Source organism: Ipomoea nil, unplaced genomic scaffold, assembly GCF_001879475.1.
Source record: "Ipomoea nil cultivar Tokyo-kokei standard unplaced genomic scaffold, Asagao_1.1 scaffold0415, whole genome shotgun sequence".
Classification (NCBI taxonomy): domain Eukaryota; kingdom Viridiplantae; phylum Streptophyta; class Magnoliopsida; order Solanales; family Convolvulaceae; genus Ipomoea; species Ipomoea nil.
In genome coordinates this window covers 1,947,903-2,019,991 of record NW_017616843.1, presented here as the reverse complement: position 1 = coordinate 2,019,991, position 72,089 = coordinate 1,947,903, and the positions used below count along the sequence as shown (strand labels likewise).

At 35.5% G+C, this 72,089-nt stretch overlaps 5 protein-coding genes and 1 long non-coding RNA gene across 12 annotated transcripts in view; 2 read left to right on the top strand and 4 right to left on the bottom strand.

The window, feature by feature from the left end:
* Nucleotides 1-7,925: 7,925 nt before the first annotated feature.
* On the bottom strand, nucleotides 7,926-9,061 carry LOC109172193. The gene is made up of 2 exons (XM_019321340.1): nucleotides 8,836-9,061; nucleotides 7,926-8,734 (listed from the first exon to the last, which is right to left on the bottom strand). Exons 1-2 carry the CDS (start codon nucleotides 9,059-9,061, stop codon nucleotides 7,926-7,928), a joined length of 1,035 nt encoding a protein of 344 aa, XP_019176885.1.
* A 613-nt stretch (nucleotides 9,062-9,674) lies between these two features.
* LOC109172276 (transcriptional adapter ADA2b) lies at nucleotides 9,675-16,018 on the top strand. 3 transcript variants are annotated; one of them, XM_019321443.1, is made up of 13 exons: nucleotides 9,675-10,013; nucleotides 10,440-10,495; nucleotides 10,804-10,982; nucleotides 11,270-11,335; nucleotides 11,444-11,569; nucleotides 11,644-11,704; nucleotides 12,100-12,163; nucleotides 12,251-12,309; nucleotides 12,413-12,484; nucleotides 12,587-12,809; nucleotides 12,892-13,102; nucleotides 13,523-13,768; nucleotides 15,388-16,018. In XM_019321443.1, the coding sequence occupies exons 1-13, from the start codon at nucleotides 9,964-9,966 to the stop codon at nucleotides 15,577-15,579; spliced, it is 1,605 nt and encodes a 534-aa protein (XP_019176988.1). In that variant the 5' UTR covers nucleotides 9,675-9,963; the 3' UTR covers nucleotides 15,580-16,018. The 3 variants fall into 3 exon arrangements, with proteins under 3 accessions (XP_019176988.1, XP_019176987.1, XP_019176989.1); XM_019321442.1 differs by having other exon boundaries at nucleotides 11,644-11,719; XM_019321444.1 differs by lacking the exon at nucleotides 9,675-10,013 and adding an exon at nucleotides 10,264-10,349 and having other exon boundaries at nucleotides 10,401-10,495; nucleotides 11,644-11,719.
* Nucleotides 16,019-26,003: 9,985 nt separating this feature from the next.
* On the bottom strand, nucleotides 26,004-27,607 carry LOC109172191 (zinc finger BED domain-containing protein RICESLEEPER 2-like). The gene is made up of 2 exons (XM_019321339.1): nucleotides 26,293-27,607; nucleotides 26,004-26,215 (listed from the first exon to the last, which is right to left on the bottom strand). Exons 1-2 carry the CDS (start codon nucleotides 27,605-27,607, stop codon nucleotides 26,004-26,006), a joined length of 1,527 nt encoding a protein of 508 aa, XP_019176884.1.
* Nucleotides 27,608-30,183: 2,576 nt separating this feature from the next.
* LOC109172281 lies at nucleotides 30,184-34,360 on the top strand. 5 transcript variants are annotated; one of them, XR_002052708.1, is made up of 6 exons: nucleotides 30,184-30,806; nucleotides 31,073-32,402; nucleotides 32,594-32,697; nucleotides 32,989-33,144; nucleotides 33,217-33,428; nucleotides 33,922-34,360. It is a non-coding gene; the product is annotated as an uncharacterized LOC109172281 (long non-coding RNA). The 5 variants fall into 5 exon arrangements; XR_002052709.1 differs by having other exon boundaries at nucleotides 31,073-32,697; nucleotides 32,992-33,144; XR_002052707.1 differs by having other exon boundaries at nucleotides 31,073-32,697.
* Nucleotides 34,361-43,775: 9,415 nt separating this feature from the next.
* Nucleotides 43,776-49,591, bottom strand: LOC109172190. Its single transcript, XM_019321338.1, has 6 exons — nucleotides 49,297-49,591; nucleotides 46,666-46,730; nucleotides 46,088-46,210; nucleotides 45,174-45,986; nucleotides 44,835-45,051; nucleotides 43,776-44,389 (listed from the first exon to the last, which is right to left on the bottom strand). Exons 1-6 carry the CDS (start codon nucleotides 49,589-49,591, stop codon nucleotides 44,043-44,045), a joined length of 1,860 nt encoding a protein of 619 aa, XP_019176883.1. The 3' UTR covers nucleotides 43,776-44,042.
* A 20,401-nt stretch (nucleotides 49,592-69,992) lies between these two features.
* Nucleotides 69,993-72,089, bottom strand: part of LOC109172153 — a 2,509-nt gene continuing 412 nt past the window's right edge. The window contains exons 1-5 of the mRNA XM_019321303.1: nucleotides 71,832-72,089; nucleotides 71,457-71,675; nucleotides 71,175-71,267; nucleotides 70,651-70,752; nucleotides 69,993-70,385 (exon numbers count right to left, since the gene is read on the bottom strand). The exon at nucleotides 71,832-72,089 is cut by the window's right edge and continues 412 nt beyond it. Of these exons, the coding sequence (XP_019176848.1) occupies nucleotides 70,182-70,385; nucleotides 70,651-70,752; nucleotides 71,175-71,267; nucleotides 71,457-71,675; nucleotides 71,832-72,089 (876 nt within the window). The 3' untranslated portion in view covers nucleotides 69,993-70,181. The remainder of the gene's footprint in view (nucleotides 70,386-70,650; nucleotides 70,753-71,174; nucleotides 71,268-71,456; nucleotides 71,676-71,831) is intronic.

Below are 72,089 nucleotides of genomic sequence, written 5' to 3'. Positions count from 1 at the left end.
GTCCCACCATAAGTTGACCACCACATTGCTACATCAAAATTGTATAAAAAATATTAAGTATAAAAGATCAAAAGATATAAAATTTTAAATATTAAAATTTAAAACTAGTATGTAACTCATTTACGCGGATCATATCGCTCATTATTTGTTTCACATCCTTTGACTGCAAGTGTCTTCCCAAATACACCATCTTTCCTCTTATAATTGGGAAATTAATCATTCAATACCTTGTTTTGCATTTCTATATCGCCATGATAATATGTTTCAAGAAACTCAATGCATCCAAGAGAAACATTAACATCCAAATGAAGTCGAGGATCCTTAAAATGGACTTTTTTTTTTTTTATTGTAGTTGACGTTGTAGATGGTTGAGAAGATCCAACACTTTGAGTTTGAATTGGTGGTTGAGAAATATCATCACTTTCCAATTCCATACCTAATTAATAATACTTAATAAGTTCACTTAATAGTTAATACAATAAATCAATACTACAATAACTTAATACAATATAGTATATAGTGAATAATGAATATAGTCATAGTGAGAAACTGATTAATGAATAGCAGATAAGTAGATTAGGCTGATAACTGATTAGCAGATATAGTGATATACACTGTACACATACAAACAATGCATTGATGATTTGATGCAAACAATTCAGATTTAAGTCATTTAAGTATTTATTATTTAACTAAAAAGTAAAAAGATTCAGAATTTCAGAGAACATACTACAATCTACAATTCTACATTTCTACATACACTCATACTGTCATACACTCATACTCATACATATAAATATATAATTATATAAAGTTTATAAACTATTAAACTAAAACAGTAACAACTAACAAGTAAACACATTCAGAGAAACTAAAAAATAAAAATTTAGAAATTGAAAACATGGAGTGGCGGCGTACGGCGTATCTGGAGGCGGAGGCGGGAGGCGGTGTCACCGGTGTGGCTGTGTGCGACACTGCGACGGCTTGAGGGTGTGCGGCGGAACTGAGGTCTGAGGGTTTTCCGTTTCCGCTTCAGACAAATCGCGATTTTAATTGCTTTTTTTTTTTTTTTTTTTTTTTGGGTTAATCGTTAAAACGACGTCGTTTTGGAGATTAAACCCCCCCCCCCCCCCCCTCCCGCAAAAAAAAATCGGGTTTTGTATGTTTCGGCTGGCTAGGCGGTCTAGGTGCCGCTAGACCGCTTAGCCGGCCACAGAGGAAGTCGATTTCAGCCTTCCTCGCGGCGGCGGCCGGGCGCCTAGCACCTAGGCGCGACTTTTGCAACACTGAATAATAGTCTAAGTTAACAAAGTTAGGTTGTGTCATTCTAATGGTGGGTTGAATAGTATAATTGGGTAAAATTGCTATAAAATGTAAATGTATGATATTAAATTATCAAATTTTAAAATTTTGAATATAGTTGCACAAATTGTAAATGTTTACATTTTCTTTTACCAATTTAATCTTTATATATTACTATTAACACATGTTACACCAAGTTGGCTTTTAATTATTATGTACTAAACTAGTAAATTATCCGTCTCTTTTACTCTCATCACAAGGCCATAAAATATTTCGGTATATCTCATGGTGAACAGGGTCGTTAGAAAGTCTTTGCAAATCTGAGCTAGTGTGTTGTATTCACTCTGGACGGCGATCGGCGATCAGACTTATCACCCTATCTCCATTGATTCCTACGCCAAATTAAAAGGTCTATATACAACTGGAGTGACATGGGACAAGTCTTCATCATTGTTGTGGCTTCTGTCATTGTGGTTGTCTTGTACTTCTCCTACGACGATCTTCATCATCGTTGTGCCTTCTGTCCTTGTCATTGTCTTCTACTTCTCCTATGTCGGGATTATAGAACCCGTTGTACAGGCAGAATAGTGGGAAGAATAGTATGGTAGCCAAGTCCTAGAAATAATAGTAAAGATAAAATTTAAGAAATACTTATATACACAAATATTAAAGCACATTTCTTTAAAAAATAATAAAGAGGAAATTAATGAAAGCTCAAATTCTTTATTCAAGAAAAGGAAAAATATGAGAGACCTGTGTAGAATTAAAAGGGTGGAGATAGAGGGAAATATGGGATTAGAGTATCTAAAATCCTTACAAACCATCGTATCCTAATAGAGTGTATTATATATGAAGACAATATAATTACCATATAATTTTATATAAAAAATATTTATAATGGTATACTGCAAAATATTTGAAAAAAAAAAAAAAAAAAAAAAAAAACCTAACCTAACTAAACCCCTCCCCACATGAGAACAACAATAAGACTTGTTCAGATCAACAAATCTACTACTACAAATAGTAGCACAATCTTCTTCGCAGCATAAAATTGATGCAAATGGGTTATTGTTTATAGCAAAATAAACAAAGAAAAAACGTTTACAAAGTATATATGAATATGAAAAAAAATTAAAAATCAAAGTATATAAGTAAATCATAATCGTCGAACGATTTACCAAACAAAGAAAAAATGTTTATAGCAACCAAAAGAAAATTTCCAAAAGTTAATTAAGCATGCAGTAATTATAAACATTTTGAACTTACATTCTAAAAAGGTTAATGGCAACTTCTTTAACTTCTTTAGGGTGTTAGACCAATCTTCTTAATATTGTTTAGACCAATATGACAACCATTACAGACAAAAATATAATATAGCTTTTTATCTATGTACCTATGTACCATACTAATTAAGAAATAGTCAAATTTTATCAATAATCTTCATTTGATAAATCTCTATAAAGGGTTGGTGGTTTGTTTGGAAATGTTAACACTATTATTTGAAAAATAATTTCTAGAGTTGACACTTTTTTAAAAAATATATATTTTTTATTTTTTAGTGTTTGATTGAAAGTTAGAAAAAATGTATCTTTCTATTTGGTTTATTTTTCAAAAAATAAACATAAATATATATAGGATTTGCCCTTTTTAGTAAACGTATAGGATTTATTTGATACAATATATGAGATTTGATTATATAAAATATTTTAAGAATACTCCTTAGATAAAATAACTTAAAATACATACTTGTGTATAGGCTTCTTGTTTAAATCTTCGATTTTCCTAATTATTATTGCACTAGAATAATTTAATTTTTTATATTGTAAGTGATCAATGAACGAATCAAACTATCAAAGTCAACCAAAGAGAAAATTACACTTTTAGTTCTGTAATTATTGGTGTCTTGTTAATTTTAATACATAGACTTTAAAAATTAATAATTTACTATCCTAACTATGTAATTTTTAACACATTTAATCCACCTAACCAAATCATCGTCAAATGTAGCCAGAAATATATACACTATTTTTTAATTATTATTTAATCATGGGGTAAATGGATGCTTTTCTTCTTCTTTCTCCTCCCTTCTTCTTTGTTCTTCTTTTTCCTTCTTGCAGTGACGGCCGGAAAAAAAGAAAAAAGGGGAAATTACACTAAGATTACTGTGAATTGGATTTCAGCGGTGCAATTTCCCCTTTTTCCTTTGCAAGAAGGAAGAAGAAGAACGAAGGGAATACACTCCCTCTCTCACCCTCTTTGTGGCGCAATCTTCCGATTTGAGGAACACCGTCGGCCCGCCGTGACTGCCTCCCATCATCTACGTCATCCTCGCTCTCACCCCGTCGCTTCAGAACACTGCCGGGCGCCGGCTGCTTCGAACTGCCCGCCGCCGATGCGTCGTGGATGCAAGTATACACTCCATTTTGCCACTTTGGTGAACCATTCTTTGTTCCTCCAGACCTCCACACATAATGGCACCGGCCTACTAATTCCCCTTCTGCCATGGAAAGAGAGCAGATATTTGGGATGGCAGAGAAAGAGATGGAGTACAGGGTGGAATTGTTTAACAAGCTTACGCATACATGTTTCATTGTTTAATGAGGCATGAATATATCTTCTATGTGGTTTTGATTTTGGTTCCAGAATAACACTTTCCTGGAATTTTGGCTATGTGGTTTTGATTAGGTAAATTTTGATTTTGGTGATCAGGCATTGATACGGCGGCTCGTCCAAATCTCTCCGCTTTAAATTAAATCAAGATTGAATTTTTTTTCTCATTTTTTCATAATGAATTGAAAGCTCATTTGCGTACCTATATACGCAACTAATGTTGGAAAATAGTTGCAACGTCAACGCGCAATCTAGAAGTTTTTTAAGAAGCACGGACACTATGAGTGTATGATTGAAAGAAAATCTGTGTCGTGTTACAAGAGATAATGTTGTTCACATGCTACTTCAAGTTGAACAACATAATCACAAATTTCAGATCATATTCTTACAAGAAATTAATCTCATACACAAAGAATATGTTCAGACTAACATTTATTAGGAAATATCTCTCAACAAGGTGAATTCAACAAGTATAATTTTAACACTCAAACTTGTCACATGCATAACTTTTCCTTCACTTGAGGAGATTGAGACTCATATAAAGCATTCATATGATGCATATCAATATTACTATTGCAGTACTTCAACAATTTCTGTTGCAAGGCTTTGATTGTTTAACAATATATGAAAGTCAACCTCATTTCAGGTGGCGCTCTAACTAGTCTGCATGATCAACGCCCTACTTCTTAAGCACTCCCAGGTCGAGTGGTGAAACCGAAGTTTACTTAAAAACCATCTTCCTAGACAGAGTGTTCAAGAATGATGACGTTTCCATGTTCTCATTAAATTGCAATTAAAGCCTTTGATATATATTCTTATTTTATTTTAGTAAAAATATTTGAGCAATATCTATGCACAAATCATTTCAATCAATGTCATTAGTATTCAACATACTAAAGAAATAAGTACTACTAAGTAATCAAACCTAGGCAACCCAACTAGTATTTAGTACTAAGAAAATCATACTTCATGCGAGCCCTTAGGGCTAGAGCAATTATAGTTAATCAAAATAACTACATATTTAAAGAGACTCAATACTCATCTTGCTCTGTCAGATTGACTTTTGCTAGTTTTTCCCTTGCGATGGTAGCACTGGTATGCTCGATGTCCTTGCTTTCCGCACGCAAAACATCTTCCTTTGAACTTCTTGACTTTTCCACTCCTTTTGCTGTAGACGGTTCTGACACTTTGTTTTTCAGTTTCATTGACATCGTACTTTTCTGACAGTGATTCCCAAATGACTTTTGCCGAGTCTTGTTTGACATAGATGTTGAACAAATTTTCATTCAATTGTGACAGAAGGTATCCTCTGGTTGCCGCATTGTCATTTCTAAACTGCATCAGAGTTACACCCGGTTCTTAACCCGGAATGTAATCTATTTCAGGACCTCTCTCGATTCTTCACTCGAAGTGTAATCAGGTTCATGGTTAGCTTTTGTAGTACCAAAAGGAGAGAACATTGCTGGAGTAGGTTCAGGTGCAACTGAATACAGCACGTAAACCAACTTTAATTGTTCAAAGAGGATACACATCATTTGAGCCCACCTACTGTAATTTTTACCATCAAGCGCAGTGATCTTTGATAGATCGGGTATGCCATAAGGTGCCATAACGCTAAAGGTTGACTGTTACACAATAACGCTTTTAACTGTTGAAAAATAGTCGCAACGTCAACGCGCGATCTGGAAGCCTTTTAAGAAGCACGGACACTACGGGTGTATGGTTGAAAGGAAATCTGTGCTGTGTTATAATAACACTACCTTAAAACCGTTATTTGCCCGGTAATGGTGCAGTTAGAACCCTGGCACGCTTTCGACAGGCTACACAGACCTACTACGGATAGCTTGCACTAGCAATCACGTAGGCAAACCTCACTATTGCTCAGATTTTGTAGACAAACTAGAGAGGAAGATAGAAAAGGAAAATATTTCCTGTTTTGTGCATTTGGACACAAACAACTTGCATTCTTATATACTGTAGATCTGTGAAGAATTCAAACAATAGCTTTCCATTTCATCCACACACTATCTAATTAAAGGGAAATGGAAATAAGAAAACCCATGCATCCACACATTGTGAGCAAATCATGAATGTCTATGTTGACTATCCTAATAATGAGCTGCCACTTTGAATGTATTTCCAACAACTAAGAAGTAAGAAACCTTCATAATCAAAGAGGTGAGAACTAGAACTATAACTCATAGTTGTAGAAGGCGAATAAGGCGTAGGCGGCTGGTTAGACAAGAGAAGAAGAAGAAAGCAATAGCTAAGAAAAATACTATTTTAACAATTTAACTCCTACACTAACGCCTAACTAACTGATCTTCAACAGAAGGACCAATGCTGGAACAAATTTGATAGTTTAAGAGTTTATTTTGTCCAAATTAAAAGACGATGACTGCTTTTGAAAAATCGTTATAGTCGGAGGACCATTGTTGGAATTAACTCATTTTTAAATATAGTACAATATTCAGCTTTACTATATATAGAAAGATGGAGGTCAGGCGATAGTTCTGCAATACCGTTCAAAATAGAGTGAAATTTCTTAAAATGAATCATTTATCACCATTGAACTGTATTATGTATTCATTGGCTTATATACATAGATTGTAATGTTACTATGTTAGAGCATCCACAATGGTTGGGGATAATTGGGGGATAATGTAAGAGTGATTAGGAGAGAGAATGTGGGAAGGGGTGGAAAACAAAAAAAAAAAAAAAAAAAAAAAAACTAAAATAAAAAAAGCAAAAAAAAAAAAAAACAAGAATGAAGTACGGCGCGCCTGACGCGCCCGTGTGGGCTGCTGCTGTGCGCAAAACGCGCACAGCAGCCAATGTTTTTTTTTTTTTTTTTTTCTTCTTTTCTGCCATTATCCCCATCCCCAACTTTGCAGATGAATTCTTCCCAAATTTATTCTCCCCCACATTAGCTATAAACTTGTGTTGAGTGAATTAATACATGCATTCTCCCCACATTATCTACTGATGTAGATGCTCTTAGTGCTCTAGGAAGGTATTTGTAAAATTAGTACTACTATCTTGTAAATTGTTAATTAATTAAGTTTGACTATTAAATTTTTTGTTATAATTTTTTATTTTTATTTTTTGGTTTTGTTTTGTTTTGTTTTGTTTTGTTTTGTTTTTTTTTTTTTGTTTTGTTTTGTTTTGTTTTTTTTGGTTTGTTTTGGAAAGAGGGAAATTTCATCAAGTAGAGAACGGTAAGCTATTCCATACAATCCGTTAAAGAGAGAACGGTAAGCTATTTCATACAATCCGTTAAAAAAAAAAAATGGCATGTCTAGCTAGCGTATGAGCAACCCAATTTGTGGATTGTTTAACAAAAGAGAAATCAAGATGAATATTAGACCTAATGAAGAGGGGGTGGAGTGATCAAACAGATTCCATTGTATAGAAGCTGTGAATCCATTTTTTGTTTAATTATTAATAATGTTATAATTATAGAGGATTTTTGTTTTAAATAATCAAATGAAGGTTAATTAAAAGAAAACAATGAAAAAAAAAACTTAACATAGATTTGTTTTAAAAAATGCAAGAAAATGGAATATGTTCCAACAATCTAAAAATGAATGTTTATTTCAGGTTAAATAATACTACCTAGAAATTAAATGTGATAATAATTATATTATATAGCTTTGTTTATTTCAATTTATATGATCACCTTTGGTAGTATAATATTATCATCACATAAGAAAATATGATTGGGTGATAGAAGATAATCTGAGTATTTATCATTTCTTAGATATTATGGAGTACAATATTATGTTTAAATATTTCAATACTACCATTTATACTACATTTTTTTTTTTTGAAAACCAAAAACTTCATATATTGCATTAACTTAACCCCGAAGGAATAAACGATGGGAGGGACTCCCTCCAGACTGAGCGTTCATGTACTGCTCCTACATGTTTAGCTAAAGCATGAGCAACCAAGTTGGTGCCTCTGCGTACAAACTTAATAGAATGAGCTGGGAATGAATTAAACAAACGTAATCATGAGTCTAAAACAATGCCAAGATACGAGCGGAACAAACTGACGTCTCGGAAGCTATCCACGAGAACTGCGCAGTCCGTCAAAATAACAATACTGTGATAATTGTGGTCCTGAAGCCATGAGAGAGCCTCACGTATTGCCATTGCTTCGGCTAAAAGCGGATCATATGGGCAAGAGAGGGGGCCATTTACCGCTGCTATAAAAACACCTTCCGGGTTGCGCACATAGAAGCCGAAAGTTGGTGCGTGTTGTGACCCATAAAATCCAGCGTTCGTACTACATATCACGGTATTGTGGGCGAGAGATGCAGCAGCCTCGTGTAGTATGGCAGGCGATACTTCGGACAGCGGCTGTGGCAAAGCAGTAGCAATGGGCAGTAACGGCGCAACACTGTCGTGAGCATTTGATTTAATCCATACGGCCCAGGTTCGGTGAAAAGAGGCACAAAGCTGCGACGGGTTAGGCAAAGCGAGGTCCCAAACCGCCATGTTCCGGACCCTCCATATTTCGTAGAGTATTCCACATATTTGATCTTTTTGAAAACCAGCAGATATTGCTGAGTTCCCTAGCCAAAGCTCCACCCACTGCACAAAATCATGATCACCAAAGTTAGGGATTTGGAGTTGTGAAACATTCCACACATGTCTAGCATAAACACAATTGCATAAAATGTGCATAACATCCTCTTCAAGCACACCACAAGCAGGGCACACATTTGGAATTTCCACTCTTCTTCTAACCAGGTTAGTAATTGTTGGCAAAATATTAGTGATAGCTCTCCAAAGGAAAATCTTCCATTTGGGAGAACCTGTAATTTCCAAATGTTATTCCATATTGCATCACATGGGGCATTAATCTCCCTAAGCTGCCTATAACCATTCTTGACCGTATATACTCCCCTTATATCACCCGCCCAGTACCAATCATCCTTAAAATCCACACATACCGGGGTCTGTAAAATCAAGCCAGCATCCCTGGGAATAAATAACTGCAATATTAAATCCTGATTCCAAAATCCCTGGTCATTATCTATTAAGTCTGCCACCATCAAATCAGGATGTTGCGCAGGCGAATCTGAGTGAACAGACGGGTCATGGGAGTCAGGCAACCAGGGGAGGTCCCAGACTTTTGTCATTCTTCCGTTGCCAATTCTCCACCATTTATACTACATATATCATTTTTATAGTCAATTTCAAGGTAATGTTACATTTTAACAATCTTAATCGCTTTCAAAAAAAAAAAATCTTAATCTTAATTGAATATACAAATTAATGTTACATTATAATTTAGAAAGTATAATATTATTATTTACAATAATTTTACATTCTGTGAGCTAAACACTCCTCAAAATTTTTAAGATAAGATATTTTTATGTATGTGACAATTTTTTTTTAATTAAATCTGTGAAAATTTATATTTTTATTAAAATTAGTGAGAAATTTAGCGAATTTCATTAAAAAAAAATTTTGAAGTGCCATATATTTATAAGAGAAAAAAAACACATAGAGAAAAGACCAATATTCGAATTTCGACAACGACATTGTAAGAATTATGTTAACGTGTGCAAATTCCTTGTGCACATCGATATTTAGAAGCGTTCGAGCGGATTCATCGTGATTTACATCCTCTTAAGTGTTCTATCGGATAAATTCAACCTCTTGGGAGAGGAAGAGGAAAAAGAAACAAAAAAAGAAAACCTTTTCAAAAAAATCAGGACTTCAGGAGGAAAATACTAAAAAAAAAAAAAAAAAAAAAAATCACGTTATTACCATTCTGATAATGCAATGAACATTCACAGCCCAACGCAAGAATTTAGGTTTCCAAAAACAGCAAAGTTGAACGTTGAGAATTCAATTAAGAAAACCCCCAAAACTGGAAACTAAAATTCATTGACTCTCTGCTGGGTGTCTTCAATCTTCGTCACTATTCACTAACCCAGTTTAATTTAGGGTTTTGCACCCCCGAACAACCTGAAAACAAGCATATTCATACGCATATATACGTAGCTCTTTGAGGTCTTCGAGCTTCGGAAAGTGAATGGGTCGGTCTCGCGGAAATTTTCACGCGGAAGAAGATCCCAGTCAAAGGTTTAAACTTATATACTTCAAAATCTAGTTTCCTGCTTTAGCTTCTTTTGTATTTTCTTCTGTTTCTTTGTGCTTAAATATAATTTAGCTGGGATATTGACATACTGTTATGGTTTAGCATTGAAATTTGCTTTTGGGTTGATAAATAGTTAGGAGTTTGACTTGCATTTGGACAAAGATTAAACTTTTATTAATTGTAGTGATTTTATTAGTTGTGTTCGTGAGACAAGTAGCATTCCAATGTTTAAATTGTCATTTTATTTTGACCTATCAGTTGCATTGCCATTTGTGTTCCTAGTGTGGAATCTCTTTGTTGGTAATTCACAATCGTAGTTATTTATTTTCTATTTTTTTTTTTTTCTGAAATGATAATATAAAAGTGTGTAGTTTCATGAATGTATTTTGTTTTCTGTTTTTGTTACACAGATCAAGGAGGAAAAAGAATGCCTCGAATGGAGAAAATTTAGATTACATTACAGCTGGTGAGCTCTGTTTTATGCCAACTACATTTCAGCTGAATCCACTCTTCATTCTCTTTAAATTTATTGCTCAGCTTTTCTATTTCCTTGGCCATTTTTTTCTTTTGTGCACATGAGAAGGAGATGTTAATGACCATGTTATGTAAAGGTGCTAACATCATTAGTAATGAAATCCTTCCAAAGAGTTGGGTAGACTATTAACGTGACTTTAGCTCACTGTCAGGGTCAGACTAGTTTTGTAAGGTGTGGATTGATTATGAAGTTTTTGATTTATATGGAAATTTGTTTATGATTGGGTCTTTGCCATTCAGGCCAAGGGTCAGGTGAAGGCAAACCAGCTTCGTACCACTGCAACTATTGCAACAAAGATATTACTGGGAGAATCCGTATCAAATGTGCGGTGTGTTCTGATTTTGACCTATGCATAGAGTGCTTCTCAGTCGGTGCTGAAGTGCAGCCTCACAAAAGCAATCATCCTTACAGGGTTATGGTTAGTTCCGCACTACTTGAATTTTCATGGTAGTCCTCTTATCTTGCATCGACAATATGACTACATTGGACAGTCTGTTGAATGCTTTCACTGATAGTGTAAAATTATTAACAAGTTATGCCCTTGATGAAATCATTTCATTGATAGTGTTAAATTAGTAATAAGTTATGCCTTTGATAGGCATTTCCCACATTGGTGTTAAGGACATTCCTAACTGGATTTAGGATTAGGGCATAGTTGAATCAACTCTTGGTGTGATATTAACCTTCCTTATGTCATTTGAACAGGATATCTTATCTTTTCCCCTTATATGTCCAGACTGGAATGCTGATGAAGAAATGTTACTTTTAGAGGTATTTCTTAAATTGTGATTCTTGATTATATACGCATACCATCCTTTATCCTTCTATTAACTATTTTTTTTTTCTTCTCCAATATTTTGCTTGAATTTGTTTAACTAGGGTATTGAAATGTATGGCATTGGTAAGTGGGCAGAAGTTGGCGAGCATGTTGGGACAAAGACCAAAGATGCATGCATTGAACACTATAGGAGTGCGTACTTGAACTCCCCCTACTTTCCTCTGCCGGTATGATAATTGGCATAATTTCCAAATTTTACCCTTTTGTCCCAACATTTAACCCATATCAAATGCTGTTTCAGGATATGACACACGTTGTTGGGAGAAACAGGGAAGAACTCCTTGCCATGAGTAAAGAAAATGGTGAAGATAAGAAAGGTTAGTGTTATAATTTGATGGCTATTACTTTGTGAAATTTATTTCTATTTCTAGCTCTATCATTCTCAAGGTTGCAAAAATCGCTAGGCGCCCTCTAGGCGCCTGGGGACCGCCTAGGGCGCCTAGAGCGATTAATCGGCGCCTAGAGCGCCTAGGTGGCCGACCGCCTAGCGCCTAGGCGCGATTTTTGCAACACTGATCATTCTGCAGCTACATACCTGATGATATTTTTAAGACTTGGAAGAGATTACATTGGACAAAGGCTGATAGATGTCATTTTGTTTAACAACATGATGCATTAGGGATTTAAGCTTTCTGTGTTCAAATTAATGCTTCTTTTTGTGTTGGTCCATAATATTGGTTGATTGTGATTATTACAGGATTTGTTTCACTTGGGGAACTAGCACGGAAGAATGAATTACCATACTCCCCATCAAGAGTAAAGTATGGTTTTCATATCCCATGTGCTACTTTGTCGCTTACATGGTTTCCATTTGTTTTTAACATTGATTCTCTTGCACTATTAATTAGACTTGAAGACTCAAACAGAAGTGGATCCTCAGGCCGTTTGACTTCAGCATCCAATACTGGTAAGGAAGACCTTGATCTTGGTATATGTGTTGCAGTCACTTGGTCTTTCTTAAAGATATAGATTTTACTGCGCATTCTTATAATATAAACATATACATGCAGGAACAGCTGGCATTAAAAAGCCATCAAAGAAGGTCTTAACCAAGGACCAAACTGACTCAGTAAAGTTGGAAGGTTGTACATTATACTTAAAGTTGTCATTGGTGCAGCCAGCGTGTGAAAATAAGATCTTTAAAAACTCAAGATCATGAGTAAATTTTCCTTGTTGATTGGCAGATAATGTATCAGCTCTGAATTTTGGAAGCAAAAAGCCTAAGTTATCAAAGGATGAGGGCCCATCACTAATGGAAATAAGTGGATATAATCCAAAAAGGCATGAGTTTGACCCAGAGTATGATAATGATGCTGAGCAATTATTGGCTGACATGGAATTTAAAGACGCCGACACTGAAGAGGAGCGTGAACTGAAGTTGCGAGTTCTGCGTATCTATTCAAAGAGGTATTACTTACTACATTTGTTTTAAAGTATAATTGTCCTTAATTATAGTGCTAGATTGAATACAAAATGAAAACTTTGGCAGGCTTGATGAGAGAAAACGTAGAAAAGATTTCATAACAGAAAGGAATTTGCTCTATCCAACTGAATTTGAGAAGACGCTATCTCAAGAAGAGAAGGATATATGGCGACGCTATGATGCCTTCATGCGTTTTCATTCCAGGGGAGAGCATGAAGAACTACTTAAGGCTATAATCTCTGAGCATAGAATTCTGAAAAGAATAAAAGAACTCAAGGTTGGTTGCTCTCATTTCTGAAAAAGATATTTACATGTATGATTTGCTTTTCTGGAAATAATTTGTGCTGCCCATCAGTCTTTCTTTATTGCTTTTCTCTCTGCACTTGTTATTGGCCGCAATGGGAGAGTTGAGATAATGAAATGGGTTTATACTGCTATGTGTTCAACTAGCTAACCGGTTGGATTCAACCTTACAGTTGTCGTTTGAACTCACCAGATGCCCCCTGTCCATTCATGATTCTAACAGTTATGTTGATGTTAAAACTTAAAATAGAAGTTATTTAAAATTTAAAATTTTTAATAATTCTTGCCTTTGATATTGAATTAGCATTCTTTTTTAGGCTGTGAGACTTTACAGATATTGACAATGCCTATAGCAATAGTTTTCTTAACTGTCCTTCCAAAACCATACCTGCAGGAAGCTAGAGCTGCTGGGTGTCGTTCATCAGCAGAAGCAGATAGATACTTTGAACAGAAAAGAAAGAGGGAAGTTGAAGAAAATGGTCCCAAAAAGGAAAATTACCATGTTGGTCCAAGCAGCCTGGACAGTCTGAGTTCACTTGGAACACATTCAAACAAACGAAGCTCAAGCTTGGCCAACTTGAGTTCTCTTACTGATTTGGAATTTGCAGCACATTCTGCCATAGAGCTCTTGTCTGAACCTGTAAGTATGCAACTTCTAATTTGAAATGAAAGCTAATCCTTAGGTTTTTTATGTGATATCAGTGCATGCTTGCTCTGTATTTACTTGTCTCCTGGCGATTGTTTTTGGTATTGGTCTCTTTAGTAATCGTTAAAAACTTAAAATAGGTTTTACATAACCAGCTTGGTTGGCGTGAGTGGCCGTGCACTCTCATCCCTTATGAGAGGTCGGCCTTTCAAAACCCCCTTCTGATATGGAAAAATCAATATGGCCAGCACTTTGCCCCTTAATTGGGCTGGCCCGGTGCAAACGGAAATTAGTCTGAGTATGGTAAAGGCTTAAAGGTGCCTCCTATAATTAGGGCCTACTCAGGACACCTCGTGGTCTAACCAAAAAAAGAAGGGATAAGGGTCAAATAGACCCTCCAACTTTATACGAAAGTGCAATTAGACTCTTGAACTAAAAAAACTTCCAATTGAACTCTTAAACTGATTAAAAATGTGCAATTACCATTTTTAACAAGTTACCAAAAGGTCAGATCGGACGAAGAAGTCGGATGGCTTTGCTGTCCAAATTGAGGGCTTATTCGTTCGACTTCTGCGTTACATTTGAACGGAGAAGCCAACGAGTTTCTCCATCCAGATCTGGACCGAGAAGTCCGCTGGCTTCTCAACGGAGAAGCCATGGCGGCAGGCTGGGCAAGCTGCCAGCTTGCCATGGCATTGTGTGTGTGTGTGTGTGTCTTTTTTTTTTTTTAATTTTTAAATTTTAATATACTCCCTCCGTCCCATTTTATGTGTCTGGTTCGGTTAACGAGGTTTGACTGAAGTTATTTTTAATCAAAATTTTCATAATATTAAGTTTAGTATTAGTATACAAAATTTATATATTTTGAAACTACACTAAAAGTACTACTCCTTCTGTCCCATTTTATATGTCCTACTTATTATTCATTGGTCAACCCAACTCTTTCTTTTTTGTTTATTTTCTTTATTGTTTTTTACTTATTTTAAAATTTAATTTTTTGTGTTTAATAGTACTTTTAGTGTAGTTTCTAAATATATAAATTTTGTATACTAATACTAAACTTAATATTATGACAAATTGCATTAAAAATGACTTCAGTCAAGTCTCGTTAACCGAATCAAACACATAAAATGGGACGGAGGGGGTATTAAACACAAACAATCAAATTTAAAAATAAGTAAAAAAATACTAAAGAAAATAAACAAATAAGAAAGATGGTTTGACCAATGAATAGTAAGTAGGACAGATAAAATGAGACGGAGGAAGTAATTAATTAAATTTATTTAAAAATAAGTTTAAAAATATTAATTGACGTGGCATCCTGCGTGGTAGATGACTTGGAGGTAACATGCTATTATAGGTCAAATGGGTTAATTGCACTATTTTAATAAGTTTAAGGGTTTAACTGAATGTTTTGTTAGTTCAGGGGACTAATTGCACTTTGGTGTATAGTTAGAGGGTCTATTTGACCATTATCCCAAAAACGAAAAAGGTTTTATATCCTTGTGCGTAAAGATTCTTTTAGTTTGTGGTAGAAGTTTGGATTGTTTTTAGTGTTAGACATTTGATGGTGAATAGCATGAGTTTAACTTGTGACATTACGAGAATTACAGGAGAAACAACTATGTCGTGACATTAGGATGCCGGCACCACATTATCTTAAGATGCTGGAATTGATGACAGTACACATATACAGTGGAGACATCACCAAAAAGTCTGATGCTTATACCTTCTTCCAAATTGAAACAACCAAAGTGGATAGAGTCTATGACATGCTTCTGAAGAAGGGTATTGCTCCGTTGTGAAAATAAGTTGTTAATTCGTAGATTATCTATTCTTTTAACGGCTGGATGGAGCGAGGATGTTTTAGTGGTACAAATGTGCATAATTCATCTTTCCACATCAGGCTGCATGGTTTCAAACCTACGCCATCAGGATCCTCTGATAGTGTAATGTTGTATAACCAAAACCATAAATTTGTAATTTTAAACTTAGTTTTCTCCAATTTCATTGTGTTTTCAATTGATACATATGATTTGAGAGGCTGTGTGCTCATAGTGTCAGTTCCCAGCAAATGCAGTGATATACTCATTACCCTGGAGAAATTTCAGTCAGGCATTGCAGTGTAGATCTCTTTGACATGTTTGGGGATACCAGGTTGAGGAGAATCTTTGAATCTTGGTTTCAATTTTGTGTTGAAATTGCAGCAGAGTGATGGTGATAAGATTTCCTCAATTGTTGTACCATGGACTAACATCCATATGGACTCTAATCTAAAAATTATGTGTCTGCATTATGTATCTGCAGTTAATAGTTTGTGTTTGTGGACCTTGTGGTTACCGTTTTGTGTCTTTAGTTAACATGTTATTTGCCTTTAATTTCTTTATAGACACAAAAACGTTAATTGTAGGTACAGAATGTAATTGCAGAGTGCAGACACATAATTTTGAAGGTTATTTTAGACTAGGGTTCAAAATGCAAGATAGATCATAGTTTATGGTATAATTTGCTAGATTTTCTTGTTTGGGCTTGGATCACTACACATAATCTGAAGGCATTTTAGACTAGGATCCAAAATGCAAGATAGGCCATGGTCTATGGTATAATTTGCTAGATTTTCTTGTTTGGGCTTGATCACTAAATGAGTTGTATTGAGAAAGTCGATAAGAGGGCAAATTTTATGTGAACTATGGTTCATAGTGTTGTGTGAATCATAAAAAAAATATTTTTAATATACTAAAAGTACATTATTTGTATTATAAAAAAAAATACATTATTTGTGTATTGAATGTATATTATATAAAAGAGTGTAAGCGTATGGACTCTGTACCTGAAATAAAATAAATATAACATGCGTTTTTGTGTCTTGTGCTATGCGTTTTTGTGTATTGTGTTATGCGTTCTTTGTGTCTTATGTTATGCAATTCTATACATTAAGAATATTGATTCTGTACCTGAACTAAAGTAAATATATAACATGTGTATGTATCTTATGTTATAACTTATAAGTTTCTGTTTCTCATGGTATACAATTTTGTACCTTAAGCAAATGAATTTTGTACCTGAAATAGATTAGTAGTTGTGTAACACACAACATATTGTGTGTTTTATTTTACGAATTTATGTCTTGTATTATGAAATTATATGCCTATAAAACATATATTATCTACATAAATCAGATTTGAGAATAAGTAAACATATAACAATGCTATGGACCAAATATAAATTGCCCCACTTCACACTACAATCTCATTTACAGGTTTGGTCCAAACATTTTATAGGCCCGAGCGAAAATAATAAAAGGACCCTTATATGAAAAGTTAAAATTTAAAAATTTAAATTTAATAATATTAAAAAAATGATAATATCAAATATCATAATAACACACATTTTCATCAAGAATAACACAAGCAGTAGTAAACAAAATTTACGACACATTTTAATTCTGTAATGAAAATTTGTTACAATATTTAATTTTTTTCCTTTATTTTTCAATTGAGATTTTATTCAACAGCCTAAGAGAAGAAAAAAGTGCAACAAGAATTTTTGCAATTCATCATGAGGCAAGGTATCAAAATGCAGTACTGCCAGTACAATATTGATTTTTTTTTTTAATTTGTAAAAATCACCAGCCACAACAAAATTGAAATTTGTTCATAAATATTAAATAAAGAAACAGACAATTTCTAATCTGCCTTACTGCCTAATCTGCATTCTGAAATTTGACAATTCCTAATCTGCATTCTGCAATTCGGCCAATTTCTAACAATTCTTAATTCCAATTACCAAAAACAACAATAACAATTCCTAATTCTAGAAACAACAATACAACAATAAGGCATTCCGAAAACTAAATTCCTAATTTCCAAATCATAGTTTTCAAAAAAAAAAAAAAATCAAATCATAAAATACCTTTGCAAATTGGAATTGCATATTACTGAAATTAGACAGGTGATTAGGGGATTTGGTGAAGCACTGAAGCCACGAAGGGACTACGAAGACTATTAGGCAAAGGCGTGGCGGTGGCAGGCCGGCGTCCGGCGAACTAGAAAGTAGCGAAGTCGATTTGGAGAGAAGATTTGTTATTTGTCGATTGTCGAAGTAAATTTTTGATTGCCATTGTTATTTGGCTTCTGAGCTTTTAATAACTTTATTTTTACCGTTGAAAAGAATTGAATGTGCGCGACCGGCGAGGCAGAGGGCTGCGTGGGTGTGCGACGTCTCGATCTTCTTCGGGTCTGTTTTCTCGTCTTCTCGACTTCGGTCTTCCGTCTCAGCGTCTCTTCATTGTCTTTTTTAATACTCAGTATATACTATTAATACTAACTTAAGTAATATATATTATATATAATATATTAGTATATCTTATGACCTATCACCTATAGGCCCCTTCTAGTGATGGGCCCTGGGCAGGGGCCAGGCTGCCCTTGTCCCTGGGCCGGCCATGCTCATTTAGCACACTAAATTCTTCATCGTTGTATGGGTATGCAACCCATGTTAATTGGGCCCCAACAGGAAAAAGTTGGTGGTTTAATTTGGACGGCCATGTTCATTTAGCACACTAAATTCTTCATCGTTGTATGGGTATGCAACCCATGTTAACTGGGCCCCAACAGGAAAAAGTTGGTGGTTTAATTTGGACGGCCCATCAAACTCTAGTAGAAGGACTCACAAGATGACATGATGTTTAATATGCTCAAGCAGCATCTAGAAATGTGAAATATATTTTGATTTTAAATTGCAATATATATCAATATTTGAATTTCTATATATATTTTTAGAATAAGAACTTAATGCATTAAAACCAAAAGAAGAACTCAAGAAGATAATGGGGAGGATTGTCGAACCACTCTCCGCAATCTGACATAGAAACGGCTTCCCGAGCAACAGTGTGGGAATCATGATTCGCAGATCGCTTAACAAAACTAAAGTCTACACCATTTATCATGGATGCAACTTCTTTAACATCGTCAACAATAAAACCAAAAGCAGAATTAAAAGAGTTCGAACGTAAAGCAAAATAAACTAATTGGGAGTGTGTCTCAATGTCAACGTTCCCTATTCCTGTGCCCTTCAACCAACTAAGAGCTTCCCGTATGCAAAATGCCTCCGCCTCAACAACGTTATTGTAACACCCCGTGTTACGATCCTCAAACCCGAATTAATTATGTAATTAATTCCGCGAAAGAATAATTAAAAAGGATTTAATCTGATCAGGACCCCTTAAGTAATTAATGTGGTCCACGGAGGACCATGGACCTTTATCCATAATAAAGCCTTTAATCCTGTTAGAAATAAAGAAAGTGTGGCTTTACTATCCAGATTCTAATTAGGATTCCTAAATCTATATATAGGGAATTAGAAAGCATTTAGAAACCTTTCCACCCATAGCTCTATTACTCGAAAAACTCCCCCAAGAAACCTAGCCAAAGAATCACCCATCACCAAGCCTAGGAAGGTCAATTGAAGGAAAATCTTGGAGAAGGATCTAAGGAGTTAAGGAAGAGTTAATTAAGGCTAAGAGGAAACCCATGCCTTACAAAACATATTTTCCTTTCTATATTTTATTTATTGGCTTTTTTGATAATCGTATGTATGATCTCGTGATTATGCCTTGATAGAGCTTGTCTTAGGGTTTATGTTGTGATTGATTGATAATCCTAATGATCCTGATATTCGTATGTGGTTATATGCATGATCTTGTGTTCAGGCATGTCTAGAGCTTGTCATTTGGGTTTATGTGGTAGTATCTTGATGTTCTTGATTTACTATGCGTTCTAGTTTTGAATCTTGGCATGTTTAGGGTTTGCATCTAGAATGTAATTGCGGCGTTTCTTGGCTTAATTCTTGTTGTTCAAGTCCATATTGTTGTTGGGATGTGTTTGGACTTGATTTTGGGTGAAAGGGATGAATTCCCGAGTTGGAAAAATGCTAAGGAACACATGTACCAGCGGGTAGTCGGTGGGGGGACGAACCCCCACCTGACCACCCGCCGGTACAGTCACTCGTACCAGCGGGTGGACGACCACTCGCTGGTACGAGGCCGTCCGCCGGCGGGTGGTTATCCACCCGCCGTTCCGCCCACTGGTACAGGCGGCTTGGTGTGTCGTTTTACGCCGTTTGTTGTTTCCCGTGCCCCGTTTGACGTTTGGGAGTCTAGTTTAATGTTTCGGGTACCGATTTAGGAGTTGTGAGTCTTGATTATTGCATGTGGTTTGAGTTGGCAACCCGTTGGCTTAGGATGAGATTTGTATGTTCCCTTGAGAGCCTTGTACCCTTCCCTTGTCGTGGCATTGTGAATATTGAGTATTGGTATTGAATATTGATCATTGTTTATTGTTGCTGTTGAATGTTGATTGTTATGTTGTTGTCTATGATGAGAAAAGAGATGTGATTGGTGGAAAAGATATGTTGGCGGTTTGGCACTATGAGTTCTCGGTTATTGTGCTAAAGGCACAGACCACTTGATTAGTATGCTAAAGGCATAGATCAGGTTATGTATTGGCACTGCGGGGTGCTATCAGATTGGTGGTTTTGTTGGCGGTATGTCGGTGGGGAGCATGCGTGCTCCGGAGGGATAAGGGAGGCGATATAAGGGTGACCTGGAGGTACAGGTTGGAACTAAAATAAGGATGGAGAGGCGTGAAAGTTTGAACTTGGTATAAGGTTGGAACAAGAACATGTTTGTTGTTGTTGTCGATCATTGTTGAGTCTTATTATTACCCTGGTTTGTTGTCAAGTCTTGTCATTGTATTCTCTGGTGGTTTTAGGTTGCATGCTAGTACCTTTATGTTGCTTTACACTGTTAAGTTTGTTGTTATGCCTTGAGTCTCGATCTTAGTTTTAAAGTTAGAGTTGTTCAGGATTATATATGTATTCCTCAGTCGCAAAATGGTTTTCTTATATCTACCTATATTGTACTCAACGCGTGGGAGTGGGTTACTCAGCATTATTCGCTAACAGTTATTACACCATATGTTTTTCAGGTATTGATTAGTAGCTTCGGAGCGCGCTAAATGGACTCGTGGATTTAGCTTAGATAGCTCTAGTATTAGTTAGATGGCATGTGTGCCTTGAATTGTATTTGAATATTGATTTGCGGATTACGCTTGTTTAGTTAGTTTAGCCTGTGCACCTAGGTTCTCAAACCTAGATGTGGCATAGCACCCTGACTCGTATGTTTAGCTTCTGCCCTGTTTGGTTAGTAACGATAGATTCGCCTTTATTTCATAAGCTTTAAATATTTTAAAAATTAGGGGTGTTACAGTTATACTGACCCAAAATTTGCACTCCTTTAGCTGCCAAAAATCGGCCCCCGTCATCGCAAAGGACACAGCCTAAACCCGTATAATTATTCCCTTCGTCAAATGCATGCAGTGTCCATATTCAACTTCAGACAACCTGGGGCTGGCAACTTCCAAGTAGTCGAAACGGTCTACATTCCAGTACTTTCCTTCATCACCTCATTAACTGCCTTCCAAATTGCAAGATGTGAGAGTGCGGTGTGTATTACTGTATTGCTATCAAAGGGAGAGGTTTTCCAAACCTTGTCATTTCTACTGCCCCAAAGACCCCAACAAAGCATTACAAACTTACATTTCATGTCATCAGATAGCTTTGCTAATAATTCAAAAAACCAATATTACCTTGTTCATGCAATGTATTCGGCATGCCCACAACAGACCAAACATGAGCAGCGTGCGTGCAATCCTTGAACAAATGGTAAGAGGACTCCTCGACTTGGTCGCACATGTGACAAGCCAGAGTACTTTGGATTTGCTTCACAATTAATGCATCACACTTGGGCAGCATTAACGAGGATAATTGCCAACAGAACACCTTCACTTTAGGTGGTACCTGCAAGTTCCAAATCAGGGGCCATGGCTTATTTTCATGAATCTATCTCACCAACAACATTCGATAGCAAGACTTAACTGAGTACTCCCCCTTAGACTCCCCATACCCATGCATAAGGGGGTTTTCGCAAACTTACTGGGATGTTTAGAATAATTTTCGCATCACACACCTCAAATATGTCATTCACGCATTCCACATCCCAACCAAGGCCTTGATCATTAAATAATGAAGAAACAGGAGCCTCCATAATCGTATCATGTAGTGTGGTACGTACGTAGGGGTCAGCAGCAGTGAGTAGCCGCGGATCAAGGCCTATTTTTGTACTCCAGCCATCACCTATACTTTGTCTACAGCCTGGCTTGATAGCATCCCTTGCTTTCCAAATTCCACGCCATATAAATGAGGGATTACTACCGGCAGCTGCATCAAAGAAAGAGTAGTGAGGATAATAACGACTTTTATAAATACGAGCTATGAGCGACCCTGGTCTTGTAATAAGGCGCCACGCTTGCTTACCCAGAAGAGCAAGGTTCATCTCTCGTAATTTTCTGAAGCCCAAACCCCCTTTGTCCTTTGGCATACACAACCCATTCCATGACTTCCAACGCAGTCCTTTCCCGTCTCCAATTGTTCCAGTCCACCAATACTTATTAAGGATTGTTTCGATTTCTTTGCATAGCCCGATAGGTAACAAAATAACCATCATAGCATAACATGGTAAAGCTTGGAGAATGTTTTTCAGAAGCACTTCACGCCCCGCACGGGATAGGAATTTTGAATTCCAGCTACGCACACGATTCAGAACCTTATCTTTTAAAAAGCTCAATATCGCCTTCTTGTTCCTACTCACCAAGGAGGGAAGCCCAAGATATTTCCTAATTGTATCACCTTGACTAACTCCAAGGATATTCACAACTTCACTTCTATTCTTCTGCGGCACATTTGTACTAAAACAGACCAATGACTTGTCAAAATTTATTTTTTTGTCCAGAGGCAGCTGAGTAAATATCCAAAACCCCTTTCAAATGGTGACTTTCCACACTATTTGCACGAAGAAACAAGAAATATTCATCTACGAATAGGAGATGTGTAATTGGCATGGCCCCTCGCGCAACACTCACACCGTGCAACAAACCCCCGCGCATACGATTATCAATTAATGCACTCAAACCTTCGGCTACCAACAAGAAAAGATAAGGTGATAACGGATCACCCTGTCAGAGCCTTCTCCCCGAAATAATTGGTCCCAATTGTCGTGCTCATAAAGAATGTAGTACTTAATAGAACTAACCGTTTCAAACAGAATATTCACCCATTTTTGCTCAAAGCCCATTCTTACCAGAATAGCTCGGAGGAACCGCCACTCAACTCGGTCGTAGGCTTTGCTCATATCAATCTTGAGATCCAGGACCCCATCCTTACCTTGGGTCTTGCGCTTGAAATAATGATGAGCCTCGTAAGCCAGCGGTATGTTATCGGTGATGAGTCGACCCAGCACAAACGCACTTTGTGCCTTAGATATAAGCTTATCTAGAAGGGGTTTCATCCTGTTTGCACAAACCTTCGTGGCGATCTTGTATAAGATATTATAAAGAGCGATGGGGTGAAGGTCCTTCATAGACTCGTGATTTGCTTTCTTCGGAATTAACACCACAAAGGTGTCATTCGCTTTGGTTGCCAAGATTGCAGATTCTACAAAACTTCTGCAAAACATTGTCACATTTCCTCCAAACACTGCCTAGAAATGTTGAAAAAACCCAAGACCAAAACCATTCGGCCCCGACAATTTATCCGGGTGAATATGGAATAATGCAACCCGAACCTCCTCCTTGCTAACTGGCCGTACCAGTCGCCTATTATCTTTTGGCGTCACGTGTGAATTTATGCAAGCTAGGGCGTCATCCATTTCTCCATTCTCTGGCGTGAACAATTTATCAAAATATTCCACCATAACTCCTTCGACTTCATTAACCCCTACAGCCCATGTACCGTCATCCTTTTTCAGCTTTGTGATATTATCCCTCCTCCTCCTAGACTGAGCAGAGTTATGGAAAAATTTTGTATTTAAATCACCATATTCCCACCAGTGCTCTTTAGCCCTCTACTTCCAGTATGTATGTTGTTGATCCAGTATAGTTAACAACTCCTTTTCCACTCTACTATATTATGAAATACTAGTAGGGTCAATGCAAGGGCGTAATGCTTCCAAATGACCCTTGCACCGATCGATACGTCTTTGAAACTCTCTATTATAATTTCGAGCCCACCTCCATATGTCATGACTGCACATCTCAATCCTTTGAAGAATATCAATTCCTGTTGATTTATGCCAACTTAGCTCAACAATCTCTTTACACACATCCTCTCGCACCCACATATTGTCAAAATAGAAGCGTTTACAGCGAGAAGAATGCTCAATCACAGTCGGCATTAGAAGAATAGGAAGATGGTCGTTGTACGGGTAGGTAAGTGAATTTGCCTTAGCTCCTTCAAACATTGTTAACCAAGAATCTGTAGCAAGGATTCTGTCAAGTTTCTCCTCTACTAGGTGTACTATGAGAGCGGTGCCAAGTATATTGATACCCAAGACATATCTTGGAGACCACAGTCAGCAACTAATTTTATAAAACACCTTAATTTTAGTTATTTAGCCTATTAACTGCTAACTTTTTAGTAGGCTTGTGCGTCGAACGGTTCGGTTCGGTTCGGATACTCCGAGGGCCAAACCGCACGGATTTCGAATTATTATTTTTAAACCCAATCTCATTGTATCAATTTGTAAAATCTTTTCGGTTTTATAGGATTTCGGTTGAGGACGGGTCGGTCGGATATCCGAATGCATCTCGGATATTTAAAATATAAAAACAAAATTAAATAATTGACTAAAACATGTAAAAATTAAGTAAAACTGAAAAAATTTACAAAAACATGTAGTGCACTGTGCACAAACTACATGTAAAGCTACTAAACTAGACAACTAGTACTTAGACAGTTAGACTCCAAAAAGTCAAATGGGCAAGGGCAATTATGAATTTGCTTATACAAAATGTAAAACTGTAAAAGTAGCCAATTTCTAAAAAACACTGCAGCAACCACCATTGCACCAAATTACCAAAATTACAGTAATTCAAAAAATATCCAAGTTCCTAGCTCAGATTGCTCAGTAGTTCCTACTTTAGCTCTAGCCTACTGTTCTTCTTCTTCCTGTCAATACTCAAAACTTAAGATGAATTAGCAAAAACAAAATAAGTTATAAAACTATAAAAGGTAGAAAATAAGATATTAAACATTGGCTCAGTAAGCTTTTTGTCCATATCAAAGTTAGGATTAAAGGCAAATTGCTACAACATCCCCATGAGGATAGAGCAACATACCAGCTTAATCCCTTATTTCAGATCATTGGTGGAAGCTTTCATCATTGCCATAACAAATAGTTAAATTATTTAAAGTCTTAAATACATAATACAATGATACATTACCAGCAGTACAGCACCCTTGAGTCCAACAACAAACTTACCAACTAACAGTTATACCACTGTGGCACTGTCCAGTGCACCAAGGTCCAAGGGCAGCAACCAACAAGTTAGTAAGTTACCAAGCCTCATTAGGACAACTGGACAACTAGGCAGCAACTAATTACTAATTAGTTACCAAGCCTCATGAGTCACGAGTAATACAGTATACAGATTACATTAATGCAAGAATATAAAGTAGTATAAAGTATAAAGCATAACATTACAGGAATCGTAGGAAGTGTAGAACCACCAATCCTCCCAGCTCCACTCCCACCATCAGCACCCAATTCTGCAAATACAAGGACAAGTTTAAAATAAAAGTAAATAGAAAATGCAGGAAAGTTAAGTGTTAGTATGTTACCTTGTTCAAATCTCTCCAATTCCTCCAGATTTTCCTCAATTGATATGGGGGTATTAGGCAGTCTAAGCCAATCCTGAGTACAAACCAGAGCTTCCACAATTTTAGGAGTTAAAGAACTCCTAAAAGGATCTAAAACCCTCCCTGATGTACTGAAGGCAGATTCTGAGGCAACAGTGGATATTGGTATAGCTAATACATCCCTAGCTACTTTTGAAAGGATAGGAAATCTTTCAGCATTCAGCTTCCACCATCTAAGTATGTCAAAAGAAGATTCTTCTTCAACTAATGCCTCAGCAAGGTAAATTTCCAACTCAGTTTTTTTCTTTCCCCCACTCTCCATTCTTTGTTTCTTAATCTGGGACTTTAACAAACCCTGGGGCTTCCCAACATTAGACTGTGAAGAATCAGTAGAAGAGATGACAGAAACAGTAGGGACAACAGTAGAAGGAATCACAGGAGCAATAGGGACAACAAAGGCAGCATAATCATCAAACAACTATGTAAAAGCTGCAACCACTTTCTCATAGTAGGTTTTACCTTTTAACTCACCATACATGTGTAAGATCTGTGCTGGCATGTACTCTAATTTGTCCCTGGGGTCAAGAATGTTTGCAAAGAATATCATCAAGTTCATCTTATCTATATCCCCCCAATACTTTTCAAATTTAACCTTCATAGTTTCCCCCATCAATTTCACAGAACCACCAGCTTCCACCATTCCATTCAATAGGCAATATAAATCAGAAATTTCAGAAAAAAAGTGTTAGATGTGACATATAAAGAACCTGAAATTCTTATTGTCATATCATAAAAACACTTCAACAGATTCACCAAACTCTTCACAGATTCCCAATCAAGAAAGTTAGGAATAGAATCACCCAAATCTGATTTGAAGGAAGAATCACTTTCTTCAAGTGAATAAAACACTTTCTCATAAAATATTGCAGATTGTAACATAAGATATGTAGAGTTCCATCTGGTTGGAACATCTAGACACAGAGAAGATTTCTTTTCAATCCCAAGCCATTCAGACAAGTCCTTAAATTTCTTAAGTCTAGCAGGTGAACTTCTCACATACCTTACAGCATCCCTAACCTTCTTCACAGAATCATCACACTGTTTTAGCCCATCTTGCACAACTAAATTCAAAATATGGGCAATGCATCTCATGTGAATGTACTTGCCCTTCACAGTAGATGTTCCCCAAGACATCAATTTCTTTTTTAAAAAACCTAGGGCAGTGTCATTTGATGATGCATTGTCCACTGTAATAGTGTAGACATTTCTAATACCCCAATCAAGCAAACAGTTTTCAAGGGATTTTGCAACAGACTCACCTTTGTGTGATGTGACAGGGACAAATGAAATAATTTTTTTATTTAGCCTCCACTCTTCATCTATAAAGTGAGCAGTAACTACCATGTAGTTAATTCTCTGAATAGAAGTCCAAGTGTCAGTAGTAATACTGACTCTTTGAGTGTTTCCCCTAAACATGCACTTCAACTTGAGCCTTTCCTCTTCATAAATCAAATTGATGTCCCTACTAATTGTCCATCTTGATGGAATCTTAAACCTAGGACAACATACCAGAATGAACTTCCTAAATCCAGGACCTTCAACAAATCTAAAAGGGAGTTCATCTATTATAATCATTTCAACTAAGGCCTTCCTAATAGCTTCTTGATTAAAGACCCAAGTTCCTAACTCACCAACAGTAGCAGGAGATGCATCAGAATTGGTAACAGCTTGAAAGGTCAGAAGTGATTGCCTTGTGTCTTTTGAGTGAGGGTTTTTAAGACAGTTAAACATGTGGGTTCTCAATGATGAAGTACCATGTTTTTTGGTCTCACATTTATATATTTTGGCACAATATATACACTTGCCCTCAATAGTAACATTATTCTCATCAACAATCTTTTCAAAATGATCCCACACAGGAGATCTGGATTCAACTACCTTCCTTTCCTTCGGAAGAACCGCAGCAGTAGGTTGCACATTCTGTTGATCATTATTTATCTCAACAATCTGAGCTTCCACCACTGTAGATCCATGAAGTGAAGAGTTGGAAGGTTGACTACCAGACTCTATGATATTTTCCATCTAAAGAAATGGAATACTATCAGTACAGTGGGAACCATTTCAAAGAATGTCAGAATTAGAGAAATCCAGAATAAGAAGACAGGCAGTTCCTAACTTCATCATTTTTCTAAATTTCATAATTGGGACTTTAAGGAATTAACTATTAAGGGTCATACATCCATAAACTTATAACTTATAAGTTATAAACATAGTAACATACAGGCATACATGGATACAATCATAGTATCACATTAATCACACAAAGTGACAAAGAAATCCAGAAATCAGGATGGTGAAAGCCTGAAGTTTACATTCATCATTTTACTGGATTTCACAATTCGTAGTTACAATTGGGGCTTCCACCATTTTCACCAACACAGGCAACATCCAATAGCCAACAGGGGTTAGGGACTTAGGGGCTTCCACAAACAATACAGACAAAGTATAATCAACAAGTGTAAGGGACTTAGGGGCTTCCACAAACAATCACAACTAAGTGATTCTAAAATGTCACAGTCCATATAATCATAGAAACCCTATTCAAAGGATCAAAAATTCACAAATAAGGGACAATTGACATGCAATCCGGAACTTCTCAACAGATTCACATTGTCACAGTCATCAGAATCATAGAAGCCCTAATCAAAGGATCAAAAATTCACAAATAAGGGACAAGTGACATGCAATCCGGAACTTCTCAACAGATTCACTTTGTCACAGTCATTAGAATCATAGAATCACAAATAACAACAACGTATCACAATATATAAGAGTATAATCTAAGTATGTCTAAGATTAGGGTTTAGAGATTACTTCGTTTCTCCAAATCAAACCCCCGAGAACAAAGGGCTTCAAATCCGTGAGACCGTGACAGCAATCTACAATCCACCGCACCGGCCACCGGTCGTCCAGACTCTAGAATAGGGCTTCTACCGAACAATATTAACTAGCTTCCACCGGAGACTCAAACTCAGAGAGAACGAGAGAACTCAGAGACTCAGAGTCTCACAGAGTCAGAGATATGGAGAAATGAGACGTAAGAACTAACTAGGGTTTCAGATTTCAGAGAAGGAAGACGAGACTCACGAGAGAAGTTCAGAGAACGACTCTAGAGAGTTCTCAGAAGTCAGAAGAAAGACGAGGAAGGTGCGGAAATGAGTAGGGTTTCCTCCAAAGGCAACATATATACACCGCTTACACGACGTCGTATACCTTAGGGTATACGCAGTCTTACCCTAATTCGGGTTGTCGGACGGGTTCGGGGGGATTTTATAACCCCCCAACCCGCCTCGTTCTAACCGGCTACGTGGCGTGTGAACGGTTCGGGTATGCTAATTCGGGCTCGGATTCCACCCAAGTGCATATATTCGGGTTCGGGTCGGTCGGGTTTTTCGGGTGGGTCGGTTTATGCACAGCCCTACTTTTTAGTTTTCAAAAAAAAAAAAAAAACACTATTTACTTTTTAGCTAAGAGTGTCAGACAGAGCTTAAGTGAAAATATAATTATAATTGAAAGATTAAAATAAATAAAGAAGTATACTCCCTCGATACAAAACATGTTCATAAATATTCTGAATATTTATTTTAAAAATTCATTTAAATTTTTGAATAAGTTTATAATGTTGTATGTAGTCTAAAAAGTTAGATTCGGAAAATGAATGAACGAAAAATGTGCTTGTAATTTGTAAAACGTGTTTTGCTATATATATATATATATATATATATATATATATAGGGAAGGTTTCAGGTGCGGGATTGGTTTCCTGTGCGATTGAACCCACCTTAAGCATTAAAATGGCGCACCTTAAGTACACAAATCACCACGCACCTTAAGAACACAAATCACTCACCTTAAGTACATAACCCACGCACATTAAGCATATAACAAAACACATTAAACACAAAATTCACGCACCTAATATTCTGAATATTTAATTTTTTAAAAACATTTACAGGGCGTTTGGTTGGAGGGATTTTAAATTCCTTTCCCACTTAATTCCCACCTAATTCCAAAGGCCATTAAATTCCGTAGTTTGGTTGGAGGGAATTGCAATTCCCCCATTTTCATAGAATTAAAATCCCATGCCCCCCTGGTATTTTTATTCCTGGGAAAAAAAGATATTGATGAGTCAACATTACCCCTTCCTTTTTTAACTTAAAATTAATGTCTAACAACAATAATGGACATTTTTGACTTTACACTACTTATTTCCTTTCAATTCCCATGTATACCAAACATTGGAATTGAAATTCCCAGTAATTTTATTCCTGTCAACCAAACACTGGAATTTAAATTCCCACTTTATTTTCAGTAATTCAACTCCCATAGAATTATAATTCTTTTCCCACATAATTCCCCCCTCCAACCAAACGCCCTGTTAAATTGTTGAATAATTTTATATTGTTGTATGTAGTCTAAAAAGTTAGAAAATGTGCTTCTAAATTGGAAAATTAAAAAATAAATAGAAATAGAGAACGAAATGATTAAAAAAACTGAGAAGCCTCTGATATAATGGTAATAGAAGTATAGAACGCTGTGAAAAATGACTTCGGTAAGGTTCCTCTTTCTGGGCTGAAAATGACTTCTTCACTAAAGCTCAAAAGGAAAAAGATGGTGGTTTAAATTTGGAGAACCCATCAGGCGCTAGTGGACTGAAGATGCTCTGGCCTGTTATCCTTCCACTGCAGAGAGGAGGAGGTGTTCGCTGCTCTGTGAAACCAGCCTGACGCGGTGCCCTCCTGTCTAAGAGACGAGAAGCCTCCGCCTTCGCAGAGACTCCACAACCGGACTCACCACTTGGAACGGGCAAGCCAGTAGATAGCACCCCCGAGCCCAGCCTTCAAAGGTAAGCCAAATTATTCCACCATTCTAATGCTCCCACTTAGGTTACAGGCTCGCGCTACCAAGCCCAGCGAACATTGCTTCTACCTATGGACTTATTAAGAGGAAATATTCCTCATTTGGTTCCGATGTGGGATTGTGCGAGCCTTTCATGGGTAAAAAATGGAGCAGAGAACTCTGATGTACTTATGTTTATGCCTGGTGTTTGACAGATATGAGACTTACGCTGTATCGTTGTTCACAAAAAACTTAGGAATGTAGATGAAGCCTTGTTTTTTTTGATATGGAAATTGCATCATTTTTGTTGAAGGAGGGCTTATATGTGAAGCAGAGACATAGCCTGAAAGCTTTGCTTCACTGACCGGAATGGCAGAGATGGGTTAGCTTTTATTCATTTCCATTATCAATTTCATTTCACCCTTACATTATTTTCCTACTTTTCTTTTTTTATTTAGTTTAAATTGTGCGGGCAGAAGTTTTAGAAATGAATTGAAGTTGCAGCGGCGGTTTGTATAGATTGGTTATTTGGAAAGCTTAGTAGTTTTGATGATTTATTGAGTTTAGGGGAAATTAGGGCTGTGATTTGAGATTATGCATAAAGATTTGTTGTCATGCTAATTTGTGTGCAATTTGATCTTTCTGCAGCAAATCTTGATTGGTGTCATTGGAGATGTTCAGGAAATTCCAGCTTCTGAGCTGTCTGATTGAAACATTTTTTTGTCTTGAACCTTTATCAAGGAAATTCCAGCTTCTGAGCGGTTTCTGGTCATTTACCTCTTCTCGTCTGATGCTTAATTTTTTGTTTTTAAAATGTTTATACTTAGTATGATGAGCTGCAAAAGACTTGGTTGAGCAAAAGGTGTGAGACTATGAGTGCAAAGTTAGAGAAGTTTACACAACTAATTACATGCTTATAGGAAGCTTGGAATCACTGAAGGTTACCAGCACAGTTCAGTGTTCACACTCAGCCAGTGATTTTATCATTACTGATAATGCAAGGAGTTGAGGACTATAACCTTCTTTTTTATCAGTAATTTTGTCTGCTCATCCCACCACCTAATTATATTTCTACCCAAAAGATTGTGTATTTATACTCCACCACATTGTTCAATTTGCATTGATCCCTACTGTTGACCATCAACCACTATTATCTACATATATTCTTTTTTATAATACACTGGTTTTCACATCCCATAAGATGAAACTAATCTGGCCGAATCACGGTCTGTCTTCCGAAGGGTGTTCGTTTTGAAATTCAAGCAGCCACTCAAAACATTGCCCTCGTTTCAATGTAAGGAAGGAAGGGAATAGGCCAAGCCCCTTTGTAGGGCCTATGACCTAGCCTAATTAATTAGGCCTAGTTAAGTCTGACTTATTTAGTAAAAAAGTCGGGTTTGGGCTCATTTCTGCAGCAAATCTTGATTAGTGGCATTCGAGATGTTGAGGGTCATTACCCTCAGCTCAGTTTGCAAAATTGCCATCAGCTTCCTTACTTTTGCAGTGTATACTAAAACAATAGGAGTCAATATAAAAATTGGCATAATGTTAACAATCTTGTAAAATCTCATCCTTTTTGTGAACCATTTACCACTTCAATTTAGAAAGATATTTAGAAGATGAATTTTGCTGAAAGCATCACCCTTAAAACTATATTTTGTAGCATTTTTCTTATTTCGAGGGACAGAAATATGCATGAAATAAAATCGGTCAAAAATTTGTTTTTGTCATATTTGGTGGTAATTGAAAACATTTAAGGTTTATGAAGCTCTTGAGCTTCAATTCGGATTGTAGCTGCAGAAGTTGCTCAAAGGTTGAGGCTACCTCTTATTTCCAAAGATGGTGAAGATGAAAAAATTGAGAATTTGAGTGTACTCTTAAGAAGTTCCCTTGACAGCACAAGTCCCAGTGTCGCAATGAGCTCTGGCTCCAAATTCAACAAATTTCACTAATGGGAACCTCAGCTCAACTTGGGCAGGTGCTGCTATCCATGGTTTGACGAGCTTTGACTTTTTTGATTTGATTGAGAAATTGGTTTGCAAGTTTTTGTTGAGTTATCAAGTGTCTAAGTTGTATATTGCCATTCTAATTTCTAATTACTTCAAGTCTTGAACTAAGTAATTCTAATGGAACATGTTAACACTTGTATTGTTCTGATATTTTAATTAGGACATGGCAGATCGAATACCAGATATTGATTTCGCGTGAGGTCGGAAATCATTTAGATGCTAAATGTGAAAACTTAGCTGATGCTGTTGCTATTGATGACATTGGTCGGTTAGCATTGCATCCTTCTATTCATTTATGTTTTTCATTCTTCTTGATTGTTCAGTTTGAATCTTTCTCTGTTTTATATGCTTGCTATCAGCTTAGGCTATCTTTGTATTTGCTATTGTCCACTGGTTGAATGTTAATAGTTTGGGCGTCAAATGAAATATCTTAAGCTATGCTGCCTTTACAGTTTACAGATTGGTGAATGTTTTAGATATATGGTATTGCAAATGAAATATATATGCTGCCTTTATCTTCTCGTCTGATGCTTAATTTAAAATGTATATACTTAGTAGGATGAGGTGCAAAAGACTTGGCTGAGCAAACAGTGTGAGACTATGAGTGCAAAGTTGAGGTAGGATAGGATTCACCCATTGCTAAGTGTGGTTGCACAGATCAAGGAGGAAAAAGGAATGCCTGGAATGGAGAAAATTTAGACTACATTTCAGGTGAATCCAGACTGTTCATTCATGCGTTTTCATTCCAGTGCTAGACTGAATGCAAAATGAAAACTTTGGCAGGCTCGATGAGAGAAAACGTAGAAAAGATTTCATAACAGAAAGGAATTTGCTCTATCCAACTGAATTTGAGAAGACGTTATCTCAAGAAGAGAAGGATATATGGCGACGCTATGATGCCTTCATGCGTTTTCATTCCAGGGAAGAGCATGAAAGAACTACTTAAGGCTATAATCTCAGAGCATAGAATTCTGAAAAGAATAAAAGAACTCAAGGTTGGTTGCTCTCATTCCTGAAAAACATATTTACATGTATGATTTGCTTTTCTGAAAATACATCAGTCTTTCTTTATTGCTTTTCTCTCTGCACTTGTTACTGTTGACATGAGTCCCACATGGCCAATGGGAGAGTTGAGATAAAGAAATGGGTTTTATACTGCTATGTGTTCAACTAGCTAACTGGTTGGATTCAACCTTACAGTTGTGGTTTGAACTGATCAGATGCCCCCTGTCCATTCATGATTTTAACAATTTTAATAAGTTTAAGGGTTTAATTGAAGGTTTTTTTTTTAAAAGTTCGAGGAGCTAATTGCACTTTGGTATATAGTTGGAGTGTCTATTTGACCATTATCCCAAACACGAAAAAGATTTTTATATCCTTGTACGTAAAGATTCTTTTAGTTTGGGGTAGAAGTTTGGATTGTTTTTAGTGTTAGACATTTGATGGTGAATAGCATGAGTTTAACTTGTCACATTACGAGAATTACAGGAGAAACAAGTATGTGGTGACATTAGGATGCCGCCGCCACATTATCTTAAGATGCTAGAATTGATGACAGTACACATACAGCGGAGACATCACCAAAATGTCTGATGCTTATACCTTCTTCCAAATCAAAACAACCAAAGTGGATAGAGTCTATGATATGCTTTTGAAGAAGGGTATTGCTCCATTGTGAAAATAAGTTGTTCATTCGTAGATTATCTATTCTTTAACGGCTGGATGGAGCGAGGGTGTTTTAGTGGTACAAATGTGCATAATTCATCTTTCCACATCAGGCTGCATGGTTTCAAACCTACGCCATCAGGATCCTCTGATAGTGTAATGTTGTATAACCAAAACCATAAATTTGTAATTTTAAACTTAGTTTTGTCCAATTTCATTGTGTTTCCAATTGATACATATGATTTGAGAGGCTGTGTGCTCATAGTGTCAGTTCCCAGCAAATGCAGTGATATACTCATGCATGGTTTCCTCATTACTGTGGAGAAATTTCAGTCAGGCATTGCAGTGTAGATCCCTTTGACATGTTTGGGGATACCAGGTTGAGGAGAATCTTTGAATCTTGGTTTCAATTTTGTGTTGAAATTGTAGCAGAGTGATGGTGATAAGATTTCCTCAATTGGTATACCATGGATTAAGGTCCATCTTGCATTATGGACTCTGATTAAAAAATTATGTGTTTGTAATTAATATATTATATATCTACAGTTAACATTTTATGTGTGTGTGGTTATCATTTTGTGTCGGTAGTTAACATGTTATTTGCCTTCAATTTACAAGCACAAAAACGTTAATTGTAGGTACAAAATGTAACTACAGAGTGCAGACACATAATTTGAAAGTTATTTTAGATTGAGGTCCAAAATGCAACCATTTTTTGACAAATTGGTCCACACAGTGGTATGTGGACCATAACAAAAAGTACATTTTTAATATACTAAGTGTACATTATTTATATATTGAATGTACATTATATAATATAATGTACACTCAGTACACAAATAATGTGCATTCTCTGAATACAATGAACATTTTTAATATACTAAAAATACATTATTTTTGTACTGAGTGTACATTATTTTTTAGTATACAAAATATGGTCCACACAACTTGTGTGGACTATGGTTCACACAATAATGATTGAGATTTTTTTGTTTGGGCTTGGATCACTAAATGAGTTGTATTGAGAAAGTCAATAAGAAGGAAAATTTTATGTGAATCATGCTCCACAGTGTTGTGTGGACCATAAAAAACATATATTTTTAATATATTAAAAATATATTATTTTTATCAAGGATCTTGCGGTCCAATGGTACCAAGTTGAACTCTTACATAGTTACATGGGAATAGGGGTGACTGCGATTCCGGTTTCAGTTCCGTAAATGGTGAAACCAGAACATTATATTAAGGTTTCGGTTCACGAACTGACGGTTCCGGTTGGAATCGCCGGTTCTAACCGGAATTTTAAAAAAAATACTATTGTTTTTAAGTTTTGGTCAATGACCATCCTATTGGCGGCCAGCAGGCCACAAGCCTACACCAGTGCCCTGCTGGTCTAGACTTTTGAAAAGCCAAAGCCTTGCGGCTAGGGATGGCAACGGGGCGGGGCAGGGGTGGGGAATGGGGTCCCCGTCCCCATCCCCGAAATGGATCCCCATTCCTCGTCCCCGCCCCGTTCCCCGGCAGGGATGGGGAATTATTCCCCATCCCCTCCCCCGCGGGGATTTTTCGAGGACGGAGAATTCCCGCCCCATTTTTTGAATGATGCAATGAAAAAAAAAAAAACAAAACAAGAAATAATTTATCGGAAATGCAACAACAATAATAAGTAATTAATAAGTTAATCAAAACAAATTAAAATTAAACTAATTAACTAATAACTTAATCAAAAGTACTGAACTAAAACAAACCAAAACTACTGTTGAGTACTGAACTAAATGAAATAGCTAATAAGTTAATAAAAACTAATGGAATAAGTAAGTTCATTAATATTATATATATTATAATAGTTTGTTTTACTGGACTATAAGTTTATTAATCCTATATATAATAAAGTCATATGGTCTTGTGAAAATTAAATAATAATAATTAACATTTAATTTTCACAAGACCAGAATAATATTGTTAATTATAATAACAATAACAATAATAATAATAATTGCAATAATAATAATGATAATAATTTCCATTGACATTTTCTAATATATATATATATATATATATATATATATATATATATATATATATATATATATATATATATATATATATATATATATATATATTGTGTGAACGATGGTCCACATAATTGTATGGATCATGAATATCAAATACATTTTTAATATATTAAAAATACATTATTTTTATATTGAAAGTACTTTACATACATATATAATGTACCCTTAGTATATTTAAAATATACTTTTTATTGCATGCAACCCCAAAATTCATAAGTTTGAAATTAATATATGGCATAGCTAGGCGGCCTAATATTTAAGATTGTTGATGTGTATATTGAGGACTACGGAGACAAAGATGCGTTATTCGTGGATTCATCAGATACTATCCAACAACACTATCCAACTTAATTGACGTGAAGTAGGCTTAGTAACATTAAGATTATATTCTCGAATTATTAGTTCTCATCTTTTATTGATTACACACTTAATTCGATAGTATTTGGAAGAAAAAATCAATGTTCGAACTAAGATTGTGATTTTGGTCTTTAAAGGTCAATTGTATGTTGCTACATCTAGAGTTAGAAATCTCAAAGGTCTAAAAATTTTGATCCGTGGTGACTCTAAAATTGTAATTCAATTACTATTGTAGTTTACTAAGTTCTTAAAAATTTGTAATATTAAATACTATGTACTAAATTTTTAATATAGTTTAAGATTTGTAGTAATCACCCACCTTAAATATTATTTTAATTGTAAATATATTTATGTTCATAATTTTATTATAGGAATTCACACATAATAATTTTTAAATAACAAAAATTTTATATATGAATAAACCTCATATAGGGTATATTTTTATAACATAGTTTTCATGCATCGCAAGGGACAAATACTAGTATTATATATATTATAATATTTTATTTTTATTATAGAGGCAGTCGGCACAGGCAGGCAGCACTCCTGTGAATGTTCATGAATGTTTTGCTTTTAAGTTTATTAATAATATATATATATATATATATATATATATATATATATATATATATATATATATATATATATATATATATATATATATATATATATATATAATATTTATTTATTTATTTAATATTATACGGGGAATCGGGGACGGGGACGGGGATCGGGGATCGGGGATTGGGGCCGGGGACGGGGCGGGGGATGCCCTCCCCGTCCCCGTCCCCGACCCCGGCGGGGATGGGAGAATTCTCCCCATCCCCGCCCCCGTTTCCCGAAAAAAATCTCCGAACCAGCCCCCGTCGGGGCGGGGACCGGTTTTCCCTGTCGGAGGCGGGTTGAATTGCCATCCCTACTTGCGGCTTTGGCTTTTCAAATTTCAACTTAATTAATTTTATTTTTTTTACGGTTTGGAACAGGAACCATTCGGTTCCTGTTCCTTTATTACACAAACCTTAACCGGAACCTTATTGGTTCCTGTTAGGAACCGGAATCGGAATTGTACGGACGGTTCGGTTCCGATTTCGGTTCTACAGTGCACGGTTAAGGTTTGAACCTCCAGTTCGAATCGAACCGTGATTACCCCTACATGGGAGGTTGTGGGTTCGAGCCTCAGTCGATGTGTTATTGACTCTCTGTGCTTCAGTAGGTTGCGAAAGTAGTTATGCACAGATTATATGTACTTCTAAATTTTACTCTATCAATTTTACTCCTCCAAACGCTTATCATTTGTCATCTCGTTCAAAGCTTGACGCTTATCATTTGTCATCTCGTTTAAAGGTTGAAGTCTAACAGAAAAAAGAATACCTAAAATAATGCTACCTGATGCTTAATATGATGGTGTGTGGTACTTAAATAAGTTGAGGTCAAACTTCTCTCTTGTGCAACATGATCGGATGGACGGAAAAATTTGCCGGCTTGGCGGCTTCTCCGGCAATCTTTGATTTTCTTTTATTTATTATTTTTTTTTAAAATTTACTTGTTATTACCTTAAGCTTACCTACAAATTGATCTAATTGCACAAATTTAAAAAATTAATGGTTAAATTGTATCAAACTAAGGAGTTAAGGTGTCTAATTGAAATTTTTCTTACTTTAAGAGTTTAATTGCACTTTGGCATATAGTTAAAAGATCTATTTGACCCTTATCCCTTTTTTTTTTTTTTTTTTTTTTTTTAAATTACTGGATACTACAAAAATATTACAAAAATACAAATAACAACACAAACAAGTGATAATTTCATTATATGTTTCTTTAATGATGATGGTTACACAACTATTTATGTTTGGATGCAAGAATTCTGAGAAAAGTGATTGAAAATGCCAACTGGTTGAGGAGTTTCTGTCTAGGTTGCATGAAAACGAAAAAATGAGGGCGAGAATCCTTGGATACAGAACATGTGAAAAAGTATAAATATAAAAATATAAATGTGTATTTACAAATATTTCTCTTCATTTATGCATAAATATTAATTATTTATCATATTCTTACTAGAAAATAGGTATTTTAAAAGTTTCTAAAATTAGATAAATTGTTTTGAAACATTTATGAAGTTTCCATCAATTTGTGAAACGAGATATTTTTTCAAAGACAAAAAACCTAATTTTTAATATCCATATAACTTAGCTATAATCTTTTTGTTTATCTACTAGTATTTTCACTCGTGCGTTGCACAAAAAAAATTTATTATAATATTATAAAAATATTTTGATCGACATACAATTATATATATTTAGACTTTGAATTGTAATATATATTAATATTTAAATTAGAATTTATAAATTTACAAAAATGTCATTTTATTTCTTTTTACCCGTATCATTTTATTCAACCTCTAATTTTATCAAACACCTTAATTTCAGTCATTTAGTCTATAAACTACTAGATTTCAGCTTTCAATTTTCAGCTAACTTTTTAGTTAGTTGTGTCAAACAAAGCCTAAGGGGGTGTTTGGTTGGATGAAAAATGTTTTCCTAAAAGTGAAGGAAAATGATATTTTATGTTGTCTGGTTGGATGGAAAATATTTTCCATTGGAAAAAGTTTGAGGTAATGCCACATGGGGTCCTCCGAGTATAGTGGTTTTGCCACGTTTAGTCTTAAACTTTCAAATTGACCATTTGTGGTCCTTCGACTTTCCAATTTAATAATTCGTGGTCCAAGTTAAACACCCATGGTCCTTCAACTTTCGAAATTTAACCACTCGTGGTTCTCTTGAAAGGACTGTAGTTGGTTAAAATTTAAAAGTTAGAGGACCATGAGTGGTTAACTTGGACCACGAATGGTTAAATTTAAAAGTCGAAGGACCACAAATGATCAGTTTGAAAGTTTAGGACTAAACGTGGCAAAACCACTATACTCGGGGGACCTCAGATGGTAATAACTCGAAAAAGTTTTATTTAAGAATGAGGAAAACTCATTCCTAGCTCATCCTAGGTATTTTGTTTTCCATGAGACAATTTTACTCTCACCATTTTCTATTAATTACTCTTATTATATTGTTATTGTTGTGTATGGTTATATTTGTCATTATACTCATTATTCCTTACCATTTCAAACTCAACCAAACAATGGAATTCATATTCTCAGTAATTTCTTTTTCACCAATCAAACAATGAAATTCATATTCTCAGTAATTTCTTTTTCACCAACCAAACAATTATTCTCTTGAAATTTATTTTCCATAGAATTTCAATTCTATTTCCCTTCAAATATTTTGTAGGAACTAAACGAGCTGTAAGTGAAAATATCATTATAATTAAAGGAAATATTGAGGAGTCTCAATACGAAACATATTCATAAATATTTTGAATATTTAATTTTAAAAAAGCATTTAAATTTTTGAATAATAATTTTATAATGTTGTATGTAGTCTAAAAAGTTATATTTGAAAAATGAGTGTAGTCTAAAAAGTTAGAAAATGTGCTTCTATAGTTCTATATTGGAAAATTAATTTTTTTTTTTTAAAAAAAGACAATAAAATGATTAAAAAACTGAGAAGCATACCTGGATATAATGGTAATAGAACGCTGTGAAAATGACTTCAGTAAGGTTCCTCCTTCTGGACTAAAAATGACTTCACTAAGCTCAGGAAGGAAAAAGATGGTGGTTTAATTTTGGACAACCCATCAGCTCTAGTGGACTGAAGATGCTCCGGCCTGTTATCCTTCCACTGCAGAGAGGAGGAGGTGTTCGCTGCTCTGTGAAACCAGCCTGACGCGGTGCCCTCCGATCTAATGGTCGAGAGGCCTCCGCCTTCGCAGAGACTCCACGGCCGGACTCACCACTTGGAACGGGCAGGCCAGTGGATAGCACCACAAGCCCAGCCTTCAAGGTAAGCCCAATTATTCCACCATCTTAATGCTCCCACTTAGGTTACAAGCTCGCGCTACCAAGCCCAGCGAACAAAGCTTCTACCTACGCACTTATTAAGAAGAAACGTTCCTCTTCTGGTTCCGATGTGGGATCCTGCGAGCCTTTCATGGGGAAAAAATGGAGCAGAGAACTCTGATGTACTTATGTTTATGCCTGGCGTTTGACAGATATGAGATTTGCGTTGTATCATTGTTCACCAAAAACTTAGGAATGTAGTTATGTAGATGAAGCCTTGGTTTTTTTTGATATGGAAATTGCATCGTTTTTGTTGAAGGGGGGCTGGGCTTATATGTGAAGCAGAGACATAGCCTGGAAGCTTTGCTTCACTGAACGGAATGGCAGAGATGGGTTAGCTTTGATTCATTTCCATTATCAATTTCATTTCACCCTCACATTATTTTCCTACTCCTTTTTTTTTTTTCTTTTTAATTGTTTAGTTTAAATTGTGCGGACTGAAGTTTTAGAAATGAATTGAAGTTGCAGCGGCAGTTTGTATAGATTGGTTATTTGGAAAATTTAGTAGTTTTGATGATTTATTGAGTTTAGGGGAAATTAGGGTTGTAATTTGAGATTATGCATAAAGATTTTTTGTGTGCAATTTGATGTTTTTATGGATGATGGATAAATAATGTAGGCAGTTTACATAGAGGCAATTGTGATGGTGCAAGAGTATCATCAGCAACCTCTGATCTTTCTGCAGCAAATCTTGATTGGTGGCATTCCAGATGTATATTGCCATTCTAATTTCTATTGTTCTGATATTTTAGGACATGGCAGAATACCAGATATTGATTTCAATTCGCGTGAGGTCGGAAATCATTTAGATGCTAAATCTGAAAAGTTAGCTTATGTTGTTTCTATTGATGACGTTGGTCGGTCAGTATTGCAATTTGCAACCTTCCTTCCATTCATTTATGTTTTTTGCTCCTACACTTTCATTCGTCTTCATTGTTCAGTTCAAATCTTTCTCTGTTTTATTGCTTAGGCTATCTTTGTATTTGCTATTGTCCAGTGGTTGAATGTTAATAGTTTGGATGTCAAATGAAATATGTAAAGCTATGCTGCCTTTATAGTTTACAGAGTTGGTGTAAAGTTGTCATTGGTGCAGCCAGTGTGTAAGAATAAGATATGATGAGTAAATTGATACATATGATTTGAGAGGCTGTGTGCTTATAGTGTCAGTTCCCAGCAAATGCAGTGATATACTCATTACTGTGGAGAAATTTCAGTCAGGCATTGCAGTGTAGATCCCTTTGACATGTTTGGGGATACCAGGTTGAGGACAATCTTTGAATCTTGGTTTCAATTTTGTGTTGAAATTGCAGCAGAGTGATGGTGATAAGGTTTCCTCAATTGTTATATCATGGACCAAGATCCATCTTGCATTGTGAATTCTAATTCAAAAATTATGTGTTTGTAGTTGATATATTATGTATCTGTAGTTAACCGTTTATGTGTTTCTGGTTACCATTTTATGTTTGTAGTTAATATGTTATTTGCCTTACAGGCACAAAATTGTTAATTGCAGACACATAATCTGAAAGCACAAAAACGTCGTTTCGCGTATTTTTTATTTCACGCGACCCACCGCAGTATACATTTTTATAACTCATAATGTACATTATTCTAACTCATAAAGTACATTATCTTACCACAAAACTTTCATTATTCTAACACATAAAGTATATTATTTTAACATTTAATATACATTATTCTAACTCCTAAAATTCAACATACGTAGTTTTGGTCCACACAATAATTTGCCGTACGAATGCGGCAAATTATTGTATGGACCACGATTCAAAACGACATCATTTTGATGTTTTAAAAAAAAATCCTTGCTCCGCGCACATATTAGAATAATGAACATTCTATGGTAAGATAATATATTTCATGAGTTAAAATAATGTACATTATGTGTTAGAATAATGCATTTTGTGTTAGAATAATGAAATTTATGAGATAAGATAATATATTTTATAAGTTAAAATAATGTACTTTATGTGTTATAATAATATATTTTATGAATTAGAATAATGTAATTTATGTGTTTTTAAACCGTGAACCACAATTACAAGATGAGACCAATGTAATAGATAATGAGTAGAATTGCCTAAAGTGGAAGAGAGCATTTTGTTTATAAGGTAGACATCAATTTCAAAGGCAAAGTCCCAAAAAGGGGAAGGAATAAAAGCATGGACAATTAGAGTGAGCCCGATTTTAACAATGTGTTTGTTTCAACATTCAACATAATCATTTTTGTTGCGGTGGAGTTTTGAGAAATCATAAAGACGAGTGGATCGTGGGATTTCAACGTAAACTTGGATACTGTCCTGCGGATGTTGCTGAGGTCTGGGTGATCCTCACTGGTTTTAGAGTAGCTTGGGACATGAAATTTACCAAGGTGGCTATCCAAAGTGATTCGGCCAATATCGTCAACTGGATTAATGATCCGCTTTTTAACGCCACCCGTGGAGGAACTCTTAATAACCTCATTTTTGAGTACAAATCTTGGTTGAAAAAAGATTGGAGTGCCACTTGTTATCATATTTTGAGAGAACAAAATCAAGTAGCGGATTGGCTGGCGAAGAATCCTCGTTTTCACTCCGATTTGGTCCTGCTTTATTTTTGCCCAAACGCCGATCTTGACGCGTGTGTTCACAAGGACTGTATCGAGGCACCTTATGCCCGTGGTGATTGATTTTTGCCTTTTTACCCGGGGATTCGCCCTTCCTTCTTTGTAAAAAACATAATCATTTTGTTCATGTGTGTAAACACAAGACAGTCTACGATTAATTCCCAACTTAGTAAGCAAAGAACCCAACTTTTCAAGATCAAACTATATAACTTTAATTTTACAAGAGAAAAAACATAAATATTTACTACTAAACTCGCCTAAGCTAGCTACTAAACACCTAAATATTTACTTGTAAAACCTAAACACCAAGAGAGCTCCTTGAAGAGAAACACTATCTAATCAAGATGACTGGTTTTTCTAAAAAAAAAAAAAAAAGAAACATTCAAATCTGACCCAAGAGTCATGTAATCTAATTTAAAATAAACCACCTTAAAATAAAAAGCTCGATCTAGTACAAAATAATATAACAAAGGTCACGAGTTCAAATCCCAGCCATCTTGGTTTGAACCGGTCAACTATAGGCAACCTAAGCTGGTTTACCTATTTGTGGTCCTTTGTCAGCTAAGGTTACAAGGCGGGATTCACCAACTACACATCCACAGATAGTGGCTGTCGGATTCCCTCGTCACCCAATATAGCAAAGGTTCCTTCCCAAGAAGCCAAAACAATGTCAACATAAAACAGCAATGCATACCATATATTGGCTCCTTTGGAACCAAAATCCACAAGACTCTAATGTCAGGTTGTAAAAGCCTTGCAATGATACCCCTATGTTTTTTCACAAGTTCTAGCATTGCATATTTCTGTAATTCTATATGAAGGCTATATAGTATTTACACCAATCAATGGTGCCACCACATAAAACTCAAAAGCAATCCCTTTGCAGCCAAACCACTGATCTTTCTCCCCATCTCCCATGCTCCTATAAACTTCCCTATCATTTAACAGACTTCCCCTTCTTACCCGAAGCATGGCGCCCCACATGATTGCCGGTCCCTGCCTCTTTTTGGTCATTTACACTCAACCGCTTCTTCAAGTCGAGTTCTGCTACATCTTTTCCAGGCTTGGGAGCTGTCAGAGATTTGGTATCGCCAGATGGTGCGGTGACCTTAGATGCCTTGTCCAAAGTCGAGCATGATGAGATCGTTGACTTAGAGCCAACGGCAGCTGCAGATATGAATGAGCATATATCGGGCTTTGGTTTTATATCCACCCACTTGTTATCAATCCAGTCTCTTGAAATCCTCAAATTCTTCTTTGGAAATGTCATTGACTTGTTTTCACCTGAAATTGGCAACGCAATATAATGATTATTGGAAGAAAATTCTACACATGATCAAGACCCTTTGCAAGGGCCCAGGAATAGCCTAATACCCGGGGTGTGGCTGGAATAGCTATTCCCCTTACAAGGGAAATAGCTCATTCCCATTTCCCAGGAACAAAATGCATTAACAAACAATGGAATAGGCCTGTTCCCGGGAATGTCATTCCATTCCAGGCCTATTCCGTGAACCAAACCTGCTGCTATTTCTCAGGGAAATCAGTCTTCTAATATCCAAATTATAATTGAACAAATGCAAAGAGAAATGCAATATCTGAATGTACTTGATGTCCCTAGCTAGGTCCACAGAACAATTTTGTGCATTCAATAAACACACATTTCTCGAGTGGTGGGTGTGGCTTCGGTCAATAAAACAACCTATGGAGTTTGGCAGCAGAAGAAAATTACCCGGGAAATAAACTTCGAAGTGGTCACTTCGGGAAACATCAAATCCAGCTACGATGCCTTCCCACCAACCATCACACCACCATGCATCAACTGCATCTCCTACTTCAAAAGAACGGTTTGAAGATTCCTTACGAGGCCAAGGTCGAATTGTAAGGCGTTCAGGGCATCTCATGCCCAATTTATCAGGAGCTGCAGCTCTTGATGCAGGAACCCACTCCTATAAGTCAAACAAAGAAAAGGGTGGTAAGAGAAGATTCTACACTAGTACGAAACAAGTTCTCAGATCTTTTAGTTGAAGCACTACGCAACTAAAGTGATGATTTTAGAGGATTAACATACCTCCAGTTTTCCAGGCACATCAACATCGTTCACATCAAAGTATTGAACTTTCAGATGACGTTGCTTTGCCTGAACGATCGTACACTTGAACCAGCAGCCTCTCATGGCACTATCCTGACATAGGAACTCAATATTTTCACCAACTTTGAAAGAAGCATGGGACTGGGGCTGAGGCTGAGGCTGAGGCCCAACGGGTTGAACTCCAATTGGTCCTTTCCGAGATATTTTGATTTTCAACTTCTGGCGAGTTGATTCACATTTTGTCACCTGGGAGCCAGGGCCCGAAAGGCTAGTCTCCGAAATCTGATCACTTTGATCTCTAATCCTCTTAGTCACCTGCGTTGGCGGACCTTTGGTGGCTGAACCTTTTTCTTCTTGTTTTTTCTGGCCTTCTACCGTTTGCTGCGAAACACTTTGCCTATGTAACATGCTGAAAATAGCTTGATTGTAGTAGCCTTGTAATTTATTTAAACAGAAAGGGAAAGCCTTGTTGTCTTTGAACTCCCTAGAGCATAAAAAGGTCCCCGACAATAAACACTCTGGAAGAGCTCCAGCATATTTCTGGTAATCATTAGGAGTCAAAACAGCAGCAGGGCCATCAATACACTCAGCACCGATCGCCTGGACATGAGGCGTGATAAATACTTCTCGAGGATGTGTATCTAGCTGAGGAATTACACATTTTACTTCCCGAAGATGGTGAAACCAGCGAATTTTAACGCATTTCAGAGCGTTCTTGTCCTCATAGAGATCTTCTATGTAACCAAGGGAGTGGCTTTCTTCATCCACCATGATCGATACAAAGGAATGTGCCTGAGAATCAAGAGAACATTGTCAGACCTTTCCTGCAGAAGGAAGAATGTACTGAGAGGGAGTAAACCGATTCAAGCTAATGAAGGGAGCATAGTACTTACAGCTATTACAAGTCCATTACTGAAAATAGCCGGGTAGTGCTTGAGCCTCTTGGAACAGATCGAAGCTTCTCCTAACCACGCTATATCAGAAACTTCTGGTTTCAATTTTCTGGGAACAATTTCCTGAAATAAAATATTTGTCCATTACTTCTTTGAGCCACAATTCCACAAACATGGTAACTGAAGAAAAACTAAGTACAATCTCACCATAAGAGCAAGATCAACACACACACACACATCAAACATTAATATCAACACACATAACCAGCTTGGTTGGCGTGAGTGGTTGTGCACTCTCATCCCTTAAGAGAGGCCGGGAGTTCAAACCCCCCTCTCGTATGGAAAAACCAATATGGCCAGCACTTTGCCCCTTAATTGGGCCAGCCTGGTGTGAATGAGGATTAGTCTGAGTATGGTACAGGCTTAAAGGTACCTCCTACAGTTAGGGCCTGCTCAAGACACCTCATGGTCTAACCAAAAAAATATCAACACACATGCACACACAAATACATATATCAACATGCACAAACACACACAGGCTTGTGTGCATGCAAAATTGCAGAGAATGAAGTTAAGACCTTGTCCGCAAGCTGGATTCCAGGATTAGTGATAGCAGCCATTGTTGATTCAGAAATTTGTGGATCTGCATGAAGAGAGATATTTAATTCATTAGAAGAGAAAAAATTAAGGAAAAAGCACAAGAGAACAGTTTATGTAATCTCTTCAACCAAAACTTTGGAAAATGAGGACAGCCCACAACTCATGTAATCTTTTCTTTTAACAGAAGAAAACCACTCCCCTCTCTTTTGCTTTCTACGTGCATAGCTTAGCGCTGAATTGAGGATTACTTTTAGTGATTAAAATCAGAACTACCATGAGATTGCCACAAAGGGACATTGTAACACCAAGAACTGTGAATATGAAAATTTACCTCTTTGGCTACTGATTAGAGGTTCAAGGGCTGTGAATATTAATCAGCCCTTGAGATTACCAAGGCATTTTGTGCCAGAACTTCCTAGATGTGGCTATGAGCCTATGACTTACATTATGAATGAAACAGTTGAGCCCCTATCTACTTTCTTTCTTTTTCTTTTTGGGTAAAAGAATATTCAGCAATCTTCCATCCATATTCTAGTTAAACATTGTGGACTAAGATTTAGACTGCAATTCAGTGAACCAATCAACCAGTCCCCCCAAGTATATATAAATTAGGGAGAGGAGATATAAATTCTTGGTAGGGACACAAGAAATCTGAATCAAAATTATTACAGAAAAGAGATGGAAGAAAACAAGGATGCACACAGGACATGTCTCAAGCATAAATTATGATATGTAAATCCTCAACATAAACCAGATTACTAAAGATGGAAAAGAACACATGAAATCCCAAATACAGTATAGTGCTGAAGGTAAGAGTCATACCGCCAAAACTATATCATTCATTCAGTCAACACCAAAATGTGATATAAATGGATAATCTATGAGGCCAGGTTAACAGTTTTTGGCTTCAAAAGTAGAAAAATTTTGTTGACCAGGTACTTTAGGAATAGTTAATGGTTAGAAATTTTTAAAAATGAGCAAGCAAAAAGGCAGGAGGACAAATTTTTACTGTTTGCATAATCATGAAAATAAATAGGAAAGATATATCCAGTTCAAGAATTCCAGGAAAAAATAAAAATAAAAAAATTCATAGAGATTAAGAAATTGATGTCTCAAAAGCAAAGTTTTCGACTGATATCTAAAAATGGTCTTGATTTCCTGAATGAGCAAGAAAAACAAACATCTAGCCCTAAATATGAAAAATGCAGAGTGCCTAAAAATTTATTGTTCCTATCAAGAAATGATTTGACTAATTAAAGTAAAAGAATAAGCCAACTAGACACTAAATCTTCTTTCTCAACGTAAATAGAAAGCCCTTCAAATAAAAATCTATTGATACGATCAAACGAAACAATCATTCCACGTTTTTTCTCTTCCACAGAACTTGATTTCACCTAACGATCAACAAGCACGTGAAGAAACAAATGCAACAAGCAGAGTTTACCTTGATTGACTAACTGGATGAATTGCCTAGTAGTGAATAGAAGAAAAATAAGTCAAAAGAGCTGGAGTTTACCCTGATTGCAAGTGTCGTTCAAGGCGAAGAATTTGAAGATCTGAAAAAGGGTAAAGCCTTCCCCAAAGACAATGTATCGAAACGCCTTTCACATTTAAGTACAAACAAATTGATTCGGCGGCAATTTTATGTGTACTCGTACACGTGTATATTTCCCATTTATTTCCTAATGATTGCTAAATCTGGTATTCTAAATGTATTTAAACACCGTCACCCCATATTCCAGAAATATGGTTACTTGAGCCACATCAGGTAATGTCAACGGTTCAAAATAACGCTAAAATCCACGCTCTAAAAGGCTATAGACTAATGAAGTATATGAAGTTGACACTCATCTATAAAGTCAACGAATTTCACTTTTTACAATGGAAGGTTGCGCTTCATTGCAACTTATCCACATGGCCAAATATAGAAATGACATAGTCCAATTGCAAACATTACATTAAATGGTTGTAACAAGGTAAAGTTTAAAAGCTTGATACTAGCATTGCTTGATTTAACCCTGCATTGCCATTAAACACAAAATAGTTCAATATTCTTTGAAAGGTAATATCTACCAAAAATGTGCAAGAAACCTAGCCTTGCTATTTGGTTGCAGTTTTGATTCTCTGTCATCATTGTAAAACCAGGTTGATTTTAATTCGAACTTCTAATCACCATTTCAGCTAAAAATGGGTAACCAACTCTATAGAGCACTAGAGCTTTGTGTTAATTTAGTTCAACTTGTTCGCATACCTCTTTTGTAAAGATGTTTTAGATACACTCAGTCAAATAAAACCAATAACTCTTATGTGTTGCAAAGAGACAAAACCTTATGGACAAGTTTATCATACTCCGGTTATTTGTATGGATACGATTATTCTCTAATCACTAACAAGTCATTCAGGTCAATCAAATGTCATATAGAGACCAGATACTGCATTGTAACAGAGTCAGTAGTACTCAAATGTCATATAGAGACCACTCAACCTATACAACACAATGGAACTAACAAAAAACTCCAAACCCATAATAGCCTACCATGTATCCTAGGGAAGATATTCACTCAAAATAAACGATTGAATACTAAGACTTGTACATGAATAGTGAATACCCGAAATTGGTGATGACGGGTGATGCCTTGGAACCAATGATATGAGCCACTCCACAACATCACGTCTCGCACGCCATTTTGTGCCAGCAATGGGGGCATTCCAGCACCTATAGTAGTCTAGAAACTCTCCAGAAACCGTATAGGTAATGTGCCTTATACTTCTTTCTCTGCCCACAACTGCAAGGAGTGAACCTCCCACAGTATCCTTTAAATAATAGTGAATAATTCGACTCCCCTTCTCCTCAGCAATAAATTTTTCTTCCCATGCAACAAAGGCACGGTACTCTCCTGACATCCTGACAAGCCAGAGTAGAAAAAGAGTGAAAACTACAAACACACATTCCAGAAAATATTCAAAGAATTTCACTTTATGCTACACCCCTCAGCTCAAACTCTCCTTTATCTTCCTTCTATAATCACAAACGGAGAGCAAGGTGGTAAAATTTATGCAATAAAACAATAAAACACAATGTGAAGCAATCAAAGAATTTCGTTAAGCCTATGATCAGGCAAAGGATTATTTTACCATGGGCACACAAAACTTGCAGAAACAACACTAACGAGTCTATCAACGACAAAACCCAAACTGGGTTTTCCTCATTCCCAACCCAAGACCAAGCTCAAACACATATAAACACATGAATCAACCAGCATTCGCAAAAAAATCAAGTGATCATATACTCGTATCAACACAAAGCTTAGGGCTGGATGTGCACAAATTAAAAGAAAACGAAGATAAGAAGAGCAAAAGAAGCATAAAAGACTAAAAGAAACCTGTAAAAAGGGAGGTTTTTGCGTTGAAAAGAAACAAACACAGAGCTGATAACAAAAGAGCGGTGTTTGCGGGTTGCTGGGGTGCGCTTTTCGTGAATTCTTTCTTCTTCAGTTCCGGGTAGGTACTAACTATGGCGACGGCTGGAGAAGAAGAAAGAGAAGCAGAAAGAGATTACAGAGAGAGCAGAGAAAGTGGAGTAGAGGAGAAGAGAGGCGCCAATATGCCATGGCAGCAACATAGCAATAGTCAGAGGAAAGGGAGAAAGAAAAACGGTGTAAAGGGCCACAAATGACAAAACAGTGATATATTTCTCCTAATGTCCTATAATTAGAGTCCTACAGGCTACTACACTTGGCAAAATATATATATATTGGGGAGAAAATTGTATTTTTCGTCCCTAAGTTATAAACTAATTATAAAATTTGTCCCTAAGGGGGCGTTTGGTTCAGGTTATATAAGATAACCAAGGTTATATTTGCTTGGTAATATAAGATTTTCATGTTTGGTTCAGGTTATGTAACTTTCCCAGGGAATGTCAGATAACCTCCGCATTAAATTTTTTCTTATTGGAAGGGAATGTGAGATGCCCTCCAATTTCTTAGGTAATCTCACATTCCCCTGTCTTATTACTAATGTTGGGCTTTGTATTTTTTAATCAATTTATCTTATTATCGTTGTCTTATTTACATATCTTAGTTTTAAACCAAACACAGGAATCTAGCATTCACAGTAATCTAACATTCCCATCAATCTAACATTCCCTAAGGTAATCTAACATTTCATAAGGTAATCTAACATTCTGTGAACCAAACGTGCCCTAAGTGTTGGTCATATTTACTTTTTGTCTATAAGTTATCATTGATGTTGCACTTTTCATCCTTTACTAATAAAATATTAAGGACAAAATTTACAATTTTAGTATAATTCAGTGACGAAAAGTGAGCACGAAAGGATGAATTCGCTGTGCAATCAAAACATGTGTCTGCACGGACTTAATTCACTAGTTCAATAGGTAGTATTTGAGGGAAGAGATCAAGTTTCGAAACTCGACAACCACGTACACTGTGAGGATTATGCTCAAAGTGGGCAAATTCGTTGTGCGCATCGACATTTTACTCTGCCTACTGAGCTACTGAATTATCATGATTTACATTATCCCAAATGTTTTATTGAGACAAGATGTAGAGGGCTCTTGGAATTGGGAGAAAGAAAAAAAAAACATGTGGAATTTGAACATGTAACACAAAAACATTTGTGCAATTAATATTTTCTACATGTTACTCTTTATTACTCCGTATATTAGAACCAATCAAATTACTGAGTTGGTATATTAACTGCAAGATTTTGAAATGTGAACACTTAAATTTTATGAACTTAGTGGCATTGATGTGTCAAAAATCTAAAATTTCATTGTAATTATATTTATATCTACATGAATTAATTTCATTTTTCGTCTCACGATTTTTGAGGTTCTATCATTTTTTGTACATAATTTTAAAATTTTTCAATTTCGGTGTCTAACTTTATTATTTTTATCAGTTTTGGTCTTTTCGGCCAAATTGACAGTGAAATGTTGTCAAATTTTATATTTTTAGAGATAAAATTGTCATCTCAATGAAACATCTTCAATTAGATAATGATATAATGATTTTAAAAAATGATCTTTCAATTATTTTAAAATTTCAAAAAAACAAAAAACAAAACAAAAATTGAACCACACAAGTCCAAAATTATTTGTAATGTGATTATAAAATTGCAAGTCATAATTTTAATTTGGGATATTATTTATTTATTTTGTTTGGCAAATGTGTTTGTTGAGCATGGAGTGTGGTTATACAACTTTGATTGTAGGTTTATTTACAATTATTGTAAATTTTTAAATACGGTCTGTGTGTCATGCCTCTCTTTCTCTTACTCTATTTATACATTTTTTTCTCATTTCGTTCCCCTTGAAGGTAATTCAAGGTTTCTTTTAGGAAAATTGTAATTTTAGATTATTTTTATTGATTGACGTGATTACTGTGGAGACCAACTTGTGGAGGCCATACAAAAGATTAAGGATACTTCTTCTGATACATTGCTTTGACCTTAAATTGACATGATATTCCCTGTTTTATAAAAATAAGTTAGATTAGATTATAATCATGTCACGTTTAATTTTCATAATCTTTATGTATGTGATGCGCATTATTGTTATGCATGTCTATTTTAATTGATGAAATCAATTATTGCTTTGAATTGATCTCTAGACTTGGTATACGCTAATATCCATTGGGATTTTTCTCTAGAATTGAAAGGCAACAATTGTGGCCTAAAAGGCACAATGACAAAACGGATTTGCTTGAAATTTTTTGAATTTCCTTGAGAACATGTCAAAATGGTTTTAAGAACTCTATAGCCCATGTTGGTTATTGTGGTCGTAAATGAAAGTTCATATGGGACTAGTTGAACGCATAATTGAAATAAGGGCATGAAAAGATTAATCATCTTTGAATACTCTATCTAGAAAGATGGTTTTTTAAGTAGATTTTGGTTTCACAACTCAACATGGAGCTTAGCAAAAGTAGGGTGTTATCATGTAGGCTAGCTAGTTAAAGTGTCCTTTGATCCACACTTAAAATGTGATTGACTTTCACATGCTACAAACTTGTTCCCACTATCTTATGGAATAAGAATTTTTTTCACGAGTGTAATTTTAGAAAGGGAAAACATAAGTATTATCTCTAGTCCCATTGAACTAATAAATGGCATTGGAAATATGTTTTTTACATTGCCAAATGGCATAGTTTTAATATTGAAAATGTTATATTAAGTAATAGGTCAAATCGCAACTTAGCTGCATAGATATAAAGTTAAATGGTTTCCATATTGAAACCCGACATCTTTGCATTACCTCCACTAAGGATGGAATTAGCAACATTCATGAAGTGGTCAAAGCAATAGCTTCTAGATTATATTTTGTCCATATTAATCCTTTTGAGATTTGTAATGCGATGTCTTGAAAATTAACTGACACTAATGAATTTGGGCCTTGACATGACCGGTTGGGTCACCCAAGGACAACAAAGATGTGCAAAACCCTTGGACATACTTGTGGGCACCCACTTAAACAGTCAAAGGTGTCATTGTCCAAGAATTATATATGTGTTCCTTGCTCACAAGGCAAGTTCATACTCCAACCTTAAAAAAACAAAGGTTGATATAGAATTGCCAACCTTTCTACAAAGGGTTCAAGGTGATATGTGTGGACCAATATGTATTGCAAGTGGGCCGTTTAGATATTTCATGGTATTCGTTGATGCTTCAAGTCGTTGGTCACGTGTGTTGGATCTTAACGTTGCACTAAGCTTACTTTCCAATAGATCACATTTCATGTATGTCAAGCACGCTTAACCATGGAGTTCTTTGGTTATTTAGTTGTCATGTCCTTCTTAAAACTAATTGGTGATAAGTAGGTGGAAGTTAACAATTTAACCATATCCCTCCATGGTAAGCCACAATGTCACGTCTCGAATCGAGTAAGGGCTAAACTCGGCTGACACCCAACAATCTCCCTCCCAACACCTATCACAACCTTTGATCACAAAGCTCAATTACGCAGCATGCTTGACTCGGTCCTTAGCCTCCACGCCCATTAATTCCCCTCCGAGGACTGGACTTGGCCCGACCTACGCTCATCCCATCCGGGACTAGAATCAGTTACCGTCTCGCCATCTATTCACAATCGTGACCTCGACTCTATTACCAATTATTGGATCTTAGCGTTAAACTATGCTTACTTCCCAGTAGGTCACTCATCCTGTAAGTCAAGCACGTTTAACAACAAAGTTCTTTGGTTATCTGGTTGGCATATCCTTCTTAAAATCAATTGGTGATAACCATTTAACCACATCACACCATGGTAAGCCACAACACCACATCTCGAATCGAACAAGAGCTGATCGAAGTCCACCGACACCCAATAACATGTTAGCCTATTACCAATAAGAAACATATAGTTTTTGCTCATTTCTTCTCACAAATTATAAAATCGAGAGCTCATTTCCCTGACCATCTAATTCAAAACATAAGGATAGATAATGCTAGAGAATTCACCTCCAATGCATTCGATAATTATTATGAAGCTTAAGAAATAAGCATTGAGTACATAGTTGCTCATGTTCACACTCAAAAGTCAAAATGGACTTGCAGAATCCTTAATCGAGAGAACTAAAATAATAGCTAGAATTTTGTTAACGCATCCAAGGTACCCAGTTTTGCCTAGGGTCATGTTGTTTTGCATGCTGATGCGTCTATTAAGTTGTGCCCCACCTCATGTATATTATTGTTATGGATGTTTGTTTTAATTGATAAGATCAATTATTAATTTAAATTGATCCATGGACTTTAGATGCAATAGTTATGTTTGGAACAGTATTCACCATGCGCATGGTGAACACGGGATAGATTCATAATTTTTAAATTGTAGATTCATAATTTATATACTATAGATTCATAACATCTATACTGTAGATTCATAATTTATATACTGTAGATTCATAACATCTATACTGTAGATTCATAATTTCTATACCATACTGCAGATTCATAATTTCTGTACCGTAGATTCATAATATCTGTACTGCAAAGACGAAATAATGCGATTGCGAAGAGAGAAACGTCGTTAACAACAAATGAAAAATAAAATTATGAATCTACAGTATAAGAATTATGGATTTACCTCTACGTTCACTATGCGCATGGTGAACACGTTTCCTTAGCATAATTTGTGCTTTAAATGCTCTAATACACATTGAGATTTTTTCGCTAAATTTGAAAAGCACCTATGAACTTTTATTGCTTAAATTTGCCTAGGGAGTTCATCATGTTAGATAATTAAAGCGGCACTACTTGATTCACATTTGAAATATGATTGACTTACACATGCTCCGAATTTTTTCAATGAATCACCCAACATTAATCCATGAACTTTTATTGCTTAAAACATATCATTGTTCATCTTGTCATCTATATGAAACTAATACTTGTCCGTGGATACTTGTCCGGGTTTTGATGTTTAGGAAGGCTGAAAATGAAATGGTCAAAGGAAAATGCTAGCTAGTCAATGGAAAATGAGGGTTAAAATGTACTTTTCAAGACTTGATTATTTATGCATTTATGTTGTTTCTAAAATGTAATTGTGATTTCAAATTGTCATATTGTGACAATAGTTTTAGTACTAGAAAGATAGAGAGCAATGGCATTAGAATTAAATACAATCAAAATTTATGTTGCATATAATTTGTAATAAAAATTGTTATATTCTACAAACAAAAATAAAAATATATTATTCGGTATATAATAATTAAAATGTTTAAGTATGTCATTCTGTTCATTTCTGGAAAATGAACCAAACACCAAAAGACAGTTTTCCATCATTTTCTGAAAAATGAACCAAACATCAAAAGACAGTTTTCCATCATTTTCTGAAAAATGAACCAAACACCAAAAGACAGTTTTTCATTGTGCAGCCAAACACAGGAAAGAAAAATGACTTCTGGAAAATGACTCATTTTCCAAAATTCATTTTCTGGGTTTCCAAACAGACCCTTACTTTATTCTATTTACATATATCGATTGCACCTCGGAACAAGAACGATACAACAATTCAGTTAAGGAAACGTCTCAATTCACAACAAATGGCTACTTAATTATTACAATTTCATAAATGTGATATTTCACCATAAATTCATAATATTATTTATTATTATGGAGTTATTTTTGTATCAAGTTTTGGAGAAAAAAAATGTGTTTATGGCAATTAGGTGTCGTTTCTTTGTTTTGTCTTCCCATAATTATTTTGATTATGAATTTGATAATCTTATTTTCAAAATTCTTTTGAATTTTCTTGTCCAAATATTTCATATTTATAATATTACTCGATCATCATTACATTATTTATGAGTAAATACCCAAAATAGTCCCTCGACTATAGCTAAATTCACAAATTGGTCCTCGACTTTCAATTTCAACCAATTAAGTCCTTAACTTTGCAATTTTGACACGATTTGGTCCTCCATCTATTTGACCGTTTGTTGACCGTGATCGACGATCTCCAGGAGAACCTTCAGCTCTCGTCGGAGCACGTGGAGGCCTCCAGGATGACGTTGCACCGGTTCGGAAACACATCGTCTTCTTCGCTCTGGTACGAACTCTACTACATTGAATCCAAATGGAAGATGAAGAAAGGTGACCGGATTTGGTAGATTGCTTTCGGCAGTGGATTCGAATGTAATAGTGCGGTCTGGAAATGTAACCGAAACCTTAAAAAACCAACGATGGACCATGAAATTACATATATATCCTCAAAAATCACAGTCAACAAACGGTCAAATAGACAGAGGACCAAATTGGGTTAAAATTACAAAGTTAAGGACTTAATTGGTTGAAATTGAAAGTCGATAATCAATTTGTGAATTTAGCTATAGTCGAGGGACCATTTTGGGTATTTACTCATTATTTATTGCAATTTTACTTTTTGCATTTTTATTTTTTTTTTTTGCAATTAGTGGGTAATATTATTTATAGAATGTGTTTTTTTTTTAAATCAAATTTTTGAATAACGTAAATGGATCAACGTAGAATTTTTTTTTTTTTTTTTTTTTTTTGAGTACTATTGACCCGGTTACATATAATATATATCTATATATACTTTCTCATCTTACTGAAGTCCAACCAGTGAATATCACCTCAACTAAGGCTCAAACACATGACTTTCTATTTGGGATAGTCATTTCATGCCGCCTGATCACAAGGTCTTTGACACGTGAATTAATTATGATTATGTGAATCATAATTTTGAAATTCTTTTGACTTGTCGATCCTGATTTTATGCTAATGAGTAATGGCGATGATATCGTGTGACATTTAATAATAATAATTATTATTATTAAATGTTATTTAGTTACAATTAAAAAATTAATTATTTTGTTATTATTATAATTTAATAATAATAATAATTGGTATTTGTATAATAATATTGTTTATTGATTTCGAACCGATGACCCAAAGAGTTGTACCGTTGTCAAAACCATTAGGTTTTGGATTATTTTTTTTTCTTTTTTGGGTGCACAATTTTGATATTATGATTAAGAATCATAATTTTTGTAATGACAATTATCTATTGCTTCTCATAAATATTTTCGCTAAACATATATTTCATAATTTATGTTAGTATTCAATTTACGATTGGCGTTTGGTTGGAAGGAATGAATTAGGGGAAAAACGAATTATAATTCGGTGGGAAAAGAATAAGGTAGGAATTCAAATTACGTTGTTAGGTAGAGAGAAATAGAATTATTGGAATTGAGAAGGAAAGAAGTGGTATAAAGACTAAAATACACTTGTGTAATAATAATATTAATAGTAATAATAATCAAGGGTACTAGTGTCATTTCATCTATTTTTCATTTCCTCACATTCATTGGATTGCAATTCATGGATACACCCATGAATTGCAATCCGACAAAAGGAGGGAATTGCAATTCCCTTCAACCAAACAACGTAATTGAGGCCTCCATTGAATTCCAATTCATGAGTACACCCATGAATTGCAATCCGACAAAATGAGGGAATTGCAATTCCCTTCAACCAAACAACGTAATTTGAGGTCTCCATTGAATTTCAATTTAACTACAGCTAAATTACAATGAACCAAACAGGCACGTACTAGTACCAAAATGGTGAAATCCTAATAATCGAGTATTAACTCTATTTATTATTATGGAGTGTTTTTGTACCAAATTTTGGAAAAGCGTGTATTTATGACAATTAGCTGTTGTTTCATTTTTGGTCAATGACATAATTATTTTGATTATGATTTTGAAAATCTTATTTTTAAAATTCTTTTGAATTTGTTCGTCTACAAATTTCATATATTTATAATATTATTCGATCATTACGTCTATTAATTGCAATTTTACTTTTTGCATTCTTTTTTGTTTTTTTACCATTAGTGGGTAATATTATTTATAGTGTTTTTTTAAATCAAATGTTTGAATAAGTTTTGGATCAATGTGGATTTATTATGATTATGTGAATTATGTTGTAATTTTGGCCTTCTTTAGCTCACTTTAAAAGTAAAATAAAACTAGAAAGTGTAAGAACTCATAAACCTCATTCATTCCATTGATCAAATTCTTTATATATAAATACAAAGTGATAACCTACAACATATAGCATTAATAAGGAAGATGAAGAAATTGAAGAAATAATGGTCATCATGATGAATATTTATAACACTTTACATTGGCCATTACTTAACTACATTCATGCATCGTTAAAAACCTCGCTAGAAAATTCAATGAGAAAAAACCTAGACGAGAAAAAGAGTACACGAAGTATGTTAAATCATGAGTTGCACCGATTGCCTCATTAAAAACCTTAGTCTAAGAAAACTCAGTGAAAAAAAAACACTTAGTTAAGGGAAAAATGGTACAACCGTATGCTTTCGGAGCATAGTCTTCGGGATTTTAAGAGTCTTCAAGATTGTCCATTCCAGCCTATTCTCCACCCCCCCCCCCCCCCCCCCCCCCTAAAGACAACAATCTTCCAAGCCTATACATCCCAATATTATAAACATATTACTTAAAAGTGGATGTAGCTAGGCAAGGACTTAGTGAACATATCTATCATATTGTTCACTAAGGCAAACTTTCTCAACAATAATTTTATTACTCTTTTAGAGTTCATGTGGGTAAAAGAACTTATGTGCAATATGTTTTGTAAAGTTCCTCTTAACAAATCAACTACTTGATTGTGTAACACAATCGTTATTTGTCCTCATATAAGACATTGGAGAGGTAATTCATAGCATAACCAGTTTGAAACATTGCATTATAGAGATCAAACAAAATAGTTAGTGTCCAAGTAACCCACCATAAACCATGTATAGGTTTCTTACATAAAATATGTCAAAGTTTTTTGCACGTCAAAGATATCGGAGGATATGTTCAACACTTTTCTAATGTTTTCATTGTAGAAGAAGCACTAAATGTTGCTAGCATGTTCATCGCAAATGCCATATCAAGCATGATGCGATTATGGAGCTCCTGGTCCTACAATAGTGTCCCAATGACAATGAAGTAACGGACTTCCAGTCCCAAAATACGAACACTTGGTCTTATAATAATGCTAATAAAGTAGTGAACTTCCAATCCCAAAATATGGACTCCTGGTCTTACAATAGTGCTCAAATGGCAATGAAGTAATGGACTTCTAACACCAAAATATAAACTCCTCACACTTTCTTAATCCAAAGTGGTTCCTTATCTGCCTAAAGAGAATGGGAACCATTAGTGTGATAAGTAAATTATACTTATCCATATAAAAATATTTCTAAGACATTTTCAAGGTAGGCTAACTAGTGTATAAAATTTCTTCAAAGATATACTACATATCTAAATATATTATTCACTGCCAATGAGGTTAATTAGCATGCATAACGTAATGCAATCTATTGTGGGAAAGTACATTTGATCAAAATCATTTTAGGGTCTCTACGTAAACCCTTAAACAATTAAGCTACTAGTCTCGCTTTATATTATGTCACCTCATTATTTGTATTTATCTTCCGTACAAACACTCATTTGCAACCTATAATGTTAACATTAAATGATGCACGTGTTATAAAGAATACAATTTAAGCGAGCTGAGTTGTATATGTTTGTAGACACGGAAAATTTGAAGCCGAAAAGTGGACGAATTAAATCATTACTGAGCTCAATTTCGGGGTTGATTGTTAGTCCAATTTAATTAATTGGACTATGATAATTAAATTAATTTAATTAGTCTAAGTAAATTTGATTTGTGCTATTGAATTAATTAATTAATTGGTCCAAGCCCATTTCATATTTGAATTATAATTATAATTATAATTTAAATATTATATGATTTTATTATATTTGAATTAGATAATTATAATTTAATTTGAATTTGAATTAGATGATAGAATAATGAACCTAGACTTGATTTTGACAAGGTTCATTTTAGTAGATAATTAATTAATTTAATTTAATAAATATTAGTGGAGTTTGTTGAGGGATTTTAGTTACAAACTCCACTATAAATAGAGCCTCAATTTCATTCTTTAAATCACACCTCAAATACATTGAAAACAACTTGAAGACTTGAGAGCTTGAAGGCATTGAAGAACGCTTGACAACTTGAAGGCTTGAGGATTTGAAGGCATTTTTTGCAGGTTTTGAAGATCTTGAAGCAACTTAAAGCCATTTTGTAGGTACTTTGAAGACTTTGAAGCCTTTTGAAGGCAACTTAAAGCCTGCAGGTACTTTAATTTGATGCTTTTCAGAGTTGATTGCTCCGAAGATTGACTTTTGTTGTTGAAGATCACGCCAATTGAACCCCGGAAGCTACTCCGTTTGAATCCCGGAGGCACGCGCCACTTGAATCTCGGAGGCTACGCTATTTGAATCCCGGAGGCACTCCAGTAGATAACGTTAGTGAAGAATCAGAGGACTACACAGAGACTTTGTACCTGCATGTTGAACTACACACACTGTAAACAGATTTTGTGAATATATACAATTTCGATATTTTTTGTGTTTACAGATTTTGGCACGCCCAGTGGGACCGCTATGCCTCTCATCTCTTCACTATCGATCTACATCAGCAAGCAACTCTACTAGCAATCGGAATGGCGTCAAGAAGCTCGATGTTCAAGAAGTCTTATGCCCAAGCCGCTAGTTCCAAGTCTTCATCAACAACTGGTTCTGAAGCTAGCCGAGAGACCGAAACACCATTAACAGGAGCCGTGCAAGGAACTTAGGAATGCGACCGCCAGAGCCTGAGTCAATTGTTCGACGTATGATTCAAAGACTCGAAACGACCCCTATCGTCCAGAGGAAGTCTATCTATGTTGCAGGTCCACCATCTTCGAAAGGAGCAACCGATAGCGAGAGGCTGGCTTCTTCGAATGGAGCAGCTGGCAGCGGGACGCCGACTTCTTCAGAAGTAGCAGTTGATAGCGGGATGCCGACATCTCCGAAAGAAGCGGCGAATAGCGAGAAGTCATCTACCTCAAAAGGAGCGGCTAATAGCGAGAAGTCAGCTACCCCAAAAGGAGCAGCTGGTAGCGAGAGTCCAACATCTCCGAAAGAAGCAGCCGATAGCGAGAATCCAACATCTTTGAAAGGAGCTGATGATAATAGGAGTCCAACATCCCCAAAAGGAAATGCTAAAATCGGAGGCTCGTCACCGACATCGCCGTCGTCTAACATGTGGAAGGTCGCGCCAGAATGGTCACGCATCTATACAGGCATGCCGGCTATGACAACAAGCGCGAAAACTATAGAGGACCAGCTTGCAAGCATCACTAAGGCGCTTGAAGGGATCACCACCCTCCTTCAAAACCAAGAAAAGAGAATCAACGACTTAGCTGAAAAGGTCGAGAGCACAAGGAATGGTGAAACTAGCCGGGCTCTTGGGAAACAACCTGAGGTTCAAGGAGAAGATGCATTGCACTCACCAACTTTCATTGGGCGGACTACAGTGCACGAGGAATCAACTTCGCACATACCAAGTTTGGACAGGAGCATTCCAGTCACAGGGGGCATGATACCTGTAGATCGGCTTAATGAGTTCATCATGGGAGCTATCAAAGGAAAGATCGAGGGGGGAAAACCTTCATACACTTACACCAAGCCTTACACCCAAAGGATAGAGGATTTGAAGATGCCCAATGGATATCAACCTCCAGCATTTCAACAATTCGATGGGAAAGGCAATCCAAGACAACACATCACCCACTTCGTGGAAACATGCAACGACGCTGGGGCATATGGATATCTTCTTGTCAAGCAGTTCGTCCGCTCTTTGAAGGGTACTGCCTTCAATTGGTACACTGACTTGGAGCCTAGTTGAATTGATAGCTGGCAGGACATGGAGCACGAGTTCTTGACCCGCTTCTACAGCACAAGAAGAACCGTTAGCTTCTTAGAACTCACCACCACTCGCCAAAGGAATGGTGAAAGCTCGGCCGCTTACATTGAAAGATGGAGGGAGTTATGCTTGAATTGCAAGGAAAAGATATCACAGAGCTCCGCGATAGAAATGTGTATCCAAGGCATGCACTTCGAGCTCTCCTACATCCTCCAAGGGCTCAAGCCTAAGACTTTTGAGGAATTATCTAGTCGCGCCCACGATATGGAGTTAAGCATAACAGCTAATGGTGGACAAAACATACCCATTCAAAGCTTCTACAATGGGGGCAAGAGTCATGATGACGTTGAAAATGGCGGCAAGGCCTTTAAGAAATATGAAAGCATGGACGCTATGCATGTGAATATTCAACCAGCTAGGATATTCACTGAAGCTACTGGTGAGTCTAAGGATGCTTCTAGATCATTACGAGGTAGTAGAAGGCTCTCTTTCAGGGAAAGACAAAACAAGCAGTATCCATTCTTGGATTCTGATGTTCCACATATGTTTGATGAGCTATTGAAACAAAATCACGTTGATTTGGCATAAGTGAGGCGACCACACGAGGCATCAATGGTGGATCATCCGAGTTATTGCAAGTTTCATAGACTTGTCGGACATCCAATTGAAAATTGCTTTGTCTTTAAGGATAAAGTAATGGAGTTAGCTCGAGATGGGAGAATTGAACTTGCAAATGTCACAGCAAGCGATAATCAAGTTTCCATCTCATGTAGTAAATTTACTTCGCTACTCATTGAGAGGAACAATGTGAAGATTAAAGGGAAACGACACAAGTGTATATTCCCTCTTAACATCAAGTCCTATGATACCAAACCCGAGTATGGTACTCGACTTGGTATTAAGCATGCTAAGCAACACCACATTTGTGCTGCAACAGGGCCGCCTAAGCAAGCTATGAAAAGGTGGGTTAAGAAGAAAATGTTAAAGGGCCCTATTGATGGGAGGACTTGCAGCCACCATATAAAAGCACGAGTTCCAGTCACATTGGCGGATTACGTGCCGAAGTGGTTCCATATTACTCCAACTAACCAAGGAGTGAAGATGAAAATTCCTCTAATCAATCCATATGCTAGAGAAGAATGTGACTCAGCACATTATACCACAATATGTGATGGAGGAAATATTCTTCAAGCTTCCTCAATGTGAATTGAAAACGCATCATATTCAAGACTCCCCGGCACGAGTCGAAACTGCCTCATATTCCTTCAAGACTCCCCGTCACGAGTTGAAACTGCCTCATACTACTTCAAGGCTCCCCGACACGAGTTGAAACTGCCTCATATCCCACAAGGCTCCTTGGCACGAGTTGAAATGACCTTATCGTTTCGAGACTTCCATGCACTACATACTTTTAAGCATTGTATGCTCTCAAGTGGCATGTCCAAGAAGGTCTCGAGGGGGCAATTTGTAGACACGGAAAATTTGAAGTTGACAAGTGGACGAATTAAATCATTATTGAGCCCAATTTTGGGGTTGATTATTAGTCCAATTTAATTAATTGGGCTATGATAATTAAATTAATTTAATTAGTCTAAGTAAATTTGATTTGGGCTATTGAATTAATTAATTAATTGGTCCAAGCCCATTTCATAATTGAATTATAATTATAATTATAATTTAAATATAATATGATTTTATTATATTTAAATTAGATAATTATAATTTAATTTGAATTTGAATTAGATGATAGAATAACGAACCTAGACTTGATTTTGACAAGGTTCATTTTAGTAGATAATTAATTAATTTAATTTAATAAATATTAGTGGAGTTTGTTGAGGGATTTTAGTTACAAACTTCACTATAAATAGAGCTTCAATTTCATTCTTTAAATCACACCTCAAATACATTGAAAACAACTTGAAGACTTGAGAGCTTGAAGGCATTGAAGAACGCTTGACAACTTGAAGGCTTGAGGATTTGAAGGCATTTTTTGCAGGTTTTGAAGATCTTGAAGCAACTTAAAGACATTTTGTAGGTACTTTAAAGACCTTGAAGCCTTTTGAAGGCAACTTGAAGTCATTGCAGGTACTTTAATTTGATGCTTTGCAGAGTTGATTGCTCCGAAGCTTGACGTTTGTTGTTGAAGATCACGCCACTTGAACCCCGGAAGCTACGCCGTTTGAATCCCGGAGGCACGCGCCACTTGATTCCCGGAGGCTATGCTATTTGAATCTCAGAGGCACTCCAGTAGATAACGTTAGTGAAGAATCAGAGGACTACACAGAGACTTTGTACCTGCATGTTGAACTACACACACTGTAAACAGATTTTGTGAATATTATACAATTTCGATATTTTTTGTGTTTACAATGTCGTAATTGCTCCTTTATACATCAAATAGTCAAGCTCTGGAACCATATTATCATATAATGAGAGCAATTTATAAAGGCAATTATGTTGTAGATAATAATATTATTTTTCATAAATTCCTCACATATTCATAAAAATTCAGGACACGTTCAAAATCAACTAGATTTTAACCATTTTTCAAAAATGTTCAGGACTAGTCGTTCCGCATCTCAATATTATGATTATTTTGTGCACCTATAAATTTACTAAGGCTTTCACCTTCTAGACAAACGTCTTCTGAACATAGCTCTTTAAGAGATTTCAAAAGTGACGAAATTTTCTACTAGATTTAGTTTTTCTGTAAATTCTTATTATCTTTTACTTTGATATGTCTCCTACGCTTCTAGCGTCACGAAGCATCAGTAGATACATACAGTCCAAGTTGGGGAATGTATATAGGTGCTAGTCACTTCTTTTATGATCAATATATATATTGGCAGATTAACTATCTTCTTAACTTTAATTCAACCTACCTAATAAATGAAGTTAAATACTGAAGATCTTTTTCATCAATCATTCCACGAAATTTCTCAGCATTCTATTAAGTTTGAGTGTCTTATCTCCCCCTAATGCCATGAAATGATCTTCATCAAGTGTGCAATCAGCATACCTAATTATATATTGATCTCCTATCATGGGAACAGACAGAGGTTTTGATAGCCCTTAGAGGTACGCAATGATGGTGATATAAGGGAACTGCACATTGCTAATAAAACACAGAGAGAAAAATGTTTGATCTTATACCACGTACTAAGTGTTAGGGAGAATAATTGTGATATCCAAGGTCAGGTTTGGACAAAAAATAAAATTATACAAAATTGATTGTCCCCAACAAGAAAATATCTTTCATACAGGCCTCATAAAATATGCACTTGTATAAATGAGGTTACTCTGTGATAAATATAAATCTGACTCACCAAAAAATTTGCCCAATGCAACCCACTAGCTCATGTATACTAAAAAGTCATCAAGGTCTTTAAAGCTTTTAAAAATATATTGTAACATATGAAGTACCCAAAACTATATGCATATATAATCAGATATGAAAGCATATTATATCAAACGAAATTATAAAGGTACACAACAATTATATGGAATTTGGGAAGCTATCAAATAAAAATAGATCTTCAAAATTTCCATAAATCTTTGTCCTCAACTTTCCAAAGAGAAAACACCATTAGTTTCACCCACTAGTTTACGTTGTGCAAATTAACATGATATAATTCACTCCTTCGTTTGCTTAGGACAAACTGATTTGATATCATTTGCTTCTATCTTTCAAATCAATAGCATCTAAACCAATCATATAATATATGACATAAGTCATAGATCATTTTTATAAAAGAGCATATCACTCCTGATATGACACATAATTGCACTAAGTCATATTGATTTGATATTTTGACATCTTAAATTTAGTCAAAGGAGGATTACCATAATTAGTTGATAATAGTAATTCTTCCAAGATTGATATAGAATTTATAAAACAAAATAATAATTCAATTTTGAATTAATACCCAGTCAATTGCACATAGGAGTCATGATTGCATGCATGTGAAAGCTTATGTAAATAAGCATGCCAACTAAGAAGAGTTAATACGAAAAGTAAACTTGCTCCGAAAAGTAAAGTCCGAGAAGTAAACATCATCTGGAAAGTAAAGTTTCGAAAAATAAAATTTCAAGAAATAAACTTCTGAGAAATAAAATCAGCAAAGAAAATTATCCAAAAAAAAAAAAAAAAATCACTTTGCACTCAACCTTCTTTATCTCAAACTTTCTTCACTTTTTTCTCCCAAATCCCTTCTTCATTTTCTTCTTTCTCTCAAACCTTCTTCATTTTCTTCTTCTCTCAATTCTTTTTCATTTTCTTCTCACAAATTCCTTATTCTATCAACCAACAAGGTATTTCTCTTTCTCTTTTACTATTTTTTTTTTTTAGTTTTGAATTTTTTTTCATCTCCAATGGCTAATCTAACAAACATCGGCCACCGGAAATGGTTTCCGACAGTGGGGATAAAAACCCACAACCAGAAAGATGAAAAAACCAGTCTGGTTTCAAAAGCCAAAAACCGCATTGGTTTCTGACATTGAAAACCAAAGCAGAAACCATTGTTGTAGAGGGTTTTTTTTTTTTTAATAAATAACATTATTTTTATTGAAAATATTATTAATTATTTTTTTATTACATTTAAAATTGTTATTTTATTATTATAATTATTATACATATTTTTATATTCTAAATAAAACAATTAAAATGTTTAATTATACAACTTATTTTCCAAAAGTCGTTTTCCGAGCTTGCAAACACAACCTAAATATAAATTTTCATTATCCCAACCCATTAGGTGAGTTTTCAATCGTTATGCTATGGACCTGTGTCCAGCATGCATGCTGGACACGAGTAACAGTGCCGTTAGTAGCACTGTTATCTTCCACTTTTTTTTTTTTAATTTCAGACTTCTTCGTTATAGGAGTATATGTTCATAATTTTATTACTATATGTTCATAATTGTAAGTTCATAATGTCAGAGCTCAATGTTCATAATTCCATAATTGTACATTCATACTTCCATAACTGTACATTCATAATTCCGTAACTGTACATTCATAATTCAATAACTGTAACTTCATAATTTTCGAAGCTCTATGTTCACAATTTTAGAGCTCTATGTTCATAATTTTATTACTATATGTTCATATTGTAAGTTCATAATGTCAGAGCTCTGTGTTCATAATTCAATAACTGTACATTCATAATTGCATAACTGTACATTCATAATTCCGTAACTGTACATTCATAATTCAATAACTGTAAAATCATAATTTTCGAAGCTCCATGTTCACAATTTTAGAGCTCTATGTTCATAATTTTATCACTATATATTCATAATTGTAAGTTCATAATGTCAGAGCTCTGTGTTCATAATTTTATAACTTACATTCATAATTCCATAACTGTACATTCATAATCCCATAATTGTACATTCATAATGGCACAAACGAATAACGCCGTTAACGGCGAGACAAAATCAAAATTTTTTTTTTAAACTAGAATGACGCGTTTTTCCTGAAAACGACGTCATTTTGGTATTGTGGACACGGGTCCAAGGCAAATTTTGGTATTGTGGACACGGGTCGAAGGCAAATTAATTTTGCGGTGAGTTTTTTAGAGTTTTATGTGACACTCCTTGTCAAGTTGGACTGTTGCACCCAAAATATATATATATATATATATATCTACTATCTACTATATCTACTTATACTAATAAGAGCCCAAGAGAGTTAGGCCTATAATGAGTAGAAAAAATGGCGGTCACAGATTTTAATCAAATGAATGGCTCAGATTGATTAAAAGATTGATAAGATTTAAATTTTACACTAAAATTTTCTAAAATACCCACACACCGTTACTAATTCCGTTAAAATTTTAAGAATTGCCGTTAGTTCACCGTTAACTTACTCATTGATTTCAATAATAATAAAAAAAAAAAGTCTTAGGTTCGAACCTCATCTCAATCAAAGTTGGCATAATTAGTACTCTATTTTACTCTTATTAAATTATATAAATAATAATTTAGTAGCTACAACAAAAAATTATAGATATGCATTTCTTTAATTTAGAATTATGTGTCCACAATGCCTTTATTCAAAAAAAAATTATTCATTATCAATAAATTAAATAAGAGAAATAATTGTATTAGTTATATTGTCTTTATTTTTCTACAATATAAAAATTCTTTATATTCAAATTTATTAATTGATTATATTCGCTACATTGTCCTTACAATGTCTTAATTCAGTGAAAAAAAATTATTCATTATCAATAAATTAATTAAGAGAAATATTTTCATTAGTTATATTGTCTTTATTTTTCTCAAATGTAAAAATTTTTACATTCAAATTCATCAATTGATTATATTCATTACATTGTCTATTATCTTTTTTGTGCACTATTTTTCTAATTAAATATCAAAGTTATAATACAAAATAATGCTATATATTTATTTACCAAGTATTTTATTAATACCATGAAAAATTAAAAAAATATATAATTAATAAAGTCAACCATATTAACTACTTGAGAGATTTTGTGACAAAGAGAGTATTCAAATCACACAACAAATTGAAGTGAGAACTACCTTGCAATGTCCTTGTTTGACAATCAGCAGTTAGCACGCGGATTATATTAGCGGATTTGACCAACGAATTTATTTAATTATTAACATTGGGTAGAAAAAATGACCGCCAAATTATTAAATCAAATGAATGGTTCAAATTGTTCAGGTTTTAATTTTTTTAAAAATTTTTCTAATTTATCCTTAATTATATGATTATCCATTTAACTTTTCCGTTAAATACCGTTAATTCACCGTTAGTCTAATTATAATATTAACGTCTAATATAGAATTATAATTACACCATTAATCTAATTCTAATATTAAAGTCTTAATAGAACTTAACCACAAATCCTAATGTCGAAATCTCCTCAAACAATATTAGTATATATTTAATATTTTATTCCCTAATTTTTATTTGTTCTCCCTTATGTCCCGTATTTGGTTTCAACCATACCTATACAATTATTTTATTGACAATTATAATCAATCTTGACTATATTATCTTGCATTTGTAAACTTAGAATTACCTATTTAACCCGCACGGGCTTAGCTCAATGGTTTAGTGGGCAGTATTTGGGAGAAGAGACCAAGGTTTGAACCTCGGCGGCGGCAGTGCGGGAATTATGTCCAAAGTGGGCAGATTCCTTGTTCGCACCGGCATTTGGTCTTGTCTGCTGAACCATTGAGTCATCGTGATTTACAGCTTCCTACAATCCTCTGTCGGGTCAGAGTGTGGGGGGCCCTTGGGGCAGGGGACTCAACCTTTGGGAGAAGAATTACCTATTTAAATACGCAAATTCAACCTTCAATTATCTATGCATGAACAATTTCAATATAATCTTGCCTTAATATACTTTAAAGTACTTATTTAAAAAAAAAAAAAAAAAAAACATTGGGCATTATCCCAATCGCGCAATGCGCGTAAAAAATTAGTATATATATATATATATATATATATATATATATATATATATATATATATATATATATACTTATACTTACATTTTCTACTGCATTTTATTCCTTACTTTGATTCATTAAAAAATAAAATATGAACCAAAATTTTTTTTCCTCTTTTACTTCCATCAATTAAATCATGACATAACAAAAATTTTAATGTCTACTACATATATTTTCCAAAAAAAAAAAAAAAAAAAAAAAAAAAAAAAACCAGTAAGAAAAAATAGACGCCAATTGACAACCACTTGTAGTACCTAACAGGCACATGCCCCCGCCCCCCCCCCCCCCCCCCCAAAAAAAAAAAAAAAAAAAAAAAAAGCCTCTATTGAGATTGTTCTTAGTTGGTAGGAAAAAAAAAATTCAAATCCTTATAAATTCGAAGAATTCGAATTTTTAAAATTCCATGTCACTTGGAAGAAAAAGTGACCTTAATGGAACAGCATTACTCTCACATACCTTTATTAAGTAAAAGAGCATTTGAATCTTTATACTAGTTGGAGAAATTGAGATGATGAAATGATTAAGCTCTCAGCAATACCTACATCAGATGAAGATGATCATCATATAGGCCTGTCAATGGAACTTACACAGAAATCACCAGATAATGTTCAATCTGGATATTGGAGGGGACTCCAATCTGACATAAAATGCAGAACAAGAGAGCCTAGAAGACTAAAAAAAGTTTACAACTTGTGCTTCATCTTTCCATATGTAAGTTTACATTCATCAGATCTGCGAGCAAGTTTGTTCCCCGACTTGGAACACTGGCAACAATCTGAACTCTTTGATACCTTCCTCACGCAAGAGGTGTAGCTAGTGTTGCGGTGGATTGTGCTATTCTTTCTGGGAAGATTTTGCTCGTCTTGGGAAACAAATGAATCAAATTCCTGCAAGAAATGTGCTCAAGGATTCATCTTCGGTTTTCTTGACAAGAGGTGATAAAGAGTGCACCAAAAACAAGACTTTAAGGCTTTAGTAGATTAATTTGTGGGAGTATATATGCACAATAGAGTATTTGTTCTATACTTTCTCTATTTGTTACAGCTCAAAGAGTCAATACCCCACCATCGGGGATCGATCCTGTAACCTTCTCTCAAAGAGAGCCACAGAGGTGTCATTGAGCACAAGGTGTGGATTATGAAAAAAGATTACCTTAGACTTTGTCTTGGCATAAGGTGTTAAGCAGGGGTTCAAATCCTTGAGAAACATATCATCTGGACTGCCTGGTGTTGTCTGATCTCCATAACTGAACTCCTGGTAGGATCACATATCAAAAACAGAATAAAAATGTGAATTGAAATTCACCTATTAGGCCTGCATTACATAGTTCAAGATAGATGTATTGCAATATAAACAATGAAATTGCAGAATTTTCTGTAGTAGGGAGTGTTCCGGTTTTTGATAAATGGGGATCGCTCATCGCCCACTTGATCCAAAAGCAAGATAGGATTAAGGAGTATACAACTTGCCTCCAGATACGTCCAAAACCAAATTCAAGGATCAAAAACTTGGGTTGTAAAAACAATTGCAACACATTTCTCAAGGGGTATCGGTACTTGGGATCGTTTGAAAACTTTAACTAATAAGCTTCTCCAGCTTCCAGTTAATATAAATATTTTAAATTTATTGCCTGAAACATTGCATAGAAATTATATATTCTATATAGATGCCTATACCAGAGAATTAGTTGCCTCTTCTTGGTCATATTCAGGTGTGCCTGGAGAACTGACTTCGTTGAACCCTCTAACTGAGTACTTCTTTGCCTTCACCTGTAGAGTAGAATATAATATCAGCAATCAAAACCCAGGGCTAGTTTAAAAGAACAAACATATTTCACGGGGAGAATGGAGAAGAAAGAATCATGTAACCTTATCTATTGAGTATTGCTAGTCTGGCAAATTCAATATCGTTTGCTTGTAAGACTAAGGTGATTTAAGCAATAATAATATGAGTGATACCTCTGCGAGATCTTCAGCAAGGCATTGCAGCTGGCCAGTAAGAGAAGTCACCTGCCTTTGTAGACTTGGTATAAGTTGTCTTGCCTGCTTGAGTTCTGAGCTCTGATTCTCCAAAGTTCCCTGGACTTGTGAATTCATAACATCTGGGAAAAGTATGGCATTCTTCAAGGACTTTATATCTTCTCTTTGCTTCAAGCACAAATCTTTCAGCTTCTCAATCTACATATATAGGTTATCATTTATTGAGAAGGTGATAATTTTCAATTAAGTAGTTTATACAAAAAGCAAAACAAGAGCACAAGTGACTTAAACCACTGAACCACATTCTACAAATACTAAAGTATTGAACCATTTTGGTGTTAATGTGTCCAATACCTCTCTGTTTTTATCCTCAAGCATCAACTTAAGCTCAGAAATCTGATTCTCCTGCTCCTTGTTCATACTCAAGAGCTCCCTCTCGCTCCTCAGCACCATAGCCAATGTCCGAGCATTCCCTTTAATCTCCGTCAACGCCTTGCTATCACTCCCCTCTTCTCTCCTTGCCGTCCCTTTGAACAACTTCTTGTGCAGAGCGCCCAAACCCGTCCCTTTCCTCGCCGTCTTCTTCGAATCCTCGATCGGTATAGCCAGTTT

What these genes read in the sequence shown, in the direction of transcription:
- LOC109172191 (XM_019321339.1), bottom strand. Translation starts at nt 27,607, where the DNA reads ATGGAAAATATCATAGAGTCTGGTAGTCAACCTTCCAACTCTTCACTT. An exon ending in TATGACAATAAGAATTTCAG is followed by an intron (nt 26,216 to 26,292) that starts GTTCTTTATATG and finishes GAATGGTGGAAG; the next exon opens with CTGGTGGTTCTGTGAAATTG.
- LOC109172193 (XM_019321340.1), bottom strand. Translation starts at nt 9,061, where the DNA reads ATGACAAAAGTCTGGGACCTCCCCTGGTTGCCTGACTCCCATGACCCG. An exon ending in GGATGATTGGTACTGGGCGG is followed by an intron (nt 8,735 to 8,835) that starts GTGATATAAGGG and finishes TGGAAATTACAG; the next exon opens with GTTCTCCCAAATGGAAGATT.
- LOC109172276 (XM_019321442.1), top strand. Translation starts at nt 9,964, where the DNA reads ATGGGTCGGTCTCGCGGAAATTTTCACGCGGAAGAAGATCCCAGTCAA. An exon ending in AAATGGTGAAGATAAGAAAG is followed by an intron (nt 11,720 to 12,099) that starts GTTAGTGTTATA and finishes TGATTATTACAG; the next exon opens with GATTTGTTTCACTTGGGGAA. An exon ending in CTGCGTATCTATTCAAAGAG is followed by an intron (nt 12,810 to 12,891) that starts GTATTACTTACT and finishes AAACTTTGGCAG; the next exon opens with GCTTGATGAGAGAAAACGTA.
- LOC109172190 (XM_019321338.1), bottom strand. Translation starts at nt 49,591, where the DNA reads ATGTCAGGAGAGTACCGTGCCTTTGTTGCATGGGAAGAAAAATTTATT. An exon ending in CCCGTCATCACCAATTTCGG is followed by an intron (nt 46,731 to 49,296) that starts GTATTCACTATT and finishes CTCTTCATGCAG; the next exon opens with ATCCACAAATTTCTGAATCA. An exon ending in GTAATGGACTTGTAATAGCT is followed by an intron (nt 45,987 to 46,087) that starts GTAAGTACTATG and finishes CTTGATTCTCAG; the next exon opens with GCACATTCCTTTGTATCGAT.